A 72089-nucleotide genomic window follows, 5' to 3' on the forward strand; every position below is an offset into this window, starting at 1 on the left:
GTTTTCGAGTAAACCCGGTGAAATCGGTTCTAAACTCGGTGGGATCGGTTAGAATCGCGATTTTGCAGCGATTTTACGAGTTTGAAATAGGAAGAAATGAAGAAAAAGGAAGCCTTCGCTGTCGTTCGTGGTCGCACTTCATTGGTTCGCCTTTGCATTCGTCGTTCACCTGGATCGTGCTCCCGCTCATCGTTCGCTATTCACCTAGTTCGTGCTCACCGTTCGCCTGGCTTGTGGTCGCGCTCCCTTCGCCTGGTTCGCACTGGCCATCGTGCTCGCCGCTCGCCTGGCTCGTGGTCGTGCTCTGTTCGCTTGGTTCTCGCTCACCGTCATGCTTGTTGCTGCCACTCTTGATCTCACCTCCTTCAAGCTCTACATGTGGAGTGAAGCTTTTTTATTTTAACCTTACAACCCCTAAATGACATTGTTTGTGCTTTTACTAAAGAAATTAAATTAGTAAGGTTTTAAACCCATCTATTGTGCATTTCTATCTTCTTTAGTTATTATGTTTTTTATTTTAGCATGTAAATATTTAATATTAAAGAAAAGCTAACTCTTGTGTCACTTATTATTTTGGATCATTGGGTCTTCTTCTACTACACTAAATTTTTGGGCCAATTTTAATTTCAACTATACTAAACTTTTGAACCAATATTAATTTCAGCAACTTGTTTTCTTAACTGACGTGTCAACTATATTCAATTAAAATTATGACATAAGAATATTAATATTAAAGAAAAATATTTAAATATATATAATATGATAAACTAATAATTACAATAATACTATAAAAAAAAATAAAACATTATTTATAAAATAATAAATATTAAATTATTCTATTAATTTATAAATATTTTAAAATATTTTTACACGAAGTAAACTCTTACGAGTTTACGATCCGAGTTTACGAAGCTTTCACGAGTTTACGTAAACTCTCGAGTTTGACAACCTTGCTCTTAATACTTCTTTTATTTGTGATTTTTGTTTCCTCCATTTTCGATGTTTCCATTGTCACTGAGTGTGGTTTGTGGTTGATTTTGTTCCAAAAATGTTTGTATCCGTGCGCTGTTGTTTGAAAAACGTAGAAGAAGCCAAACGTAAAGGCCTGAACGAATATGGGAGATCCGTTCGGCCTTCAACGAATCTTGATTTTCGTTGACGGATGTCAAGATCCGTTGAAGGCCAAATAGATATCTCATGTCCGTTGATCTGCAGGACTAGGAATGAAGAGTTACATGAAGCAACATGTGGGGTTGTGGTGGAGGGAGTAACCCTCTCATAATTTTGGCAGTTTCCTTGTAATATAAAGTTGGTTAACCTTTGGTAGGTACAAAAGGCATGAATGAATAAAAAATGTACTTTTTTTTTATGGTTTCCACTTAGGTTTTCAAATCACCCAATCTGAAAATGAACTTTGTGGAACACAATCTAAAATGCATTTATAAAAAAAAATAATCTTTCAGATTCCATGATTTGTAACACGAATTTTGATTTTCATACAAAGCATTTCGAAACAGCAAGGCCGCTGTTGTATATTACTTACTTTTGGAAACTTTTCAGAACAATTTTTTCGGTATATATATATATATATATATATATATATATATATATATATATATATATATATATATATATATATATATATATATATATATATTATACTAATTAAATTGAAACACATTGTGTTTTTTAATTGTCGAATTTAGAATGTGAAATATGTACAATGAATTAGGTGTTTCATAATACACTGTATGGTTTTTAAAATGTACACAGTCCACAACATAAGAAGTAAAATTATCATATGGTTCAATACCTCTTCTTTCTGTATACGAAACATCTTAATATTTATTCACTATCAAATCATATTTATAGTTTTCTCATCAAAATTTGAGAATACTCTCTCAATCGAAAGTTTTGCACACTATTTTTGATTTAAAAAAGTGATCCATTTCATAGGTTTAATGACTATTTCATCGTAGGAATCTTTATTTAATAAAACTTTCATGCCATGTTAAAGAAGAACTAAATCCTTTAAATAAACGTAATATAACATCAACTAATATCTTTTAATCTAAATAATGTCTTAGATATTGAAAATTTCAAGTTTTCAAACATTTGTAGGGATAGAACGTCTAGCTATAATCTCGTCCTATAGACCATAATGTGAAGAAGAAAATAATGTTTCATCAGATTCAAATATGTTTGACTTTTTTATATAATGATTATGATGATAACAATATTTTGGTGTTCTAACCTGTGTTCTCGAGAAAGCTTTCTTAGTCTTGCATTTTTTTTTATCTTGAACATGATGATTGCATTTTTTATCTTCAAAATTTTTCTTGTCTTCTAATTTTTTATTTATTTATATTCGAATTAAATATAAAAATTAAATGTATTTAGAAAATTACTGTGTTTGTGTCTAATTTAATAAATTAATAATTTTCTGTTAGTATGTTTCCGGATTTTTAGTTAGTATGTTTCCGGCATTGAAAATTAATCACGAGTTAAAAATAAAATAATTTATTTGATGAATATTTTATAAAGAATTTCTAAATTTTAAAAGGAAAGTAATATCTTATTTAATAGTATAAATATATTAAATGAAACATTATAAATTGTTAAAACAAAAGTAAATAGTAAGAATATACTCTTTTATTCCAAAATAATATTTCTTCATTTGCTCACACCGTGATAATTGTAAAAGTGACAAACAAACACAAAACACATAGAAGGGTAAGCTAATGTATAAAAGAGTTATCTAATATCAAATAAATCATATCAAATATAACTAAGCATGGATAATATAGTGCACTTAAGATAGTCTTTACTGCTTTGAACAATCATAGTCAAAGGATTATTATCCTATCACAAATAAGGTTAATCTTCTCGCGTCTTAGGTCAACCAAACAATAAATTAGGATCTTCTGAAACTCTCACCACATAACTCATTCTACTTTATATGTGAGTGTGAATGGTTCTTGGAATATTAAGATACCCCTTATTGAATCCATACATTAATGCATACACTAAAGAAATGCGATCATGAAATTTATACGCGAGATCCTTGAAATTACGCTAAACACATACATCACCACATAATCTTCCCATGGGATTCTTGAAATTACGTCAAACACATATAATGCTCATATCCGTTAACAAGTTCATCTTCATCACAATTTCATACATCATTATTCACATGTATATTTATCCATAAATAATCACTCATTCCATAAACAACACTTAACACATAAGTTATATTGACTATTAAAGTCATGAAAACGAATATATTAATCAATAAAACCACCAAGAGCTCGTTAAAGAGAAAATAGAACTAACAATGAAATTGGAGCTCAACGGTGGTGCTTAGTGACAAAGTATTAGCAAAACTTGGCCTTAGCCGTACAACCTGTCGCTTAGTGCATTCTTAGCAAGGCAGGTGCTCAGCACTAGCTACCGCTCAACATTGTATCATATATCATAAAGTGTATCACTTAACACTGTATCATATATCATATATAAAAAAAAATATTTTTTTCTAGGGAAATTGGACTTGTTCAATTGATCAATTTCGTACTCATCTTTTAGTACTTTGGTTCAAAACAGTTTTACATACTATAAAGCTTGTACCAAATTGTTCAATTGCTCAAATTTCAATTATCTCATTCACACACCAAAGTAATCACAAATACTCATCCTATAGTTATCATTCAAATCATACCAGATCACATCAACCAAACACACGAAACCAAATTCATCAGAAACCAAATTTCATCCCCAAATGCAATTTAGTAGCAACATGCGAAACATCAAATTGCTAAAAACACACAACACAGATTAAGAGTAACTTCCTTTACTTGACAAAGCGGTTCAATATACCTAAACAACTATAAGAAATTCAAATTACCTCAAACCACACAAGATGTTCTATCTACACATATATACATCACAAGAAAGATCATACCATACCATCACGATCATTGATCTACATAGACTCAAAAAGACGATTAAAAAGAGATATATAAGCGGAAAAGGTTCACATGCATATAAAAACATAAGTAGACTAAGAAAATGGCTGAAAACTCAACTTACCAAAACAATGAAACTGATAGGTTTAAACTGAAAACGCGAAGATCACTTATACGGTATTAAGTCTTCAATCAGACTACTCATAAAGAAAAGTCAGAAAACTCTAGAAAAGTAACTTTTATAAAGATGATATGTTTTAAAATAATAAAACTCATTTATAAAACTTCCTATTTATATAAATACTTTTAATATTCAAATATTGAATTTCACTATTCTTAAAACATTATTAATTTTAAAAAATATATATTTTTTTAGCTATTAAAAGTTTTAAAATTTAAAACTAAAATTCACACCAAATGGAAATGATGAAACTGGTGATTTCAAAACAACGTACTCTCCTGTTTTTTTAAGTTTATTTTTTTAAGATATTAAATTATTGTAGTAATTATTTTTATAAATTTAATTAAGTTTTAAGTCTTTATTAACTTTTTTTTATTAAAAATTTTATACTTTTAATTGAATCTATGGCGTTTTCGTATTTGAGTGACATGTTTATTATTTTGTCACTATTTTATTACTTGATTGACCTTAAAAGAAATTTGTTATCAATACAAAATAAAATTAAAATAATAACAGTCTATTATCATTATCAATTATAATATTATTTATATTAATTACAAAATATTACTCTTACAACAAGTGAAAATAATATAATAAAATAATAGATAAAATAATTATGTACACTTAATTAACGAGAAAATAAGAAAAAACTTAATTATAAAGTATAAAAAATTTAAATAGCATCTTGACAAAAACAATTTAATAAAAATTCAATTAAAAATAAATCAAATTTATAAAACTTAAAATTTAATTAAGTCTTTTCTCTTTTTGCTATTTTCAATCCTTAATAACACTTTAAAACTGTTATAAAAGTATAAATACGTTATACTTTTTGCTAAGGTCATTAGTTTAATTTTGATTAAAAAATTCAAATTCACCACTTTCCTATTGTAGTGAATTAAATAATTATTAAAAACTGACAATAATTTTTGTAATCTACTTTATATCAATATATAGTTTATATATTTAAAAATATTTAGTAATGAAATTAGTTAAATATATAATATAATTTATGTATGTATAATTTGTTTAATATAAATAGTAGTTACCCAATATAAAATAAACAATTTTTGGCCTCTGAATGTTCCAGCTGGAACAAATATTTTAGTACACCTATATTCTCTCGCAACGCACCCTGTTCTTTCATTCTTCCTTCTCTTTTCAAGATTTTCGTACTCTGCATCTATCTGCTTTCTTTCGATCAGGCAAATTTTCGTTCTGAAATTTCTTTTTCTTTTTGGTCTTTCTCTCCGTTTTCTTTCCTTCTAATTCGTTGATTGTATTTATTGTTTCCTGATTTCGATATTTAGGGTTTCCCCTCGTCTCCGAGCTCGTTTCGTTCTCGAAGAATCGATCTGCGATAATGACTCATATCCTTTGCTATGTTCAAAATTTACTGCTAATTTTTTTTTTCGAATTCTCGTTGATTAACGATGGGGTTGACTTTCATTTAGGAAATCCGAGGAAAAAATGAAGCTCATCTCACGCTCCCATACCCATTTTTGTTGTTGGTCTTATATGTTTTTCTGGGATTAATAGTTTCGTTGATTTGGATCCGTGGGGAGGAACAGTTTTTTTTGTAATTTTACGTGTTTCTTTAAGTTTTAATTTGTTTTCTTTGCCACTATTCAAATGGGTATATGTGGTTTGGTTTTTGAAGCCTGGTTTGTGAATTTCTTTTGTTGTTTGCACTTAACTTTGAAGCTCACGCGGTAACCAGAGGGACCGTGATCGTGAAAGGGCTCAGTCTAGAACCGGTGCTAAAGGCAAGCAGACGAAAGCTGATGGGTTGACCCCTGAACAGCGCAGGGAAAGGTTGGGTTGATGTGATTCATCACAATACTTTGCGTTTTTAATATACCGGTTTTTCTTTTAGTTTTTAAATTAAATGTGCTTAACTTTTATCTTTGCGTGAAATCTTGTATTTCTTCATGCGCAGAGATGCAAAGGCGCTGCAGGAGAAGGCGGCAAAGAAAGCAGCACAGGAAGCAGGAGGCAATAATGCAGGTGGAAGCAAAAAATAGGCAATAATTCAATGAGTGGTTTGAGATTTGATGTGTTGTTTGTAGACATGGAATGTATTGAAATTTTATGTCGAATTATTTGTTGTGGAGTATGATGTGTTTAGTAATGTAATTTGGGATGAAGAACAAATAATCATTGCTTCTTTCAAAGGTGTTGACGCTGGGGGCTGAATCAATACCTGGTGTCTTTGTTTGGAATAATGGTATTTTGGCAATAATATTATATTCGCTCCTCTGTCTTGCGTTAGTCGCAATTGCTACTTTTGTTATGACTCGCTGTGTGCCAAATGCAGTTCTTTGAATCAGCAATGTTTAATTTGTAAGAAAATTGTTTTGTAAGTGATTGTGAAGATGAGAATTATTTCACTGCATGCTCTGATAACGGTTCCTTGTTTATATATTAGTGTTGGGATACATGCTTTTACTATTGATTCTAATGCATTAGAGATCATAAATTTTGGTGGGTCTCCTTCTCAATTAATGGGTCTCTCTCACTACTGTTGTTTTGAATAAAATTTAACCAATAGTTAGGTGTGTATTAGAAAGTGAATTTTGCAAACACACCTTTTGAGTAGCCTCCGTTTTGGGAGAATATTTGACAGTGTTTTTAATTAAAGATCAGAATTGAGGATTAATAAGGACGTTTTTGGTACCTAAGGGGTAGAAATGACGCATTGAGAAAACCCAAGAGCTTTCCTTTAGTGGGAATCCTGGAGCGGTATTTGGCTTTGAAATGAATCCACTCCCAGGGGTCTGTCATAATCTTTAAACCTTTTAACAGATTTTGGAGATGTTTTATTGTTTTGTTCACATATTTTATTGGTGAACATGTGAGATCTCTATATTGATTAGGACAAAATTATAAGTTTCATAAATACTTTTGGTGATGTTCTCCTTCAAAATGAGAGTTTTATCTCCATAATCTGCATAATAGGAGGTTATTCGATTCTGATTAAAGCATCAAAAGCTCATAAGGAAGTGCAGTGAGTTTTGTTTGATAAATAATTGAGATGGTGCAATTGGTGTTTTTGAGGTAGAAACAACACTGTTTTATGTTGAAAATACGTGAAAGATCGATAACTTTGCCGCAGAAAGATGGACGTGTTCTCTTGTCTGGAATCTTGTTCAATTTAATGGCTTGATTTGCCTGATGTTTTTTCAGCCTGTAATTCCAAGAATCTGTTATTTGAGGAAACAAATTGAATCTTGCTCGTCAATAGAACATTAAATGTTATTAAGATTTTCTCAAATATTAGCTGAAAACGTTTACGAATCTGCTTAGTGACTGAATTTAGGATCCAGAAAATAGAAGCTCTTAGGCTTTGTTCACTTGAATGGATTTGAAGGAGAGTGATTGAATGAATTTGAGAGGATTTAAAGGTAAATTTTTTATTATTTATTTGAGTAGATTTTAAGGTAAGTAAGAGTGGATTTGGAAGTAAAGTTTGTGAAAATTAGGGTAGGATTTAATTGATGTGACAGATTAAAAAAATTTACTTTCAAATTCACTTTCACTTATATCTAAATTCATTCAAATAAACAACAAAAAAAATTTATCTTCAAATCTATTTAATCACTCTTCTCCAAATCCATTCAAATGAATAAAATGTATTAAAATCCATTCAAATGAATAAAATTTATTAAATTTTAGTTATAGGCGTGTGTGAAGGAATTATTAACGTTGTGTTTACAACATCTAAAAAAGGTTAAAGATCAATTTATTTGAATTAAAGGAAGTGACTATTTTTGGTAAACAAAGTTATTTCCCATTAATTATTTGCGCTTTTAGTACGATATTAAGTATATTACTAGAAATTTGGAAAAGATTCTAGAGATTTCTCTAAAATTATTATTTATTTTGTTAGGGTGGGTGCTGTAATATTTCAAATTAATTAAATAAATACGGATTTTTTTTTCAAATTAATTTTTTTAAGTTGGTATTAGATCTTGTAAATTTGAGAGTCTGTTTGCATATTTCATTTTTACCTTCTTAGCTATGGTTCTTTTTAAGGTTGTCGGAAATGCACTTATTTTTCTTTTATGTGTTGTCTTAAGTGCACTTGACCTGTGATTCTGTCACTATTGTCCCTAGTTACTCCCATTCACTAGAGCCATGCCACTGCAGTCGTGGGAGTTGTTGGAGCTGTTCAAGTTTTTGTTGGAGCCATCGCTTGAGCTTATGCTCGCGTGTTGCCAGTACTATTGCTAATGCCTCCTTTTTGTCTTGTCATTTTTTAGTTAGAAGGGGAGTTAAGGAATCTCTATCATTTATTTTAGCATGATAACTTCAAAATCTAAAAATCCTGGGAAGATTTCTTCATGCTCTTCAATTGAAGAAAGAATGTCCACACCATGTGCTAAAATTAAATGTCTAAAATCTATTAGTAAGTTACATTTTGATTCTTGCTCTCAAACCATGACTAATAATAACTTCAATTTCTCTTTTAATTTATGTAAGAATTTTTGAATTCTAAAATCTAGTACAACAACCTATATATGATTCCTCGTTCATCTCTTTTAATATTACATGTTTTCTTTTTTATACTTATATTACAGTTGTTAATGAAACTCATATCTCAATAACTATGATAATGTTTCTCTTTTATCAACCCTTAGCCTTAAATATGTCCTTTTTTGTTACCAAACTTTTTAATAATCTTATTTCCGTTCAAAACTTATCCATAACCTAAATTATTCTATAACTTTCTTTTCCACTCATTAATGATGGAAACTTTAACAACTTGGTATCTAAGGATAGTATTAATACACAACCAGATACATCTTGTCTATAGTCTTGTACTACTTTTGAGTATTTTAAATTTGGTTTCTTTATTGTTGTTTATGATATTTATCCTTTTTTTCTTCTGAAGTCAACGCTCCATTTCTTATTTTCTTTTTTTTTTAGTAATTTAAATGTGATATATATAAACTTGTAAAGCATTATTAGGCCAGATGTCTTCTTAGTAATACAAAGAGTTCATCATTTTGATATAGTTCATTATCATATTTGAAGGTTTGCATCAAACTTTAGTATATATAGTGCTAAATGGTTTGTAACTTTTACTAATAACTCTAACCATCTTATATCTTGATTTTTCTCATAAAAGAAGAATTTGATTTTTTTACCCTATTTGTTAAATCCTTCTATATGATAAAATCACAATTTAGAAAGTTTAGTAATCCATTTTCAATTAGTTCCCAACGTATCAACACTGAAATAAATTCTCATTTTTGTAAATCAGTAAACATAATTTTGTCCTAAAAAAAGAAGGTGAGGGTAGAGAATTGGATGTCTTTCTTCTTATAGATTTTTTTTTTTTACTTGTATAAGAACTTCTAACTGGTGTGGGCTCTTCTAGATTTTGGAATGTCATAGTTATGAGTAAAAATTCAAATTTTAAAACATAATATTATTGCGGAAATCCAAATTTCATAAGTCTTTACAATCAACCAAAAATAAAGGTTTAATATCTATTTTGGTTCCTCGAATGAGGACATTTGTTTAAAGTGGTCCTACCTTTCAAAAAAAGTTTAAAAATGTCTCAATTTGTGTAAAAACGGTTCAAGTTAACTCTTTTTGCTTACGACGTTAAAAATTTAATAGTGCAGTTGTCCCCTGGCCAAAACTGAATAAGGTGTCGAGTTAGTGATTTTGTGGCACGCTGATTCAAGGGACCAAAATGCCAGATGGTAGTACCCTTCCCACCCAAATTAGGGTTCACGAAAAACGCTTTCTCCTTCTCAAACCAGGGTTTTCGACCCTATCTACAGTGGCTACTAGTTCTTCCATTGCATGAAGGAGCTCGCTGTGGTGTGATTAAAGGAGACTTCTATGTTGTGGTTCCTTCTTTGTTTGAGGTCTGAAGATTGATGGAGATGATGTTTGTGTTTCTTTTGTGATAAAGAAGATGATGCTGCGAAGAAGGAGATGTTTATTGGTCATAGTGGTTCTGCAATTCGGAATGCTATTTAGGTCAGGATTTTCGAAGGTGATGGAGGAGATGAACTCGCCATTGCGGCGATATTTAGGTTAGGGTTTTCGAATGTTGGCCGTGGAGGTTCGAATTAGGCGATTTGGTTTCTGGGCTTTTCTGATTCCAGATGCAGGTTTTGAATCGAAGGAGAAGGAACTCACGATTAGGGTTCGAAGGGGTGAATCATGATTTTGTTTTAGGATTTTTCTGTAGGCATCGTCGCGATTGAAGGAGCATGGTTGAGGTGGAGGCAAGGCACGATTTAGGGTTTCATGTATTTCTGATTTTGTGCAGGTCGTCATGGCTGTTGAAGGTGCATAGTGAAGATTGATGGTGGTTCTGCAATTCGGAATGAAGATGGTGCGATGTTCGCGCATGGAGGTTGATGGTGTGATGGCTATGGAGTTTTGATTGCTCGAGAAGATGAACCTGTGTTGACGCTAATGGCAACATGGTGGCCGTGTGGTGGTGCTTTGCACGAACCCTAACCCTTTCCGCATAAGTTGCCAAGTCAGGCGACCTCAACGTAAAACACAATCACTAACTGGACACCACATTCAGTTTTGGCCAAGGAGGCAACTGCACCGTTAGATTTTTAACAACGTAAAGAAAAAAGGACTAACTTGAATCGTTTTTACAATAATTGGGACATTTTTAAACTTTTTTTTAAAAGGTAGGACCATTTTGAACAAACGTCCTCATTCGAGGAACTGAAATAGGTATTAAGCCAAAAATAAATCATAATTCCAATTGATTATTGATGAATCACTATTTTGTACTATTCACTTAGCTTTCCACACCAAATTGTGTTAGTGAATTGTGTTTAATTCTCCATTATTGTCTCATTTTCACTATTTGGGCTTAATTGGGCTATTAATTCTTATTTTTATTAATCTGAATTATTTGAGTTTAATTATTACAATTATTATTTGTAGGACAATTTTGGAAACATATTTTGGGATAACAAGAGTGTGGTCACTTCAATAATTGTGTCTAATTTCATTTTATAATTTTAATTATTTTAGTTTTGGGTCAAACTTTATGACTTTGGACCCATTTTTGGTCAACATTTAGGAGAAGCCCATTAGAAGGAAATTTTTGTAATTTGGGATCTATAAACCCCAAAATCAGATTTCACTTTCCTCTTCTCCCCTCATTCACGTTTTTTTCTTGGGAGGTTTTGAAGCTTGGTTCACGTTTTCCAGCCCCCCTCCCTTTGGGGGTTTAGGTTTCATTTTCTTTTCCCTTTCCTTTATCTATTGAATTTCATTTACATTTTTAATGGTAATTTCGTTTGTTCCTTTATCCAATTATGACAATTGATTATGCATTTAATGAATGCACAACGGTAAAAAACTTGCTTAAAAATTCTCATAATTTCTCGTGATAATCAATTATGGCAAGTCATAATTGATTACTGATAATCGATTATTATAAATTGATAATCGATTATCTTGAGTATAGAATGAGGTTTTTTTATCCAAAACAAATTTTAACGCAACCTAAGGCAAAAAATACATAGTATCAAAGATAAACCATATCCTATCATCAATCTACTAAATTATAAAAGCTCTAATATAAAAAAAAGTCTTCATGATGATCTTCCTGCAATAAGAGCACTTGAGACTTGACTTTGAGACATCATCAAAATTTATACTCTTCAACTTTATGTTAACACCAGGAAATCACCCTCAGTTCCTTCCTCCCTTCCTCTTTTTCTTCTTCCCTTCTAGACAGAGTGTTAGCCACTCTATTTGTACTTCTTGATTTGTATACAATTTTGAATTCATTGTTTTAGGAGATATCTTAAGCTTTGCCAACCATTTTTGCTAGTTTTTAGTGGTAATTATTTGTTCCAGAAGATATCTTAAGCTCTTCTAGTTCGTATGCACCAGAAAATTTTGGCCTAATAAGGATGGAGTCCAATGTTGGATAGTTAAAACTAAGGCCATTAATTCTTTCTCATAGATGGACTTGGAAAGGGAACCATCTGATAAAGACTTACTGAAAAACACAACAAGTCTCTTGTTCTGTGATAACAGTGCCCACACTCTTCTACCCAATGCATCACATTCTATATGGAAGGTTTGTGAAAAATCTGGCAAAGCCAATGGTGGTGTCATGGTAATGATTGTCTTAAGGGCTTGCATGGCTTTTATGTTGCTAGTGGTCCAGTAAAATTGTCCCTTCTTTACAAGTCTATGACTGGTCTCCAGAGCTTTTATATGGTCCTGAGAATCGACCATTCCATCACTGCATTGACCTTTTCCTGGTCCATTTTTACCCGTTATCCAGATATAATGTGGCCTAGGTATCGGATTTGTCTTTGGTCAAACTCACATTTCTTCCTATTGGCCAAAAAATGTTGTTGCCACAAAGTATGCAACACTTGTTGAAGGTGTTCCCGATGCTCCTCCCATGTCTTACTATATACCGGTATGTCATCAAAAAATACCAAGACGATTTTCTTTAAATACAACCTCAAAATTGTGTTCATTACACACTGAAACGTGGCTGGTGCGTTGGCCAAACCAAAAGACATGACCAAAAATTCAAAATGCCCTCGGTGAGTGCAAAATGTCGTTTTATGAATATCTTTCTCCTTCGTCCTTATTTGGTGGTAGCCCGCTCTAAGGTCCACCTTTGAAAAAAACTTAGCCCCTTGTAATTCATGTAGTAGTTCTTCTATCATGGGATAAGAAATTTATCTAGAATAGTTACTTTGTTCAAAACTCGGTAATCAATGCAAAATCTTCAATTACCTTCCTTTTTATTCACCAATATCACTGGCTAGAGTATGAGTTGTTGGTTGGTCTAATTATATCCGTTTCTAGCATCTCTGCCACATGTTTCTCTATCTCTGACTTCAAGAAGTGAGGATACCTATAAAGCCTCACATGGATAAGATCCACTCCAGCCTTAAGGGGAATCTTATGATCATGTTTCGTTCTGGTGGGAGGTCAGTAGGCTCCTTGAACAGTCCCCCATACCTCCTTAAGATATCTTCTAGTTCTAGGGATTGGTTTGGAGTTAATTGTTCCATTCCCCTTTCTCTTCTTTCCGTCTTAGTTTTTTCCCGGCTCCGAACCAGAGTTACCACCTCAATTCATGTTTCCTTCACTAATGCTTCAGGAGTCACATTTTCTTACCTAGAGTAGGGTCACCCTTAATCATCACCTCCCTCTCTCCTTTCCCAAAACTCATTGTTAGATTCTTCCAATTCATTTGGACTTCCCTAAGAGATGTTAGCCATGTTACCTCCAATATTAGGTCTATTCCACCTAATTCAAACAAACAGAAATTCTCCCTTACTTCCAGCCCTTCGAACACAACTAAAACATCCCTACAACATCCACTTGTGACCTTCTTATGGCCATCTCCCAAGCACACTGTATAGGGAAAAGTTTCTTCTACCCCCAAACCCAGTTCTTTTACCAATTTGGCTGAGATAAAGTTGTGGTTGGTTTCCCTTTACCTCACCATGTAATTTCATTGTGTTGGTTTCCGTCAGTCCTACATCTGAGAATGCCCAAAATTCCATTTGTTTCTACTCTATTTACTCCACTTCTTCCCCTTCTCCTAATTTCTCGTCCTTCGTCATAATCAAAACTCTGATACTCCTTTCGGGACATCTATGACCAAGACTATAGGGCCATCCACAATGAAAACAGTTTCCCCTCTTCCCTCCTCTGTATATACTTTGGATAAGGAAGGCTTCTTACTCCCTTATTTCTCTTATTTCCCACATTGTTACTGTCAATCATGGACCCTCCAATGGCACTAGCTCCTTCCTCTCTTGTTGTACTAAGCTTACATTCCGTACTCAGTCTGCATTTGGTTCCTTTGAACAATTTTTTGCCTGAAACAACCCCATATCCTCCCTAATATCTTCCAACCGATTGACTGTTCCTATTGGCTTCCCCTTGTTCATGCTTCAATATATGGTTACCTCCTCAACGTCCTTGGCAATCTCCATCGCCCTCAGTAAATCTCTGGGGTTGTGCGGCCTAATCTAACTCCTTATATCTCCCTATAGTCCAGCAAAGAAATAGCCTAGCAACTGTTCCTCTGTCAACTCAGATGCTTATGCCACTAACCTTTCAAAATCCTGAATATATTCTTGGACAATCCTTTTCTGCCTTAACGCCGCAAGTTTCTCAAACACCGTACACCTATTTTTTCTCCCAAATCTTCTGATTAAAGATTCAGTTAGTTCTTTCAAGATGGATTCTTGTTTTTTTTTTGGGAAATGATATTTGAACAACAAATTTTGACAACATTTTGACACGGGACAAATGTCAAAATGCTAGTGGTCCACATGGAAAATTGAATTGAAAATTTTAAATGACGTGGAAAGGAAGTGTAGAAGGGGTTTCAAGTTTGGCGGTTCAAATTTCACTTTTCAGATTTTCAATTTGAGACATTCGTAGAGAGAGAAGAGAAGCTTGAGAGAGAGAGTCGAACCTAGAGAGAGAGTTCGAGAGACAGAGCTCCGACGGAGTGCCCGCCGGTGTGCCGTCTGACAACGTTGAACGCTGTCGTCTTTCTTCCACCCCTCCAGCCAGTTCCGATTCAGAGCCACCGCAGCTCCGGCGTTGGCCAACGAAACAAAGACGACATCGTCTTCCCTCCGACCCAGCCAACTAAGGGCACGTTCTGAGTCTCGATTCCTCCCACCCAGCCAACTAAGGGAACAATTACTTAAGATTTTATTAACAAATTCGTGCCACGAAAACCACAATTTGTAAGACTCATGGTGCAGGAACAAATCTGGTACCAAAGGCAAAATAAGTGAGTACTTGGGTTGAAGTTTTTGCACAGCAAGGTCAACTACGTCCACCACACTCATTTTGGGGTGTCTTATTTTTTTTCCTTGATTTGTTCTAATTCTAAGTAATTTTGGAACAATTACTTAAGATTTTATTAACAAATTCGTACCACAAAAACCACAATTTGTAAGACTCATGGTGCAGGAACAGATCTGGTACCAAAGGCAAAATAAGTGGGTACTTGGGTTGAAGTTTTTGCACAGCAAGGCCAACTACGTCCACCACACTCATTTTGGGGTGCCTTATTTATTTTCCCGCATTTGTTCTACTTCTAAGTAATTTTGGAACAATTATTTAAGATTTTATTAACAAACTCGTGCCACAAAAATCACAATTTGTAAGACTCATGGTGCAGGAACAAATCTGGTACCAAAGGCAAAATAAGTGAGTACTTGGGTTGAAGTTTTTGCACAGCAAGGCCAACTACGTCCACCACACTCATTTTGGGGTGCCTTATTTTTTTTCCCTGATTTGTTCTAATTCTAAGTAATTTTGGAACAATTACTTAAGATTTTATTAACAAATTTGTGCCACAAAAACCACAATTTGTAAGACTCATGGTGCAGGAACAGATCTGGTACCAAAGGCAAAATAAGTGGGTACTTTGGTTGAAGTTTTTGCACAGTAAGGCCAACTACGTCCACCACACTTATTTTAGGGTGCCTTATTTTTTTTTCCCTGATTTGTTCTAACTCTAAGTAATTTTGGAACAATTACTTAAGATTTTATTAACAAATTCTTGCCACGAAAACCACAATTTGTAAGACTCATGGTGTAGGAACAGATCTGGTACCAAAGACAAAATAAGTGTGTACTTGGGTTGAATTTTTTGCACAGCAAGGCCAACTACGTCCACCACACTCATTTTGGGGTGCCTTATTTATTTTTCCTCATTTGTTCTACTTCTAAGTAATTTTGGAACAATTATTTAAGATTTTATTAACAAATTCGTGCCACAAAAACCACAATTTGTAAGACTCATGGTGCAGGAACATATTTGGTACCAAAGGCAAAATAAGTGGGTACGTGGGTTGAAGTTTTTGCACAGCAAGGCCAACTACGTCCACCACACTCATTTTGGGGTGCCTTATTTTTTTCCCCTGATTTGTTCTAATTCTAAGTAATTTTGGAACAATTACTTAAGATTTTATTAACAAATTTGTGCCACAAAAACCACAATTTGTAAGACTCATGGTGCAGGAACAGATCTGGTACCAAAGGCAAAATAAGTGGGTACTTTGGTTGAAGTTTTTGCACAGTAAGGCCAACTACGTCCACCACACTCATTTTAGGGTGACTTATTTTTTTTCCCTGATTTGTTCTAACTCTAAGTAATTTTGGAACAATTACTTAAGAATTTATTAAAAAAAAATCGCAAACAAACCATATTTAGTAACAGTCATGGTGCAGACACATAAATTCCAAGGGCAATATAAGTGGATACTTAAGTTAAAATTTTAGCACATATATAAGTGGGTACTTAAGTCAATTAAGTACTACAAACTGAATTTGAACTGCCAAATATATTTGTCAACAATTTCTGAAATAAAAAGTGATGTGCAACCAATAGAAAAATATGAAATGTAAGAACAATTGTTCTTTCATCAATATTCCCCAACATTCTACAAAATGCCTAAATCTTGCAACACTTGATTCCTCCGCACGTTGTCGACATCCAAAATCCATTGACAAACATATTGCTCCCTAACTTGTTGTAGTTCTTCCTGGAAAGACAATAATGCACAACATATGAATCAAATGCAACATTTGTATGAAAGATCCACAACATATAAATTTTTACAACTTATAGTTGTTTAAGTGGGCATTGTGTTTCTTTCGTATTTCTCAATGTCATCCCACAAAAAAATAAGGTACCCCAAAATGAGTGTGGTGGACGTAGTTGACCTTGCTGTGCAAAAACTTCAACCCAAGTACTCACTTATTTTGCCTTTGGTACCAGATCTGTTCCTGCACCATGAGTCTTACAAATTGTGGTTTTTGTGGCACGAATTTGTTAATAAAATCTTAAGTAATTGTTCCCTTAGTTGGCTGGGTGGGAGGAATCGAGACTCAGAACGCGCCCTTAGTTGGTTGGGTCGGATGGAAGACGATGTCGTCTTCGTTTCGTCGGCCAACGCTGGAGCTGCGACGATCCTGAATCGGAACTGGCTGGAGGGGTGGAAGAAAGACGACGGCGTTCAACGTTGTCCGACGGTACTCCAGCGGGCACTCCGTCGGAGCTCTCTCTCTCAAACTCTCTCTCTAGGTTCGACTCTCTCTCTCAAGCTTCTCTTCTCTCTCTACGAATGTCCCAAATTGAAAATCTGAAAAGTGAAATTTGAACTGCCAAACTTGAAACCCCTTCTGCACTCCCTTTCCACGTCATTTAAAATTTTCAATTCAATTTTTCATGTGGACTACTAGCATTTTGACACCTGTCCGTATCAAAATGTTGTCAAAATTTGTTGTTCAAATATCATTTCCCTTTTTTTTTTTTCAGAATTAGAACCAGTGTTTGACACCTCCCTCCATGCTAACGTAGGTCAATCTTAATTTTTCCCTTGCTGCCACGTTTTGGATCTCAAAATATTTCTCGGCTCTCCCTCCGAATCAATCCCCTAAAATGTAGGCAACTCTACCCTTTTCATCCCAACTTTCTGTATTTCCCCATTCTCTTCTTCTATTTCCTCCTCTGCCTCAACCTTTCTTCCCCTTCTTTCCCCATTTACCATTTCCTGACTGCCCTCCAAATTCTTGTCAAAATTCTTGGAATTTCTTATAAAATCTCATAACATTTCTTTGTGTTCTTGATGGTCCTCTTTTAGTTCTTCTAACCCCCTTTCTACTACGCTGGTTCTTCCCTTCCATTTCCTTTTCTTGGATCATCTGACAGGTCTGACCAAATGATAGGGTTTTTCATGACAAGAAACCCAGATTACCCACTGGTTTGAATCACATAGCAAATGATTCTTTATCGTTGGAAAACACTCAAGAACAACCAAGGAAGCAATTCTTTCTCCTAAGATGCAATGATCCTGTCTACTCTTATTAGAGACAAAACGTGTCACCCAAAGACACTTGCTCTTATTACAGACAAAACGTGTCTCCCAAAGACACTTATTTACCCTTGGGTACAAAAACAACTAACAACAAACCAGGCAAACTAACATCTCCCAACTGACCAACAACCTTTCTGTACCCTCTAACCGTTTATGTCCTGTTTTTTTCCCCTTTTTTTCTTTACATAGACCATTAGGACCCTATCAGTGTCGCTGAAGAATTTATAAAAATATCTATAAGTCTATTTCTAACAATTTCGAATATTATCTGGTTTTTTTACGGATATTGAAATCTTTAGCTACATCCTTATCATGTTCAATCCTTTACAGAGAATTTTGCAATTTGTTTTTGACCTTGGTTAAATAAACAAACTGATACCCCTGAATCTCTTCAACAATTAGCTAAATAAAAAGCTCTTCACCTCCAACACACATTACAAAGTTAGTTTTAGAAAAGTTCAGCATGAATAATTCCTTTATTCATATTCTAGTTAACACTTAAATTTCCAACAATTATTTAGATAAACTACAATAAGATACACATAAATAAGAGTTCAGTTCCTTATTTCATGGACAACCTGAAGGGGTCCAAGGAAGAGTTCCCATCAAGACCCTTTGCATAATAATGTGCCAAGTAATCTTTTATGGAAGTGTCTCTGTAGACAGGGGGGTTTTCTTCTGAAAGCAGTTCCTTAATTGGACCATACACCTTTGATGTGCCCTCAACTGGGTCAGATGAATTTACAAAGAAGCTTGCCACAGAAATTCTTGGACCTGTGTTCTTTGACAAGACCCGGTGATACACACTCACAAACCTGTCATTTGTAATAAGCTGCACCAGTATCAAAGAAACAAATATGACAAAAAAGTTAGAAAAATTAACATATAATTAAATACGTATTAGTCAAAGATATGATTGGATAATATATAAACTATGCAAAAGAAGACTCGACTACTTCTGCAACTTTATTGTTTAAAAAATTTATTTATCACATTAGTCTTACTAAGATAAATTATGATGAACTGAAAAAGGAAAGAATGGGTGGTTGAATAATATCATTTCTTAACAAGGCCTATAGTAGTATAGTACTGCTACTACATTACTCACATGGCACTATTGGTTCAATCGAAACCAAATTTTTGAAAATATTGTTGAATTGTGAGATTCCTTTAGTAATTTCCTTACATCCTCTTTAAGACTTTTTCTACTGCAATAACTTTAATGATCAATCACACAGTCAACATTCTTCATTCTAACTAATCAATTGATCTATTTTTCATTGATAAATGATTATTGTCACAGCAAAAAGTTTCATAGGTGCTACCCCAATTTTCTATAATATCGTATTTGACCCGTTTGGTGGTGTTAGTAAAATCACCAATATCAGAGAACCTTATGCTGAATTCTATTTTATAGTTTCCAATAGTATCTGCATATTTCCTAGAAAAAAAATATAAATAAAATGCATTCGAGTTTGAACAGTAATAATCTAGAATTGTACCTGCAGAAGATCTCCCATGTTTACAACCAGAGCTCCATGCACAGGAGGAACATCGATCCATTGATTCTGATGAAGAACTTGAAGACCACCAAGTTGATCTTGTAGAAGTAAAGTCATGAAGTTACCGTCCGTGTGTTTGGAAGTGCCCATAGTTAATTCAGGTTCAGGGCATTGTGGATAGTAGTGACCCAAGATAAAGATCCCTTCACCACAGTTCAACTTTTTAAGGTAAGAAGCATCAAGTCCCAAGGCCTCTGACAATAATTCAAAGATTGTAAAACCCAAATCCCTTATTTTCTTTGAATATTCAATCAAAATATCCCTGCCAGAGAGTAATTAACTCATCAAGGATAAATAATTCCAAATAAACTCATTGCAAAAGATTAATTAACACTGAAATGTACCAACAAGTGTGACAATTGACTAGGAAATTTTATGCCAGTAACTTACAATACAAAAGCTGCAAAACCATGATCTATAAGAGAGAATATAATTTTCATGGATTTTAGTTTTAAGAAATTGATTCTAAACCTAATTAAATTTTACAAATTGTAAAATAAAGTTCTTATTCACTTTTATACTAAAATCTGCGATGATATTTTTAATATACTTCCTATGAATCGGGACATATTCATTTGAAATGTAGGATTAATATTAATAATGATTCAATAACTTGACAGCAGATGTTATTACAAGTCCAATAAACAAAAGTATATTTTGAATGATTCTCGTATAATTATAAGAAGTAAAGTTTAAATCTAATTTAGTCTTATAAAATTAGTTTGTAAAATAAAATTTTTGCCCGCTTATTTACACAAAATCTGTCTAGATCTTTATCATACACTTCCATCCAATCATAATTTATCATACAGTTAGTTAATCAAAATCCTCATAGTTTACGAAAATGAAAATCTCACCTGCTTACAGATGGTAGTTCTTCAGGCTTAGCTGGAACAGGAGCAACAGCAAAACCTAAAGTATCTCTCCAATTAGCGGATTGACCACTGTACAAGCTAAGGTTGGAATAATACAAAACCTTTTTCTTCACATCTCTAGAATAGAACCCTTTTCTTACCTCAGCGTCTTGTTCATGAAATCTACGAATTCCTTCAATCATCTCATCCAAGACACTGATAGGAATTCCATGATTAATCACCTGGAAAAATCCCCACTCATGGCATGCCCTTCGAATTTTCTCAACCACTTCTGCATGCAGAGTTGAGTTTCTGTCTTTGAGATCTATAATGGGAACTCTCAAGTTTGAATCAGTGGCTGGGATTTCAATATCCAAGTTCACAGAATGGAACATGCGAGGGATCTCTGTAACTCCATGCTCTACAAGACCTTTAACTCCAGCTTTTGAATCATCAAACCCTTTCACTTCAGCTTTTCTATCATATGCAGAATCGACTATTTTCTCCAACTGGTTTGAGTTTTCGATCACCATATTCAGAGAGAACAACTATCAGAACAGCGTTGACTACCTCAAACACAAGTTGCAGAACTCAGGAAAGTAAGAGATTATATAACTAAATCCAAACGGCAGTCAACAAGGGAAAAAATCATATACAGTAGTTTGCACAAACTTCACCATAATCACATACATGTAAAAAGGAAGAATAAAAAAATTTAAAAGAAAAATCATCTTTTCATAGACTTTACTCACAAGTTAAAAATAATAATTTAAAGAAATTATTTAAAAATGAATATCAACTCACTTTCACTAATATATAAAACTTTTTTTAACTTTTCTGTTTAATTGTTTATTTCTTTGGTCTTTAATGTAATATAAGCCTTATAATCATTCGTGTCAAAAAAAAAATTAATTTACTTGAATTTTATAAGCATATTACTTTTTTTTTTAAATAGTATAGAGATAAATTAAGATAGACAACATAATAATATTAAGGGGAAATGTAAATAAATATAATTTTTAATTTTAACTATTTTTTTTAATTTATTAAATATTCTATTTAAAAATAAGTTATCAAATATTCAAAATATAATTGAGTAATGTATTGCAACCGAAAACTTATTTAAACAAAAATAACAATTTCTTATAGAATTTACCCTATATTAAACAAATAATAACACGAAGAAGTATCATTCTACAAGTAACAAAGTTCGGTCAAACGGACAGAATAATCGAAACAACGATGAACCAAAGTTTCTAAAAGACAGAATAAAAACGTGATTGTTCTCGTGGCATGTGTAACAAGCAAACATTATTTAATGCCAAATGTGATAATGATGATGTTTGACACACTCTTATCTTGATATGAGATATCTTTAAATAAACATTTCTTAAAAAATATAAAAAGGTAAGTTTTCTAATAAATTAAAATTAATATATACATATGTTATTCTTTAGAAACAATTTATATAATTTTTAGTTTTTAACTTACGCATAAACTCATTTTAACTCCTAAAAAAGTGTATTTATTTTATACATTCTATGTTTTATATGTAAGGATCAATAAATTTAGAGAAAGTGGAAGCCTTTGTAACTTATTGACAGCACGATTTTGGTGGTAATATGTAAGTAAAAAGTTCAAAATTTGGTTCATCTGCATGTGTTTCTTGTTTTTCCAAATTTTTGAATCCTCTTTTCTTCTACTTCTTGTTGGAACAACTTGTACCGATTTTGTGCAGCGTAAATATAAAATCAGAGTTCGATACGGTTTGTTTAAAAGCGAAGAGCTTGTTTGGTCACTTTAAAAAATTGTTCCTTTAATTTTCTCTTAAATGTTTTATCGAACAATTGATGAGTAGAAAATATAAAGAGTGTAGAGAGTAGAAAAATCACACAAATGATAGGTTTTAATCAAAAGATTCTATGTCTAGTCGTTAATCACTATGAATAATGATTAACTTTTTCAATAAACAGTTTAACAGTTACAATGAAAGTGAATAGAAAATAACAATAACAAAAACACCTTCCTTCGACAAATAAACCAGAAGAGTGCAATAAAAACCTTCCTTCAACAAACGAACCGAAAGCAACAACTCTGCCAAATTGAAGAGAACCGCTCTGACCTTTGACACACAAAGCACGAGCTTCTCCTATTCACAACACTTGACAAGAGCAGGAACTAGCACTTGAGAACTTCCTTAGATTTCACTGTATTCTCAAATTCGCAAAGTTGTCTTTTACAGTGTTTTGCAAAGAGATATATAGCCTACTAGTCTGAAACTGAAAAGACGCATTACAACTGTCAGTGATAATCGATTATCTGCAAGACTTGGAACATTTAGGATATTTAACACTTCGACCGTTCAACACCAGTTCATCTCCCTCTACCGCTCGGTTTAATTCGACACATCCTCATGTCGTTCGGTTCAACCCCTTATCACCCTCTCTCGTTCAGCACGGTTCCTCACAGCTTTCTAGTGATCGGTTTGAGCCCTAATGGCCTTCTGTCATTCGGTCCGTGTTTCAACTTGTGTTCGGGCTTCAAATGCATCCGACTCAAGTCATTATCACCTTTTGTCGTTCGTCTAGGTTCCTTACAGCTTTTCACCGTTCGTCTTGATTCTTCACTGCCTTTCATTGCTCGGTCTTGGTCATAACTTTACCGCTTGGTCCTATGTTGGTCAATAACGCTTGTGTCCTGACTGCTTGGGAACGTTCGTGTCCTTACCGCTCGGTCTTGTCAGTTGTGTTCGGTCATGAACAGTGTTCTGCCTTTAGTTGTGTTTGGCCTTCATTTGATTTTAACCGTTGACTGATAGCGATCATTCGGTCTTCGTCTACTTATCTGTCGTTCGGTCTGAGTCTTGCTCTTGTTCTTTTTCTTTGCTGATCATTATGTAGATATGCTTTTAAACTTGATGCAACAAGAGTCTTCATATTTTTCACTTTGTAGCATCATCAAAATTATTAACTTCAAAACACCAATGCTCCTCATTGGTAACAATCTCCCCATTTTTGATGATGATAAAAAAATTCCCTGTTTAAAAGCATTTTTGAATATCTGCACAAAATTTAAACTTACAAATAGGTTAGCAGTAACTGCACTAGAAGTATTTCTCCCCCTTTTTTATCATAAGCAAAAAGTAAGTATACTCCCCCTCAACGAAAGAAAGATGCAATTCAAATATTATAAAATTTGAAATTGTATAAAATGAGGCAAATACATGATGAAATACCAGAGTATAGATAAATAACAAGGTATCTAACAACCTTATATATCTCCCCCTCAAATGAGTACCAGGTAGCACAAGATCATGACATAAGATGTCAAACAAAAAATTTTCCCATGCATGTCATATTCCCCTGTTCAAATCGTTCGGCATGCCTCTGTTACCGCTCAGTGTCTCTTGTTGATACCGTTCGATTGCTTATGTTGTTGTTCGGTACTATCCTAGACCCCATCTATCCTATCCTATATCTTAACAAAATTAGTTTTGATTACAAGCCAGGATAATCGATTATATCGTGATGATAATCGATTAAATATGCTGGAAGTACGAAAAAAAAAACTGGAAAAAGTCAGAAATCTTAATTCTAAGATAGATCTATAACTCTTAACTCTTTTTTAAGATCATAGAACCTATCTTTGGGTAATGATTTTGTGAAAATATTTGCCAATTGATGCAAAGTATCATTATATTCTATTGTGTAATTCAATGCAATGCATAAATGTTTACAAGCCAGTTCAGATTAGTATTTTCTATTCCAAACCAGTTTCAATAACTTTTAGCAAATCAAATTTAGCTTTCAGCAGACTCAATTTATCCATGAAACCAGCAATCATTTTTTAACTAGTTAAGATATCAATGATTCAGCAACCAATTTATAAATTAAAATGAATGCAACAACAACTTAAGTGGATATGATCACAGCTGCTCCAGGTTTAACATGAAATCAATACAGCTAGCATAATTAGTTCAAAGCTAACTTTGACAACACACTTTATAACTTCCTAAACAACAACTATGATTCACTTATCCAGAAATATAGATGTTAAATTAAGCAACTCCACCAACCAATTTTAGATATAATGAGTCAAATAACTTCCGGACACTTAATTGGTCTCATAAACAGTTAAGAAAACTTGAATAAGGCATTATGAAAAGATTTCAAGATGTTCAACAATGAAATAGTGGTAAACCAGAATTTAAAACTGGAAAATTGACTTAACCAAGGAAATTCATATTCGGCAAAATACTTTCAAAGACCATTCTGCTGTGATTTTCACATTGCCAATCAAGCTTATGTGGAACAAATCATAGCTCATATGGCATGCATATAAACAGATCTCCACAGAAAACATCTTTGAAACAGAAATGTCAATTCAATCATCAAATAACTTAATCATCTGAAAATGCCAATGGAAATCTATCAGCCAACTCATTCAAATGAATATAACAGTAATCAAATAAGGGAAGATGAAAAAGATAAGCAGACCAAAATGCAACAACACAGTTTAAACATCACTTAGCTCAATCACATGGTGCTCGAACCAAGGCTTTGGAGACCACCTGATGGATTCACTTCCTGGTCTAGAGCATCAATTCCAAAAGCATAATACCATAGAGCTCGCTTATCCTTTTAAAAACTTATCATGCAAAAACAAAGCAATAGAGTTTTTGGTCCCCACAATCTCATTTGGGTCCTTGGGGTTAGTACATGCAAGCAAACATCATTTCACAACTTTAACCCATGCATATTTTCCATTTGGAACTCCAAAATGTTTAATGTTGCATTTGTTTGATGTATGACCATGTTCATGTAATAAAAACAACAGACATCATGCACCTTATTTTTCATAAAAGTCCCTTTTTCAACCCAAACTCTACGAGTTCTCTTTATACTTTTTATGATGATGCATGTTTTTACTTCTAACATTGCTCTTTCTAAAACTATTTTGAACATGTAAGACAAACCTGGTTGCTTTAGAGAGTAAATTTTCAAGTATATCAATGTCAAACATGTGACTTTTACAAGATAAACACTCAATAAGTTTTTCATTTTCATTAGATTCAACCAATTTAGTTTCAAGATTACTAACTTTATTTCTTAATACTACTTCTTCATCTAATGTTTTCTCATATTTAATTTGCAAATCCTTAAACTCATTTTTCAAATTTTTATGAGCAACATCTAGTTTCTCATATTCATTTAACAATTCAAGAAAGACCTTTTGTAAATCAAAATCATCACTTGACTCAAAACTAGAATCACTTACTTGACTTCCTGCATCATCAGAGTCAGCCATTAAACAGAAGTTTGCTTCCTCATCCGACTCACTTGAGCTTGAAGTACTAGAAGCATTTTCTTCCCAAGCAATGTAAGCCTTCTTCTTCTTGGGAAATTTCCTTTCCTTATTTTCTTCACTTCTCTTATTCTTAGGACAGTCAGTCTTCACGTGTCCTCTTTCTCCACGTCCATAACACTTGATGCTTGATGGAGATTCTTGAGTTTCCTCTCTTTCTCCATGATGTTTATCCTTACCTTTTGCTCTCATGAATTTGAAACATTTCTTTATCATGAGGCTCATGTTTTCCTCATCATCAGAGTCATCATCCTCGGTTCTTCTTGAACATTTTCCTTTTGAAATTTTAGATTTGAAGGCTAAGGTCTTCTTCTTGCCTTGATTCTCTTCTTCAGTCAATTTGTTTAGCTCAAGCTCATGCTTATGAAGCTTTCCAAACAATATTGTCATTAACATTTGAGAGAGATTTTGAGACTCCAAGATGGGAATCACCTTTTGTTGCAAAGACTTGTCCAATGATTTCAGAATTTTTACATTTATTTCATCGATATCAAATGTCTTACCCAACCTTGTCAAATGGTTTACAATGTGTGTGAAGCGCTTTTGAACATCAGAGATTGTTTCTCCAGGCTGCATTTTGAACACCTCGTACTCTTGGATGAGTGTGTTCTTCCTTGCGCGTTTCACATCCTCAGATTTCACTGTATTCTCAAATTCGTAAAGTTATCTTTTACAGTGTTTGGCAAAGAGATATATATCCTACTGGTCCGAAACTAAAAAGACGCATTACAACTGCCAGTGATAATCGATTATTGTAAGTGATAATCAATTATTTGCAAGACTTGGAACAGTTAGGATATTTAACTCTTCGATCGTTCGGCACTAGTTCATCTCCTTCTTCCGCTTAGTTTAATTCGACACATGCTCATGTCAATCGGTTCAACCCCTTATCAGCCTCTACCGTTCGGCAGACACAGCTCCTCACAGCTTTCCAGCGATCGGTTTGAGCCCTCATGGTCTTTTTTCGTTCGGTTTGTGTTTCAACTTGTGTTTGAGCTTCAAATGCGTCTGACTCAAGTCATTATCACCTTTTGTCGTTCGTCTAGGTTCCTTACAGATTTTCAATGTTCGTCTTGATTCTTCACTGCCTTTGATTGCTCGGTCTTAGTCATAACTTTACCGCTCGGTCCTATGTTGGTCAATAACGTGTGTGTCCTGACTGCTTGGGAACGCTCGTGTCTTGACAGCTTGGGAACGCTCGTGTCCTACCGCTCGGTCTTGTTAGTTGCGTTCGGTCATGAACAGTGTTCTGCCTTTAGCTGTGTTTGGCCTTCATCTGATTTTAACTGTTCAGTCTTCATCTGCGTTCGGCCGTTGACTGATAGCGACCGTTCGGTCTTCGTCTACTTATCTGTCGTTCAGTCTGAGTCTTGTTCTTGTTCTTTTTCTTTACTTATCTTTGTGCAGATATGCTTTTAAACTTGATGCAGCAAGAGTCTTCATATTTTTTACTTTGTAGCATCATCAAAATTATTAACTTCAAAACACCAATGCTCCTCATTGGTAACACTTCTCTCTACAAATTCTCTGTAGAAATTCTCACTTTTTCTTCATCTGATCATCAATCAGACCGTGCCTGAGCTTTCCTGGTGTCAAAACCTTCCTTCTTCACCGATCAAAAGCAGTCTTTGAATTGGTAAGTTCATCTTCCTTTCAGAAAATCTGGTTGTTGTCACATGCAAGCCAAGTCTCGAGTGGAATGTGTTCATCAGCTTTCTTTTCTTGTTTTTGACTTCAATTCTGGTCCTATGTTTGGTTTTTTCTCACCAAACGATGATCTATAGGTGTTGATAGAGTTTGTTTTAGTGCAAGCATCAAGTTGGGAATTTTGGGGTTGAGTTGTTCAGATTTTTCTAAGGTAAGGGAAGCTAAATAATTTAACTTGTATGTTTATATGTTTGTAATGAATTGTATAATTGATTGAAATGCATGTTGAATTTTTGTTTTCGATTGAATGTGAGGACTAAACTCTATCAACTGAACTTGGGGAGTATTATGTAGAAAGTGAGAGGGTGAAAAAGAGAGTTTGAGGTTGGGAGTGATTTTTGGCAGTGAGATGAGCTTGAACAAGTGCATTGTGACCAATTAGAATCATGTTTGGAGTTTTAGTAGTTGGGAAAAATATTTGGTTTTGGGTAAATTCTAGTGTTCTTCAAACTTCTGCAGAATTTTACAGAATTATGCAGAAAGCGGAGTGTGCACAGTTGGTCGTTCGGTCTTTGTCAAGCGCTCGGTATTATACTAGTAGTTATACTAGTGCTAGCGATCGGTCTTATACTAGCAGTTATGCTAGTGTTAGTGTTCGGTCTTATATTAGCAGTTATGCTAGTGTTAGCCCTCGGTCTTATAATAGATGTTATGCTAGTGTTAGCGCTCGGTCTTATACTAGCAGTTATTATAGTGTTAGAACTTGGTATTATATTAGTATTTGGTTTAGCCTTGGTATTCAACCTAGTTTTAGTACTCAACTTTAATATATTGTTAGGCTTTCCCTAGTAGTCGGCTTTCGCTAGTGTTGGGTCAATTGTTAGGTCTTGTCTGTTATAGACCGTTCAGTTCTGTCCTCGGGTGGTGAGAATCTGTTCGGTCTCCAATATTCACAGGGTTCTCAGTCTTATGAGTGAGGGTATGATTGTTGAATGAAATTATATGTTAAATGATGAGGATTATGTTTTTAAGTACTGTGAAAGAGAATTCCAAGACAGAATGTCTTGTGGATAGTTATTGAATTGTAAAGTATGAATGTGGGTATCGTTCTAAGCAGGTGTGTATCCTGATATTTGTGATTACTCATTTTCAAGTAGAGAGGAGTAGCTCATGTGCGAGAATGGCAAGAGGTCCTTTAACCTCAGGGTATCGAGGTAATCTTCACTGGACTGACCTTGTGGGGTAGCTTGATGGGGGTCTTGCTGTTTCACCATCACAAGTGCATAAATGCTTGTAGCTACACATTCATACAATCTGGATGGTCAAGTCAGGTGTTCGGTCTATGCATGAATTTTGGTGTTCGGTCAATGCATGAGTATAGTGTTCGGTCATAACTACTTGAGTGTTCGGTATGTATATGCTTGCTTGTATTCGGTTTTGGTGTGCTATAACGTTCGGTCTTGTATTGTTTGGACTTTTTTGAAATTTATGTATGTGTATACAATTAAATTATATTAGCTTAGCCTTATTTCCTGTTTTTGTCCATGTTTCATGTTCAGTTCTTCTTTTGCAATGATCATCCTATGGGTGTGAGCAGTTGGAGAGGAGTTCTCGGTAGAGCAGTCCTTGGAAGGAGAGAACCCCTCGACTTAGTACAAGACCGCTCGATATTGTGAATAGTTTTGTATGAACCGTTCAGTTATAATCCAAACTTGGTAATAATCGTTCGGTTATGCACATAGTTTTGGAATAGTGTAAGACTTTTGTAAAGTTTTAAATTTTATGGTTATTTTGTTATAACTGTAAGGTTAATTTTATTTCGAGTAACTGTTTTACTATATTATTAAATGATGACCCTTGTATATAATTTTATGCTATATATTTTTGGGATGTTACATTATAACTCTAAAAATCCTTTGAAATTAATTTGTTGAAATATATGTTCATGTTTTCTCAAATATGTCCTTAAAAAAGAGATTGATAATATGTTAAATTTTGTGTCCTAATAAATTTAATTCTAAAACAACCTAGAAAAAGAAAATGTTTAAATATAATAAAAACTGAGATGCAATAAAAGAGCGAGATGGCAAGCCTAGAATTAAGAGTTTAGTGTAGATTCATTTATATTTGTTAAGATCTAGTTTATGTTAGAATAAGAACAAATTTCTTCTACAATCTTTAAAAAACTTCTAGAACATTTGTAAGCAACTTTTTTCTCATTAAAAGAGAATTAACTTTGCTAAATTTGAGAGCATTTTCTTTCTTGTAAACTTTGAATCTCATTTTTACATTCTTATCTTGAACATTATAAGAATTTGGCTTATTACCGAAGGCCTAGTGGTCGTCGGTAAATAAGTGCTTCCGACGGTCAAAATGAGCATTATAGACAAACATGGTGAAATGTAATTACCGAAGGCCAAAAGAGCTTTACCGAGGGATTTGTGGCCTTCGGTAAGAGGCTCGACCCCTTAAATTAAGTAATTGGGGGTATTGTAGGAGGTCATCCCCAATTTCGTACGATAAGACCCTATACCTCTATTGACTTCGCGTGGTGCTCCTCATTCCATCCCTCTCCGTTCTCATCCCCAATTTGTGCTTCCATTCTCTCCCTCTCGCTTTTGTTTGACGTTTATCTTCCTCTCCCTCTCCCTTTCCCGTCTGTCCGGTGGCAGTGTGGGTAGGGTTTCGAGTGGTGTTCGACCAGTGCGTTGGCGTTGTTGTTAGGAGGGTGGTTTGTTAACATCACGGTGTGTGGACGTTGCTGTCAAGAGGGTGCTCTCGTGATGTGAGTGTGTCTGTCTTCGTCAAGGAAGGCTATTGGGAGACGCGTCGAGGTATGTTCTTTACTGGCTAAATTTATATATTGGGAGAAGAGAGATAAAGATGAAATAAAATGCAAAGCAATTTTCTGTAATAATATTACACCTAAATAATGTATAACAACACGTATATTCATATCATTAAAATTAATTTGAATTGCTTTAGTGAAATGGGAATAGGAATAACAAGAAATAAAGATGCAGATTAATTGGTAGAAGAATGGTTCTTGGTGATATGAGGAAGGAACAGATGTAGTATAGTTACCCATTGTAGCATGTTTAGATGGCTGAGTTGCCATAGCAGATATGAGAAGCAACGCGAAGAGGAAGCAAAAGAAGAAAGTGGTTTTGGTATTCATGTTTGCTACTAGGTTAAGAGTTACTATGAGATACAAAGAACATAGTTTCTCAATATATAGTTATTTATAGTGATCAAGGAAGAGTATAGAAGAGAGCTGAAAGTAAATGATAGGTCTTGGTTCAAGACAGAGAAGAAAATGGAGTAAATGATCCTTATCAACACTGACTGAGCCATTAAAGGGTTAAACTGGGACAAGTGTGTAAATTGAGGTAAGCAAATTTGTATGTTAAACGAGGATAATAAAGAGGCCAAAATTTGTAGAAATACTAACACATGACTTTAACATGGAAATATCTTGCAAGCAGGGTCACTATTCATTTGTAGAACAGAGTAAATGTTGTTTGTACATTTAACTATACGTGCACATGCAACAAAACAAGGAGAATGCATTGACATTCTATTTATGAACTGTTTGTGGTATTATTTCATCAAATTGAAATATAAAATTGTTTCTTACCGTTCAAACCAGAGCTGATATCTCTAAAAACCTTGGGAACAAAAATATCATCTAATGAAGATGCATCTGGAGTTGATGTTAGACTTGAATACCCAATCTGTCTCCAATGTTCTTCATCAGCACAGCTGCTCACAGATGCATTCATGGAGGTACCTCGGTGGAGTTCTCCTAAGAATCACATATGAAACAAATTGTTAGATAACGACCATTTATGCAACATAATTGAAAACAAAGGTCATTGAGGAGAATAATGAAAGTAAACTTACATGTGTGTCACCATATTTCATGAGAATAGTTGGTCCACTCCTGGCATCTCTCAAAATTTCACCATATTCTGTGCCATGTGATTCTACTTTTGACTTAATCCTTTTGCCAAACATCCTCTTAGACCAAGAGTATATTTAAAGTTGGAAAGTTTTTTTCTTTAATATTAAATCCATCTTTCTTCTGTTTTTTAGCACCCACAAGCCTTGCTTCAACAGCTTCAACAGCTTCAAGCTTCTTCTGAATAAGGGCACCCGTTAAAATATGGCGGTCCTCCAAAAGAAGCCTTCCAAATTATGCTCCTGATGCAGGAGCCTTCAAGGATCTTTCAAGGTTCCTAGGTAACAACTCCTTGTGGAGAAATATGTTATCATCTAGTTTGTGTTTATTGGAAAATGTTTGTAATTCTTTTTTCTCTTTTAGAACTCCCCACTGGCTCTTGTCATCTGTACCATTTATAGTATCTTGATTTAGTCTAACTCTGTCATTGTCTCAATAACAAGCCACTTCAGGAATGTCCAAATGCAATTCATTTTTTACAATATTTCTTAGCCTCTCTAACAAGAACCTCCTAATATCTATGTTGAAAAATTTTGGGGAACTTTGTCCATTGAGCTGTGTTTTACTTTTGTATGATATTGTTGATTCTGAGCACAGTAAATTAGGTTCAACATCTCTAGTCCTACTTTCTCTGACCTCTTTAGCATCAGATTTATCATTGAAAGGTGTCTCAATTCCATTGGCTCTAATCCCTTGGAGTTCACACTTCAAGCGTTCTCTCACTTCCTCAAGAAAATCTTCTATACCTTTTCTCCTATGTAAACTTGTGAAGTTCTCTTCATGGTTGCAATTGCAAATCCTTTCATAACCAGGCTTCAAGATAACTATCTAAGTGGGAGAAGGGCATATATCTAATAATTTACTTTTGGATTTCATCACTAAAGACTCCTCAAAGTCCCTACTTTGTGTTTTACTTCTTGATGGAAAGGATTCTTTTTTCTTAAATGAGTGACTATCTGTCTTTGAACTCGAAATATGTTGCATGTTCTCCTTGCTCAGGTTCTCTTGATTGCCAGTCTGTTTTCCAAGCTAATGTAACATTTCCTTGTTTGTTTTCATAAAACAGAACTTACACCATCATGTGCACAAATGAAAACTGCATCAAACATTACAATGAGCACATGACTTGACATCACTGAAAAGTAGATTCAAAAGCTAGATTGACTCCTCAAATCAATGATTCACCGGTTAAAATGAGAACTACGTGACTGAAAGACAGAAAACACCGATTAAAATGAGACACTATACTAACTCAAGGCACAGACATACTTAATGAAACTGCAGAAACTCTTAATGAACACTTCAAAATTCAATAAAACTGTAAACACAAGACAGAACAGGAAATGAAAATAGACAACTTTGTATGGAAGTAGCTTAAGTTCGAAACTGCAGTTTGGAACAACTTTGTGTTGTGATTTTAGATGTGCCTAAACTCTAAAATGAGTCAAAAACATCTTGTAGTACAGATTCACTACTTCACTTCCAAATTTGACTAGAAATGTGATGGTTTAAGAAGCAATTCTGCATATAGGATCATATATGAACAGTGCTAGCAAGTTTTAAACATCATTTTGAACTTGTTCAACCTTTTAAACAACACAAAAACTGCACAAACCGAAATCACACCTTGCTATGGCCAATTATGCAGTAAAACAAAGTCTGAATTGGTTTTCCTGATGTCCCTCACTTACTTTGTTCCTCTCTGTAGCTGCACAAGTATTTACATAAGTGCTTTAGGATGTCTTAGAGTCATTGCAACTATTGTTTTTATTTCATTTCACTGAATTCTAAATTATGGTGCAGTTTTGGTGAAATTTTCATGCATATTTGGCTATAGCAAGTATGATTTACTGAATGTTGTTGTGTTTGTGCATATACGACGTTTAAGCAAGTTTAGTTTTCCATTTTAAAGTTGTGTGCACAGTTTAAATGGTCATTTTTATGCCTATATGCATAATCATCTCTTAAACCATCAAAATTGGCTTTAAAATGGAAGTGAACCAATGAATTCACATTGCAATCTATTTTCAAACTGTTTCAGTGTTTAAACATTTTTAAAATGATGATACAAAGTTGTTTGATGCATCATTAAGCTGTTGAATCACTTTCAGTCAAGATTGGGTTTGAAACCACCAAATTAGAAGCATTTTCCTGGTGCAGTGTTCAAATCAAGTGGTGTTTGAAAATTTGTTTGCTCTAATTTTCAATTATGGGTTGGCATGTGCAGGTTTATGTTTCCAAATGTAAATATATGATTAAAACATTGTAAAAAATCCATAAAAAGCAAAAGAATAACCTAAAACTCAAAGTTGAGTATTTAGTACCTAAAAAGTGTACTTATAAGGTGAGAAATTGTCATTCCACCTAATGTAGACTCATTCTAAGGTATGTAAACATCCTAACAAGTCTAACTTAGTGAAATCAAGGTAGGAAAGTAGTGAAAAGAAAAGAATTACCTAAAACTCAAAGTTTGAGTATTTAGAACCTAAAAAGTGTCCTTAAAGGGTGAAAATTTGCAACTAGACCCAATGTACACTTATTTTAACTAATGTGAACATCCTAACATGTCTAAAGTAGTGAAATGAACCTAGGAAACTATTCAAAACCAAAGAATTAGGTACAACTCATAATTTGAGTAGTTGGAACTTAAAAAAGTGTACTTACAATATGAGAATTTGTAACCTGACCTAATGTACACTTATTTTAAGTAGTGTGAACATCCTAACATGTCTAAACTAGTGGAATGAAGCTAGGAAACTTGTCAAAAGCAAAGAATAACCTAAAACTCGTTTGAGTATTTAGAACCTAAAAAGTGTGTTCAAAGGGTGATAAATTGCAAATAGACCTAATGTAGACTAATTTTAACTAATGTGAACATACTAACATGTCTAAAGTAGTGAAATGAACCTATGAAACTATTCATAATCAAAGAATTAGGTACAACTCAAAATTTGAGTAGTTGGAACCTAAAAAAGTGTACTTAAAACCAAAGAATTAGGTACAAGTCCAAATTGACGTATTAAAGTTGTTAGAACCATTGATATGAAATTAGAATGACCTGTAGCAGTTTGGTTGAGTTAAATTTGAGTTTTAACATGTTTGAATTCATCAAACAAAGTTCCTAAAGTCGTTAGTTTTGATCTATAGCTGTTGTTGTGTGATCTTGAATGTCAAACCACCAATATTTTCATTTGTGTTTCTGTTTAGCATTTAGACCATGGTTGAACATCTTGCAATTTTATATCCTTGTAGAAACTTGTTATCAAACCTGCAGCCTACCAGGGATTGGTCTGCTGATTGTGATTGTGTAGTTGGTTCTTCACTAAATTTGGTTTGTCACTAGATACTTTTATAGCTATTTGATTTTCTTAAATTATGTTAATATGTATTATATATCCATGCTTTTATAGATATTTGATTGCCTAAATTATGTTGATGTATATATTGTATGCTCATGTATATTGTATTTCATTTATTAGGCTACAACTTGATTAAGTTAAGTAGTCATTTAAAATCCTATGGTACTACACACATTCTCAATGCAATGAGAAGGGTAAAAATACTATAAACACTTAGACCTACAAAATATTTGGAAGTACTCTACAAAAGACAACTTCATTAGTAATAAGTTGTCTCCCCCAACTTTAATACACAGCCCCTTCGGACGTCTAAGGCATTTCAATACTGAGGACTTCTCTTTGCATATACTTGTTGTATGCTTATGACAATAGTGTTCAAATTGCCTTCCATGTTTGACTTGAGTAGTAATAGGTTTCTTACTTATGTCACATGGAGTGTTGTTGTTTTGGCTAAGTTTTTATTTGTTTGGCTTGTCACAGAACATGGCCTATTTTCCCAACCATCGTGGATGGATGTACGACCGTTGTCATAGTGGAAGGAGAGGTTTGAAGGAATCTTTTGTCATTGAAGTTGAAGAGTTTGTGGAGACGGCCCGACGATATCAATATTATGCTCTTGGTGGAGGGATTCGATGTCCATGCATCAAGTGCGAATGTACAAGGATTTTGAAAGATGAAGTCATCAAACTTCACCTTTACCAAAAAGGGCTCATGCCTAATTACGCGGTTTGGACATTTCATGGTGAAGAAATTCCTTCGATCTCCACTGCAGTTGAAAAGCGGCTAGCATCAGGTTCGAATACTATTGTACATACATATGAGATAGATCGATTTGCCTATATGCAAGAGATGGTCGACAATGCTCTTCGTCGCCATGCTGAACAAGAGGCAAACGATAGTCATGATGAAGAGTCTCCAAATGAAACCACTCAGAGGTTTTACAATTTACTGACAGAGGCAAATCTACCTGTATTTGAAGGTTCATCTGAGTCAAAATTGTCAGTGTGCATTAGACTCATGGCTGGCAAATCTAATTGGAACGTTCCCATTCAAGCATTGGACTTCTATACAAAATTGATGTTAGATTTGACACCACCAAAAAATTTTATGCCGAAGAATTATTACCAAGCCAAAAAATGTGTTTCAAAGTTGGGATTTGAAGTCAAGAAGATTGATTGTTCTGTTAATGGATGTATGTTATTCTATGACAATGACAGTGGCAAAAATGATGCATTGTTGGTTGAATGCAAGTTTTGTGGCTCACCTCGATATCATACGATGCATGCTGCACGGAGGCAAAAAAAACCAATCCCCTTAAAGTCCATGTTCTACTTGCCTATAATTCCAAGATTACAAAGAATGTTTACTTCAATGCAAACATCAGAACACATGACATGGCATGATGGTAACAAAACTGAAGGATTTTTTCGTCATCCTTCTGATGCTAAAGCTTGGAAGCACTTCAATCGTAAACATCCACCCTTTCCTAGTGAACCGCGTAACGTCAGACTTGGTCTACACTCTGATGGGTTTACCCCGTACATTTAGGCGTCTGCATCACCATATTCTTGCTGGCCCGTGATAGTTACCTCATACAATCTACCACCTGAGATGTGTATGACAAAGCCTTACATGTTCTTGTCGTGTATAATATCAGGTCCTTCTAATCCCAAATCATCGATTGATGTTTATTTGGAGCCTTTGATTGATGATTTGAAGAAGCTATGGAATGGTGTTTGGACGTATGATGTTTCAAGGAAGCAAAACTTCCTTATGAGGGCAGCCTTGATGTGGAGTATTAATGACTTCCCAATGTATGGCATGTTATCTAGTTGGAGCACGCATGGTCGATTAGCTTGTCCACATTGCATGGAACATACAAAGTCATTCCAATTAAGTTGTGGTCGGAAAAGTAGTTGGTTTGACTGCCATCGACTGTTCTTGCCCATTGATCACCCCTTTAGAAGAAACAAAAAGGCATTTCGCAAAGGGCAAGTTGAAAGGGATATGCCTCCACCGAAGTTGACTGGATCACACGTTTGGAGAAGAGTGAAAGACTATCCAAAAGTCACTGAATCTGGTCAGAATAGGATAGAAGGGTTTGGAGAATGGCATAATTGGACTAAAAGAAGCATATTCTGGGATCTTCCCTATTGGAAAGACAACTTGCTAAGACACAACCTCGATGTCATGCACACAGAAAAGACTTAGAGTTGAAGGCGCAAGGTAACGACCGATTATTTAAACCAAAAGCAAATTACACCATGTCAAAAGACGAGGCAAGAATAATGTGTGGATGGATCAAGGAGCTTAGAATGCCAGATGGATATGCTTCTAACTTGTCCAGATGTGCCAATGTTCAGAACGGTACTATTCAAGGATTGAAGAGTCATGATTATCATGTATTCATGGAGACTTTCATCTCTCTTGCGTTTAGTTATTTGCCAATGCACGTGTTAAATCCACTGATAGAAATCAGTAACTTCTTTAAAGATTTGTGTTTAACGACACTAAAAGAAAATTCCCTTAGAAAGATGGAAGAAAATATCCCAATTATTCTCTGCAAATTAGAAAGAATATTCCCTCCTACATTCTTTGATTCAATGGAGAATATTCCAATTCATCTTGCATATGAAGCTTGGCTTGGGGGACCTGTGATAGGCGAAGGCTTAAGCTGAATCGGGAGACAATGTGAAATCTGGACTCGATCGAGCTGAAGAACCGGGAAGCAGTGGAAGAAACGGATTTACTCGAGAACCCTAGGTTTTGGAGGATTAATCAGTGAAAACTCTACGTTTGAAGGTAAGGAAGGATTGAATCGGTGGAGAAGAAGGATTCAACGATTAAATCGATGTAATGGAAAGAAATCATGATTTGAATCGGTGAATGGGTGAAGAACGATGGTGGAAGAAATGATAGGGCACCAAACAAAGGTTAAATCGGTGCGAAGGTGTCAAAAGGCAAGGATAAGGAAAATCTGAGATATGGATCGGTGGAGATGACTTAGGTGAGGGTCTGTGATGGTGGATCTGTGAGGAAAATGGTTGCTGGATGAGACGCGCTAGAAGAAAGACGAACGCGAGAGTGATGGTTTGTTCTCTCGAATGATTGAGAGAGAAAAATGATGAGTTAGCGTTGGAGCCTTCCAGGGACAACCTCACGTGGCAGCGACGTAGGCGTGACGGATGACGCAAGCCACGCAGAAATAAAGGATTGGGCGAGCGTGATGTACGGGAATGAAAATCTGATTTGGAAAATGAGAGAATGGATTATGTGAATGAAAGGTAGCTAGAGAAGATCCTTTGAGATTCTCTAGCCTTGACTTTCAAGGAAATTAAATCCTGGAGTTCTCTCTACATAAAGTTTAATTCATTATTCTCAAAAGTATCTTACAAGAGGTGGTGACATGTCTATATATAGGACTAAGCGTCCCTCCTTTCTAGCACATGCCTAACACCTTTTACACATGCTTTAATAAAAGTAAAAGAAATACTACACTAAACTAATTGGGCTTGGGCCCCGTCTATCATCCCCTCCCTCTTGAAAAGGATTTGTCCTCAAATCTGATGGTGCTTCTGAAGACTTATTTTTGTTGGCTTCACAAAGGTTCCTCCTAGGTCAAATATCCATCTGCAATAAGCATCAAACATATCTCTAATTAGTTTTCTTTGACCAAATAAGATATATAAAAGAATGTGTGTAGAAGAAGGTTTCCTAATTTTGAAATTTTTAATTTTAATATAACAAAGAAACCTTTCTTCATTTGAAATTTTATTTGTATCTTGAGTTATTGGTAACCACAAAGGTAACCATAACCCAAGTTGTGACTTTGCAGGTGTTGAAAGTGATAACATTTTTAAAGATTGAGTGGCAAATTCTTTGAAAGAAAAGTGAAATATTTGAGATTCAAATAGAAATGGAGAAAAGTGAGAGGATAGAAAACCTTCCCTTAAGACTCTAGCTTCTAGGGTAGGAGGAGATGTTGCCCTTAATTGCTTTTTCTTTTCTTCCATTTCTATTCTTTCAACTTCTTCCTTTTCTCTTCTTTGTGCTTCTTTTCTCTCTTTCTCTCTTCTTTTCTCTTCTCTTTCTACCTCTTCTCTTCTGTTTCGTTCTTCCTCTTCTCTTCTTTCTTTTTCTCTTCTCTCTTTTTCTCTTTTCTCTCTTTCTTCCTCTTTTCTTCTATTTCGTTCTTCCTCTTCTCTTCTTTCTTTTTCTCTTCTCTCTTTTTCTCTTCTCTCTTTTTCTCTTTTCTCTCTTTCTTCCTCTTTTCTTTTATTTCGTTCTTCCTCTTCTCTTCTTTCTTTTTCTCTTCTCTCTTTTTCTCTTTTCTCTCTTACGTCTTGCTTTTGTTTTTCTCTTTTTAATCTCTCAATTCTATATTTGCTTGTCTCTTCCCATAGCCTCTTAAGTTTTTCTAGAAACTCACTTTCCCTAAGAGAGAACCCACTTAAATTTTGAATGAATGACTCACCTTCTCTAATAAGCTCTTTCATAAGTTCTAAGTTTCTTTCAATTTCTCGATGCACAAACTTTCTTCTCATACAAGCTTTCAATTCATTCCAATCATGAATGAGATATTTTCTACCTATCTTAACATGATATTGCCTATCATCCCACCACTCTCTTGCATGCTTTTCAAAACTAGAAGTGTAGAGACTAAGAATATAAGATTCATTATCTCTAGAATAGAAGGATTCAGATTTACTTTTTCTAACCATGAATGAATGCATGTCATCAATTTCCTTTTCCCAAGCTAGGTATGTTAATGCACCTATATCATCACCAAAGAATGGAATATTTTCACTAGCTTGTTTATACAAATCATCTTCAATCCTATCAAATTCATAAAATGAACAAGACTTCCTTCTAGCTTTATCATGTTCTCTTTTGATGTCTTTGTAACTAAGTTGCTTATCAAAATTAAAATTCCTAGAAGACCTATATGAATAACAAGACATCTTTGTTTTCTAAAAGTTTTTCTAGTGTAAAAGATATACAAGATTCACACTTAGACAAGTCCCAGGTAAGAGAGGTGAGTCATGAAGACTGCTTAAGTACCAAGTCTTGCCTTGCCAGAAATGTCTTAGGTTACTACTAGTTACCCTTTAAACTAAAATCACTTTTAAAATCAAAGGACACAACTCACAAACAATCACAACAATTAAACACTAAAAGACGACTCTTCGGACTCTAATGTGACAAGGCTTAGAGTTTAATCCCTTTTAGCCTAAATCACCCCTAAACCTAAGACACAAAAAATTAAACACAAACAAGAAAAGTTTTGCCAAGAGTTGAAAGAGCACCAAGGACTCTTCCAAGACACTTGGACTTTGAATGGCCTTTTACAATGAAATTAAGAAAACTAACAATAGAGCCTATTACAAATCGAGATGAACTCAAATCAATTACAAATAAAGACAGCTGCTACGGTCCTGGTCCACTTCTTGTGCTCAACGAATACACTCTAGTTGTTGTTAACCAGCCTTGGGTCTCCTAGCTTTTGTCTAATCTTCCCTTTCACTCGGTCTTGTGCAACTGAGATATTGAATAATTCCTATTTGCTCTCAAACTGCTCCAAGTATTCTGCACAGTTAATTTTCAACCAAAATCAACAGGATATTCATTCAATATTATCACTTACATCACTTACAAGCTAAAACAGAATAACAATTCACAACAAAGGGTAAGTTAGACAACTTCCCTGTTTGAATGGTTGTTTCTATCCTGTTCCAAGCTCCACACTGAGGTGTTTCTGCTACTATTTCTTCAGTAATATGTTGCTCAACTAATGATTCATTGACATCACCTGCACACATAAATCTCAACAAAATCCAGCAAGTACAAATGGACAGTGAACTAGATTCAGATTGGATGTAATTCAATGCAGAAACTAACCACCTAATTAATTCAACCGCCAAGTCAGAACTGGAATTTAGGTGCTTTATTCACTTCTTAAAATTGGAGGATGCATTGGCAATTAAAAAAAACAAATTGATGCACAACTGATTATGACAAGAGCAGCCTTTTCAGCAAATTAGTGAATTACACTGGGCAGAAACAATGGACCAAAGTAGTCAAGAACAATGTCCTAAACTAATTCAGAAATCAGTGGACCATGCTAATCAAATCAATGGACAAAGAGTAATGTGATGCAAATCAGAAATTGGCAGTTTTAAAACAGTGTTGTTGCAATTCCAGAAATGCTCATAAAATAATTAGCACATTATTTGCAATTCCTATGCATCTACCAAGTTCCCATAGGTTTTATCAAATCAGAATCAACATTCAACATGCCCAATTAAACCATGAAATCAACAATTCACTTTCAAAACAGTGAGTATATCAATGAATGCAGCAGTCAGTGTTTGAAACTAAAATGAATACAATGACAGTTTAACATTCACAAGCACAAATAGCATCACCAGGAAATCAATAATCAATTAAAACAACAGTGATTATAGTTGCAGTTGAAACAAAATCAGAGCTGCTCCATTCTAATTACTCCAATTTCTTTTCCTGCACAATGAACACAATCAACAAATGGTTAATTGAAACTGAACTCTCTTGCAAATGCCAAGGAATTTAGGCTAAATTAGCCTTACTAGGCTCACAGCACTGAGGTTTCTCTTGAAAAATTTAAAGCACTCAAATGAAAGGTTTAAAAGAGAAATTTTCAGTTTAGGCTAGAGAATCCTATGGATCACCACCACCTAATATGCTACCATTCATACTTACCTTCTTTCAAATCCCAAAAACCAGAATGGAATCAGATTTCTCAATCAGGAAAATGGCTAGGATAAACAAAGTAATGGAATGACAAAAACAGTAGAGCAATTGACTTTAAATCAGATTAATAAAGCAAGAAAAGATCCAATTATGATTCAGCAGAACATGATTAACATGTGAGAGACAAAACTAGATAACCAAGGAATGACAAGCAAGAAACAAAGCTTTTAATCAAAGTGAGCACTCAAACTGAACCTATGATTGGCACTAGAACAGATTTTAAAAGCAAGAAATCGAAAACCACAACAAGTTGAAACTGAAATCACATGCAGCGTCCAGAACTGAATTTTCAAAACTGTTAAATGGAATGCCACAAAGAAACTAGTGTATATGTTTAAATCTGAAGTCTGTTTTGAAATTGGTTTTAACTGGATTGTACAGGTCTGAAAAGCTTTTTACATTGAATATATCATATTCATCTTTCTGTTTTTTTGTTTTTTTTTATCACAGATCCTTGCTATTGCTACAATCCAGTCCTCGTGAAATGATCTAATTCACAAAAAAGATTCAGCACTGCAGTTCCAACTTGTACTAAAAAATTGAACTTAAAAATTGGAGGTTTCAAAGGTGAAATTGCACAAAGGCTGATATAACTCGAATTAAGCTATTGCATCATGTTTGAATTATCAAAACAACTTGTTTTGCTCTGAAGTTGGATGCAGAAAATAGTAATTCGAAAATTGAACTTGCAATAGCCAATTATGCAATCAAACAGCTCAACCACACCACCAGTTTTAAGTTTTATTGAGTCAATTGACAAATTATTGATGAAAATGACTTTAAAACAACAATTGGAAACTTGAACAAGACACGAGGAAGTTAATGCAAGATTTCCAGCAAGATCTATATGCCAAACAGATTTTAAACACATAAAATGATTCAAACAAAGATAATGCAGATCGGCCAACTGCAATTTGAACTTTGCTGGAGTTTTCTCAGTGCAACCAAGCATTGCCTAAGCAAGTCATTACTTATATGGTATGCACATGGTACTTGCTCAAATGTCTCACAGAGTTCAACTCTCGTTCACTTGCAAATGAACACAAAGGCAATTATAATACTACAAAACAAATGAAGGTTGAATCTGATGTCATCCATCATGCACTCGAGCTCTAAGTGAGTTTGTCATAGCTCATATGGGTTGTAGATAAGGAACATTCAATCAGATTGTTCAGCTTAATCAAAACACGGTTTCAACCCAGAATTTATGACAAATAAGCAACTGAACATGACTTTGACAAAAACAGAATATGATGCTCAAATAAAATGACTCAAACAACCGATTAAGATGAGGAACAATAATCAAAGTAAAGCTGGCACATACAAATAGACTCAACCAGAACCTAATGAACATATAAACACCAAAACACATGAATCAACACAAGACAAAGAAGGAATCATAATGAAAAACATGAATATTGAAGAGATTCAACAAGAATGAATAAGATCAAGACAGAATCGAAACAACTCGTGAATTTCATAACAACGCAAGAAACTTAAACTCAGATCAGAGACGTGAATTAATGGAGAGAGATACTTAGCTTGCGAAGCGCAGAGGAACCTGAGCTTTGATTACCACATGATAGGCGAAGGCTTAAGTTGAATAGGGAGACAATGTGAAATCTGGACTCGATCGAGCTGAAGAACCGGGAAGCAGCGGAAGAAATGAATTTACTCGAGAACCCTAGGTTTTGGAGGATTAATCGGTGAAAACTCTAGGTTTGAAGATAAGGAAGGATTTAATCGGTGGAGAAGAAGGATTCAACGATTAAATCGATGAAATGGAAAGAAATCATGATTTGAATCGGTGAATGGGTGAAGAACGATGGTGGAAGAAATGATAGGGCACCAAACAAAGGTTAAATCGATGCGAAGGTGTCAAAAGGTAAGGATAAGGCAAATTTGAGATATGGATCGGTGGAGATGACTTACGTGAGGGTCTGTGATGGTGGATCTGTGAGGAAAATGGTTGCTGGATGAGACGCGCTGGAAGAAAGACGAACGCGAGAGTGATGGTTTGTTCTCTCAAATGATTGAGAGAGAAAAATGATGAGTTAGCGTTGGAGCCTTCCAGGGACAGCCTCACGTGGCAGCGACATAGGCGTGACGGATGACGCAAGCCACGCAGAAGTAAAGGATTGGGCGAGCGTGATGTACAGGAATGAAAATCTGATTTGGAAAATGAGAGAATGGATGATGTGAATGGAAGGTAGCTAGAGAAGATCCTTTGGGATTCTCTAGCCTTGACTTTCAAGGAAATTAAATCCTGGAGTTCTCTCTACATAAAGTTTAATTCATTATTCTCAAAAGTATCTTACAAGAGGTGGTGACATGTCTATATATAGGACTAAACGTCCCTCCTTTCTAGCACATGCCTAACACCTTTTACACATGCTTTAATAAAAGTAAAAGAAATACTACACTAAACTAATTGGGCTTGGGCCCCGTCTATCAACCTGTGCAATACATATGGATGTATCCATTTGAAAGGTTTATGGGAGAATCCAAACGTTCAGTTAAAAATAAAGCTAGAGTAGAAGGCTCAAATTGTGCAGCTTACTTGCACAAAGAGACAACGTATTTTTGTTCACATTATTTCAAAAACTTCATGTTGTCCCCCGCTCATGTCAAAAATGAAATGCAATGTCAAGTTGAACAACGTCAAGGTGCATTATCAGTTTTTCGACAATCAGGCCGTCACGCAGGGAAAAAATTCACTCATTGGTTAATTAATGCTGAATTCAACTCTGCTCATGTCCATGTCTTAATCAATTGCAGTGAAGTTAAGTCGTACCTTGAGTATGTCATCATCCATATGTTATCTTTGCAATGGCACAATTGTTATACACTAATACATATCATTTGTACCAGCTCATTTCTTGTGGCTGAGCAAGTCGCAGAAGGAAATGCTTCTGCTAGAATACACTCAGAGTTTCCCCATTGGTTCAGAAATCAAGTCCGTACTTTTTCCTATGTTTAGAGCAAGGTTAATTTGACTCTTGCTTTTAATTTTTTTTTTATTATCTTTGTAGGTTTTTAATCAGTCATTAACTCCCACAGTTCAAGAGTTAAGACATCTATCCAATTGGCTAATTAGATGTGTGAAAGAATGGCACACTTACTTCACCAATGGTTACAAATTCCATACACATGAGTGGTCTAAAGGAAAGAAAACAATAAATTGTCGTGTGTACGTCAAGGGTCTTACAAAAGGTTCCTATGATGATTTCTACGGCATCATTCATAAAATATATGAGCTATAGTACAACACCACTACTTCTCCAAACAGAGTAGTACTTTTTTATTGTGAATGGTTTGATCCTTCTAGAGTTGGTACTAGAGTGGATCCACGCTTTAATATTATCGAACTCAACCAGAGATTAAGATATGGACCGTTTGATCCTTTCATTCTACCAACTAATGTCAGACAGGTTTATTATGTGTCATATCCACCATTCCGCAATATTGACAAGCGTGGTTAGGCCGTAGCAATACAAACCAAGCCTAGAGGTCGCATTGACTCAAATGAGGTTGAGGAAGTTGTTGCCTACCAACTTGACCAAATGTTAGAACCACAAGAAATTATTGAAGTTGAACGTATAACCGCATTGGTCGACCTTGATGGTGATGGAGATGAATTAGAAGCAACAATGCAACGTGATGAAGAACAAGAAGAAGAAGAAGAAGAAGAAGAAGAAGAAGAAGAAGAAGAAGAAGATGATGATGATGATGATGAAGAAGAAGAAGAAGAAGAAGATGATGATGATGATGATGACAATGATGAAGAAGAAGAAGATGAAGATGAAGATCATGATGACGACGATTGAATGTTGGACATCTATTGTAGCAAATTGAACTATCATTTCAATAGAGTTATCTAAAATACCATCTTAAAAGTTGTACGCAATTATTTTACATTCACTTTAATTTGTATTGATCATTCCTTATTCATTTATATTGTTTCGCTTTATTTGTAACTATTTCAATGCAGTAATGACAGGACAAGGTTCAGAACGTCCTGATAAAGGAAAAGGGGGTAGCAAGGCCTGAAAAGAGTCAACGGCAGGCACCAAAGTATGTACTTAGGGTGCTTGCTAAACTACCTACCACTGCTGCCCCCAGTCCATCATATGTGGGGCCTCCTCCTACCCCTACAATACAACCTCCTACCCCTGCAGTAGACCCTATTCATACCTCTGCAATACACCCTTATCCTACCCATACAACACACCCTTCTCCTACCCCTGATGCAGACCATCTTCCTCCTCCTGTGATTATAACCCTCATTCCTCCCCCTATGCTTATTACCCCCACTCCTCCCCCTGACCCTACTTCTATACCTTTCTCATCTTGTATACCGCCTTCTGAGACTGTCACACCATCTGCTGATCCAGATTCAACTGGTGATGGTGAAGGTCTTGACCTGACCCTCCATGATCGACCATGGATTCAGCTGTATGGTAAAGGGTAAGATTTTAATCCCTTGTTTAACCATTTGGATGTTTAAAGATTGCATTAATTCAAATGACTTTTATTATGCAGGTTTATTCCATCTAGGGTTGCTTCCCAGGCCATCACACGTTCAATTAAGCAATAGTTTTTAAGTCCATGGCCTACTTGGGGAGCAATACCTGATGACGACAAAAAGCCATTCTGGGAGCGTTTTCAGGTGAACAATTCATTAAACTAATTGTCATTCTTATTTTAGTATGTTCATTAATCAATGTTTGTTCTATTTAATGTTACAGATAAAGGTGTAGTGGAAACCTGAACATGAAACATAGATACAAAGAAATTTCCACATGAAAGCATCTCATCGGCTGTCAGAGATGTTTAGGGATGCCCGCAATGCAAGGAAGCACCCTTACTGGTTGGGCGAGCAAATTTGGAACTCTTTACTGGCTCATTGGAATTCAGTAGAGTTTCGTAATAAGTGTGCCAAAGCCCAGAGGAATAGAGCTTTTAAAAATGGTGGCACCCTGCATACTGGTTGGTCGATCACGATTCATGAGCATGCTATTCGTATGGTAAACTTTCATTACCTTTTTGTTTCTTTCATATATAAGTTATGTATTTTCTATTTCATATGTACACTTGTAACTATAAATTATGTTACAGGCACAAGCTTTGGGACGGGCGATCTATGTTGATGAGGTCTTTGCACAAACTCATGTTCGGAAGGGCACTAATGAATTCGTTGATGAAAGATCTCAAAAGACTCATGTAAGAAAATAACACTATTACTATTAGTAATTTTTCATTTATGTTATTATATCATTCCCTAACATTGCTTTTAATGTTTGAACAGGAAGAATTTTCTATGAGACTTTCACAGGTTAGATCCGAACATGGGTCAGTTCCTACACCGGATGATGCTAGTAATGGAGAAGACGACATCCGTAGGACACAGTGCTAGGTCGACATCGTTGGTGGGAAGAAAAAGTGCACGGTGCAGGACAACTTGCTGCAAACTATACAACATCGAGAGGAGGTACTCTGAAGCACCAACCTTCTTCTTCCATCATTACTGCTGACGAGGTCGTTGTCCGCCTCATGCAGGCACTGGAGCAATGTGACCAGGAAATCACTTATTTGAGAGCAGAGTTTAGAAACTTTAAGGCCTTGATCATGAGAGTGTTGCCTGAAACTTCACAGGATCAATTCAAGATCCCTCCGACCCAACCACGACCCTCCCCGTCACCCGCTGTCCCTCAGCAGCCCACATCAGTCCAACCCTCATCAGTCCACCCGACATTAGTCCAACCCACACCAGTCCAGCCATCTACAGAGGAGCATGATGATGAAGATCATTCTGATGATAATTATGTACATTATTAGTTTTATTTTCTTATTAGTTGCTATACAAACATTTGGATATTAGAACATTCAGAGTTTAGATCATTTGGATGTTAGATCAATTGGATGATTTGGATGTTAGAACATCATTATGTTACATTGTTTAAATTTAAATCGATTAAAAGATTAATAAAAAAACACAATTTCTTACATTATTTAAATTTAAAGTAGATTAAACATTTTTGTTTTAAGATTGATCAATCAAAATCTCAATCACAAAAATATTGTTTGATTATCTTTATTCAACAACAGGAAATTTTTTTTATGTGACAATACAAAAAACATCGATAAAAAATACAAATGATATTCAAGAACTTAAACTATTGACATAAAGAAAAGATCGAGACAAGTAACTTTTATATTAGTTCACTTTTGCAAGTTATATCCAATTGGCCATGCAACCACCTAAGTACAACTTTTCACTTAAACAAAAAAAAAATCCAATGTACAACTACACAATTCTTGAAAGATGAAATAAACCTTACAAGAAGTGCACTACCATTGCAACATCTTATTGCAACTTGGACAACCTTCTAGAAACACAGAAAACAAATAAATACAAGGCTAAGAAAATCAAACTTGAAAAGTTCTTCTAGCTTGCTCAAGACGTATGCTTGCCTTAAGAATAAAAGAGTATAAGCAACCACAACCTCACACTATCCCAAACACCTTCAAATCACATAACATGTTTTTCTCAATCGAAAAGTGCTTCAAGAGTTTCAAAAAGTGTTTTTCATAACCTACACTTTCATTGAGTCAAAGTTTTGTTTTAAAAGATATGTTCAGTGACATTCAACCGGTTAAATTTAGCTACCAATTGATTAATTTCATTTAACTAGTAAAATTAGCTTATTATCAATTAGTTTAATTGATTGATATGTTGTTACATATCCTATTTAGAGGACAATGCATTATTAACATGTTAAAACCTTTTTTAAAGATATTAAGAAACCTACCCTAAAACAAACAAAATACTCATGATATTTCAATGAGTAAAACCATTCCAAATTAATTAAAAAGTTTGTCAAGAACATTTTAATCGATTTTGTTAAGGTTTTAGCTTGTTAAAACATATAAGAGTACAACAATACCTTTACATGACCTTAAGTATAATTGAAAAATTAATAAATAATTCACATTGATCTTTAAGATGTCTTCAAATGTTGCTTTTGGATTCATCAAATCATATATTCATAGAAGTTGTACGATAACAAGGTTCTCCCAACCTAAGTCATCATATTGTTCCATCTTTGACTTTACCTTCAAGGTTCCTAGAGTTTGATGAAACTTTGGTTGAGATTCTATAATAAGGTCAAAACAAATGGAATACATCTGATGGATTGATCAATTTACAAATGTTAATGGAGTTTGGAAAAATGATTCTTATATTCTTGAAAAAATAGTAGAAAAGAGATTGTAGGATAAAAAATGGAGTTTCATTTAATATCCTTCGGTCATTCTAAATTGTTGACCAATAATACTAAATTTGTTAAACAAAGACTAAAGAAGTTGCTTGAGGCCATATAAAAATTTGTGACATATCAATTCAGAAGAATATTTCTAAGCACAAAAAACCTAGAGGTTGTTGCATACAAATTTCTTTTTAAAATCAACATTAAGAAAAAAAATTTTAAAATCTAGTGGATAAAAAGGTCGATGTTAAAAAGTAGTTATAATTATAAATAAACAAACAAAAACCATCTTTCATTTGGAGAAAAAGTGTTATCATAATCTAATTTACAAATTTATGCTTAACCTTTTGCTCATTGGATAAACTTTGAGGCATTTAATAATATCATTAATACCAAGCAAAAATCAATCTACAAGGAACAATATATTTTCCAAAAGATAAATGAACTCTTTTCTAAATTTTACTATTATAAAGAATACTTATTTCATTAAACATGACTTGATGCTAATCATGATAAACTAAGACATCACCTATTAATTTTAGAATTTACATATGAGAAATAGAGGAAAGAAAATAAAATTATAAATATTTATACAAAATATACAATAATATTTATACATATAATGCAAAGAGGAAAGTTTTTCTAACCTAAAACTACCGCTACCACTAAAGAGCTATAAAGAAGAAAAAGATAAACCTTAATATTTTTCATGGATAATACACAGATAAGGAGGAATAAACTTTTATAACATAAAAGATGCCCACAAGTGTATAATAACCTTACAAGTGTTTTTGTACAAATTTTAAAAGAATTTAAAATATAAACTGAATAATATTAAAACATGTCAATCTACAATTAGAAAGGATAGAATAATAAAATCAACTTTTAAAATAATATCGTAATATTAGCTTTAATGATGGAGTTTTCTTGAACCGTACGGAGTTTAAAAGTTGAGTTGTCCATGAGATGAATTCATTAATTGTCGTGAGACATATACAAGGTAGTGTTTGGAATATGTTAGATTAAAAAATGAGTTAAATATGTTTTTAGTCCCTAAACTATTGGTCGTTTCTGGTTTTCGTCCCTCTTTCAAAGTAAGGTACAATTTGGTCCTCATTCTTTTCGAAACGTTCGTTTTAGTCCTCGAAACTTTGGTTTTAGTCCTCATTTGTTGCTAAATGCGAGAGAGAAGTAGAAGGGAAAGCATATATGTGCACACTGAACTACATGGAAATGAAGGATGAAACACTGAATTTGAGCCTATTTTCTACGTAAGAAGGGAGCCCAATAACTCCAAATTTTCCCCATAAAAGAAGAATTTGATTTAGTCTCATCACTGAAATAAATTTTCATCTTTGTATATCACTAAACATAATTTTGTCCTAAAATAATGAAGGTGGGGTAGAGAATTGGATGTCTTTCTTAGAGACTTTTTTTTTACTTGTATAAGAACTTCTAACTAGTATTCACTCCATGGGCCCTTACAAATTAAGGATATTTTGAGATCATGTTACAAAACCAAAAAATCACTTAAAAAACCATAAAACAAAAACAATGTTTGTACATCTGAATATAGTAAATCATGTGTTTCAGTAGGGATGTGGAGGCCGAGATACAAACCTAACAAAACTGAACTGCTTCTTCTTATGTTGTCTGTCACGATGCTTCCTTCCTCTCTTTACGTTCTGTTCCTTGGGAAAAGGTGGGCTGGGTACCTGCAAAGGCACTCCGACGCTCAAGTCAGAAAAGGGGTCACCTGAATCTTTTGGTTCAAAGTGATCAAGGAGAAGAGTAACTTCTCTCTCTTAATTTCTCTAAGGGGAAAAACGTACCTTTTTTCTGGTGTGCTTTGCATATTTAAAACAGGAAAATAAACCGTTTACCTGGAAATCCGGACAGTTATCGAAGTGGATTATTTGGAAGTTGTAACTGCTAGGTCGTATCTGATACTAAGTCAACTACCTGCGTGATTCGTGGCGTTGCATTAGCTAATATTTGTAACTGCTTATTCTTTATTGCTGAACCGTTTATTATGGTGTCGTTCACTACACGTCGACCACTGTTTGTGTCGACACAAACATATTAAATGTCGTGATGGCGATAGATGTCGCGACATTGTCGCTGACTGACGCGACATCGTCGCTGGTTTGTGGTCTGCCAGTACGTCGACATCAACAAAATGAATGTCGACCTCACAACGATTGGCCAGGAGTGTTCGATACTCCTTTGATCGTGAGAGGGGTCAACACTCTGTCGTCCGTGGTGCTCGTCGACAGTTGGTGAATTTAGGTATCCTATGGTACATGCCCCCCGAGTCCTAGTAAACGAGGACGGATTTTGCGTGTGAGTGTACTGAAGGACGTCGAGTGGTGGTATATTAGGGAAATGATACGCACCGTTTCGGGGTTAGAAATTTTAGGGTTTTCCCGCTTTTATGAGGAAGCGAAGAGACGCGAAATTATAGCCGCTGGATGGGACTGGATCTGACGGCGCTGGATGCATTTGCGGTCTTGGCTTCTTTAATACGAAACGAAGAGGAAAAGACGCGCACCAGAACCTAAAAACGCTGTGCTTTCCAGAATCGAAAAACGTCCTTTGGCCGCCGGTGAGAGTTACCTGACGTGCTGCGAAATCGCTCCTCCTTCTTGCTTTCATACGCCATATTCCAGGTAAACATCCAACCTTGTCTTCATCTTATCGTGGGTTAGTTTGTGACCGATAATGGAAGAAAATGGGCAGAAATTTGGTGTAGAACTACCGGGGCCGTCGTCATCGGCTGAGTGTCCTGTTGTTACCACTATACCATTTGGTGAGAGTGCGTTTTGTTATGGAAATGTGGGGAGTGAAGGCCCAGAGGCGCGTGGAACAGTACCAGCCCGTGACAGTGATTATGCTTGGGTGGCGCGTGAAGTGGACGAAGTTAGTAGTCTGTTTAGGAGTAGGGGAGTATTAGCAAATTGGGTAGAAGATAGCTGTATTTTGAGAACCCTAGGTTATAAATCGTGTATAAAGTTGGTTGCTTGTAGGGAGGACGAGAGGGTGTTTCACGGGAAGGAGAATAGCTCCAACGATTTCTTTTACTGCTATGCGTCTCCGTTTTACAATTTGTATTTGAGAGTGCCATTCACAACCTTCCAAATGGATGTGTTGAGGGCCTTAAATGTCGCGCCTAGTCAATTGCATCCCAACAGTTGGGGATACATGCAGGCATTTGTTGTTCTGTGTCGAGCCTTGGCTATTAGGCCGACAGTGGCATTGTTTTTGCACTTTTTTAGGTGTCGACCAGCCGCTAAAAAAGGTTGGGTGTCGTTAATCTCGGAGCCAGGAAATGCTCTTCTAGAGCTTTTTCTGCAATCGTATAGAGGTTTTAAAAATAAATTTTTCAAAGTGTCGATCCTTGAATCTGGGCGGAGGCACTTTTTTTATGGAGAGGGAAACCCCAAGTTCCCTTTGTACTGGACGCAAGAACCGCTGAGGTTTACCTCGTGGGCTGAGGATAGTATGACGATCGAGGAGATAGAGGCGTTGAACGTGCTGACGGCCTTGCCACGCCCCTTTTCTTCCCGTCGGCTCATAAACTGCCTTGAGCATGACGATGCTGATTCGAGGGTGTTTGGTACGATCCTCTTCTTGTTAATTTTATTTGTTGCTTTGTTGTTGTTGACTGGTCTTGGCTGATCTGTGTTGTGCAGAGATAATGGGAAGAAAGGGAAGTGACCGAAATTGGTTCCAAGCTATCGACAATGAGAGGACCGAAGGTGATCTTCCTGGGTCATTTGCCAGACGCATGTAAGGACCACAATGTGTTCAAGTACCACCAACTGGTCCAGTGGTGGCGGTGGCCTCGACTGACGAGATCACGCTCGTTGAAGAGCAGCCCTTGATACGAAAAAGGAAGGGGAAGGTGGTCGACGCTAATGTTGTTGCGTCAAAGAAGAGGAAAGAGATTGTAGATGAGACAGAACGTCCCCTTCCTCTCGGTGTGTGGGATCCCTCCTTTACCATGAGCCATAGGGTTGAACCCATTTTGGATAACTCGGAGAAGAAGGTGGTCGAGGGCATGACTGAGCAGCAAATGGCCGATGACTTGTTGGAAATGACGACTCGGTCACAGATGCTAGCGTGGCATCTTGCATATGCCTCCGATAGAGGTGCGCTGCGGGGCGAGTTGGACAAGGCGCGGATTCAGCTGAAGGAGCTTACTGAGGCTCATGCGGGTTGTGATGCAAGGCAGAAACGGTCAGAGCAACTGCTGAGAGAGGCTCAAGTGCTGCTGAACGATGCCCGGGATGCTGGCTTGTCATTAAGGAAGGAGCGTGATGAACTGTTGATCGAGCTAGAAAGAGCCAAGAAAATAGGGGCGGCGGCGAGCAAGGAGCGGGATGCGCTAAGGGCAGAAGGGAAAGAGGATCGAGAGCTTATAGAAGAATTAAAGGAGGCGGTGATGATCGAACATACCAGGGGGTTTCGGAAAGGTGTGAGGCAAGTTGCACACTTGCTGAAGGTGTCGACTGATGGAGTGGATTTGGATGTCCGGAAAGATGTGTATGAGGGGGAACTGAAACCCCTTAATGAAATTCCCGAAGAAGCCTTCATGGACGAAGAAGAAGATGAAGAGGCGGTTGTGACCGAGGAACCCGTGGAAGCAGTTGTTGTGGATGAACCAGCTGCTGAGGCGGTCAAAGATGTTGCTGGCAACCCACCCGACATTGTAATAGATTAGGAGTTTATAAACTGTGAAATGCTAAACTTGGATTGTTAAATGGTATACTTTGATTTGTTGAAAATTGGATGTGCGTAGATACTATAAACGTTTCTTGTAACGCCTTGTATGTTGAATAGTTGTCTGAACAAGCTAATGTCAAAGATGATGATCAACTAAGAAGATAACACCTTAAGTGTCGATGTCTAATGCCTACATAGCGTCGTGCGCCACGGTCGAGGGTGAATATTGGGTGTTCAACGGAGAACAGTTACCCTTGGGAGTGTATCCCGAATGGACTGGGTGTTCAAGGGAGAACAGTTACCCGTGGGAGTGTATCCCTAATGGACTGGGTGTTCAAGGAAGAACAGTTACCCGGGCATAGTTCCTATTCGTTCGGAAATGCGTGTGGCGATTGACGATGACCCTGGGACTCGACATGTGAGAAATTAAATATGACTGAAATGATAATAATAATGAAATATAATTCGTGTTTGAAACTGTAATGAGTAATGTTTCAGCAAAAATTGAATGCTAACTGAAATAATATTTAAGATGGGTAGCGTTCCACGTGTTGGGAATGGCCTGTCCGTCTAGGAGTTGGAGGCAGTATGCACCATTTGCCATGTCCTCGGCGATGCGGAATGGGCCTTCCCAGTTGGCGGCTAACTTGCCGTGTGCTCGATTCTTCCTAGCTTCTTCTCGTTTTCTCCAAACCAGATCGCCACTTTTGAATGCTCTGGGTTTGACTTTGGTGTTATAACGGCGAGATAGCATTCGCTTTTGAGCTTCTGTGCGGATGGTAGCAACCTCTCGACGCTCAGGAAGAATGTCGAGATTCACCCGTAGTTGTTCATCGTTAAGCGTCATATCAGTTATATGTCGTCTTAACGAAGGTTCGCCGACCTCGACCGGGAGCATGGCATCAGTGCCATAAGTCAGGTTGAATGGTGTGTCGCCTGTAGATTCGTGTGGAGTGCACCGATATGCCCACAAGACCTCTGGTAGCTCTTCTACCCACAAACCTTTGGCTTCGCTGAGTCGCTTTTTTAACTCAGTAAGTATGGCTTTGTTCGCGGCTTCGGCCTGGCCGTTCGTTTGAGGATGCTCGACTGAGGAGGTGACATGTTTAATGCCTAAGCTGCTGAGGAATGCCTCTAGTTTGCGCTCGACGAACTGGCGACCGTTGTCGGTAATGATTTTCTGTGGTAGTCCGAATCGACAGATCAGGTGCCAGATGAACTTCTGTACCCGCTGAGCACTGATGACGGATAACGGCTCAGCCTCTATCCATTTTGTGAAATAGTCGACCGCCACAAGAAGGAACTTGCTCTGCGCTTTGGCAATGGGTAAAGGTCCGACTATGTCGAGGCCCCATTGAGCGAAGGGCCATGGGGAAATGATACCATGCAAGTCCTCGGGAGGTGCGTGGATGTCGTGACCATGGGCCTGACAGGATAGACATTTCTTGACGAATGTTTCACAATCTTTGTCGAGGGTAGGCCAGTAATATCCGGCTCGGAGTACGCGTGCTCTGAGCGTTCGTTTACCTGAGTGTAATCCGCATACACCTGTGTGCAGCTCGTGCAAGACGTAGTCGGCTTCTTCCTCTGATATGCACTTCAATAGAGGAGCACTGTGGCCGTGACGGTATAAGTCGTCGCCGATGCACGAGAAACGTGCAATTCGCTTTGAATCGGCCAAACTAATGCTCTCTCCCTGTTCCTGCCGCACCATTAGATCTCTGATCTTCTGGCGCCAGTCTGTGGCAGGAGTCGACACCTCGGTGACAAAGGCTTCCACGACAGGATGGTCGAGCGTCATCTTGATGATTGACGACAGCTGTGCTCTCTCCTTAGAGTGAGTTAACTTCGACAGGAGATCTGCTCTCGTGTTTTGCTCCCTGGGGACATGGACGATGTTGACTTCGGAGAAATTCTGAAGTAGAGTCTGAGTTTTGTGGAAATAGCGCAGTAACTGATTATCTTTAACCTGATAAGTTCCGTTCACGTGTCCGACCACCAACTTTGAATCCATCCGACATTCTAGACGAGTGATCGCGAAGTCTTTGGCTAAGGATAGACCGGCAATCAAGGCTTCGTACTCGGCCTGGTTGTTGCTAGCAGAAAAGTTGAATGTGATGGCTTGTTCGACAAGGAAACCATGCGGGCCTTCTAGAACAACCCCGGCTCCCCCCCCCCTTTTTATCAGAGGATCCATCGACACTGAGGAGCCATTTTGGTGTAGAGTCGTCGGGTGTGGGTATTAAGTCAGCTGCAAAATCCGCTAAATGCTGATCTTTGACGGAACCCCTCGGCTTATAACGTAAACCGAACTCGGAAAGCTCTATGGACCAAGAAACCATCCTTCCTGCTAAGTCGGGCTTGCGGAGTATCTTGGCGATCGGGTGATCGGTACGGACTACCACTTGGTGGCTCTGAAAATAAGGTCGGAGTCGACGTGAAGCTGTGAGTAGAGCTAATGCGATTTTCTCAATGCGAGAATATCTTTCTTCTGCCCCCTGTAGCGTACGGCTGATAAAGTATATTAACTTGAGGGACGGTGCCTCTTGTATTAGGGCAGCGCTGACAGCGGAGTGGGATGCTGCGATATACAGTTGTAAGTCGGACCCAGTGTCCGGTCTAGCCATAATTGGAGGACTAGTGAGAATACGCTTGACAGTATTGAATGCTGTTTCACAGTCATCATCCCAGTGTCGGGTAGTGCCCTTCTTCATGTTCTTCAGGATGGGTTTGATGTGTTCGGCTAGCTTCGGAATGAAGCGAGAGAGGGCCGTGAGCCTACCAACCAACCATTGTACCTCCCTGAGAGTTGTTGGGACGGTCATGTCGAGTACAGCTTTGCATTTATCTGGTTTGGCTTCGATGCCTTGACGAGTAAGCATGAAACCCAAAAACTTGCCTGCAGGGACTCCGAAGGTACACTTAGAAGGGTTGAGGCGCATGCTGTACCTTCTGAGTTGGCCAAACACCTCTTCTAAATCCCGTAAATGTTCTCCATAGAATGGCTCCGAATGACCATGTCGTCGACGTAAACATCCATGCATCGACCTATATGATTATGAAAAACCTTATCCATGAGGCGCTGGTAAGTTGCCCCGGCATTCTTCAAACCGAACGGCATTACTTCATAACAATAATTGGCGCGCTCGGTAATGAAAGTTGTCTTGCTTTGATCAGGTGCGTACATGGGAATTTGGTTGTAGCCCGAGTATGCGTCGAGGAAACTGAGTACAACATGGCCTGAAGCTCCATCCACCAGCCGATCAATGCTAGGCAAGGGATATGAATCCTTAGGACACGCTTTGTTGAGGTCAGTGAAGTCGACACACATTCTCCACTGACCATTCGACTTCTTGACCATGACTACGTTCGACAACCACGTAGTGTATTTTAACTCTCTGATGAACTGAGCGTCCATCAACTTCTCTACCTCGACCTGAATGGCCCCGCGCTTCTCCTCTCCGAACCGTCTCTTCTTTTGCGCGACTGGGCGTGCCTCTCTAAAGATAGACAGTTTATGGGCCATGACCCCGGGGTGGATTCCTGGCATATCGGAGGCCGTCTAGGCGAATAAGTCTGCGTTCGCTCGAAGCAGATGTCCCAAATCTTGTTCATCTTTCAAGGCGAGGTTCGCGCCAATGTTCGTGCCTTTGGAGGTGTCCGCCGACAGTGCAAGGAGTTTGACATCGCCTTGTGGATGGAGACGCTCATCTATGTTAGTTTGGGGGTCTAAGTCGACCGCTGTTGTTTCAGCTCCCCTCGCCCTTTTGGTTGGGATAAAAGGGGTGACCTTCAGACCAGCCACATAACACTGTCGGGCCGTGCGCTGATCCGCATTTACGGTGCAAATGGTGCCATGTTCCGTGGGAAACTTCATGGCCAGGTGGGGGGTGGACACAATGGCTCCGAATGCATTCAGACAAGGTCGTCCCAACAAGGCGTTGTATGATGTATTGGCCTCGACCAACAGAAAGCAGATTCTGAGTTCCGGTGTTTCTCGACCAGTTCCAAGGCGCGTTCACAGGTCGAGGTATCCTCGGGTGTCGACTCTCTCCCCTGCGAAGCCAACAATTTGCTCGTTGAAAGGGGCAATAAGGTCCTCGGATACTGAGTCAACTACCTGCGTGATTCGTGGCGTTGCATTAGCTAATATTTGTAACTGCTTATTCTTTATTGCTGAACCGTTTATTATGGTGTCGTTCACTACACATCGACCACTGTTTGTGTCGACACAAACATATTAAATGTCGTGATGGCGATAGATGTCGCGACATTGTCGCTAACTGACGCGACATCGTCGGTTTGTGGTCTGCCAATACGTCGACATCAACAAAATGAATGTCGACCTCACAACGATTGGCCAGGAGTGTTCGATACTCCTTTGATTGTGAGAGGGGTCGACACTCTGTCGTCCGTGGTGCTCGTCGACAGTTGGTGAATTTAGGTATCCTATGTTACATCATGGATTATCAAAGGTTTAGTTAATGCACCAAAACGAGACGTAAATTTCCACGTAACAAAGATTAATGCTGTTTTGTTTTCACTTGACAATTAATAAATAACTAACTCTCACAAAATAAGGATTATCATTAATTTCAACTTATGAAGACAGAACAAACAGAAAACAATGAACGTGTCGTTGAAGAATTAACAATTTCGAATATTCTCTGGTTTTTTTACTGATATTGAAATCTTTAGTTACGTGAAAACCTTACATCCTTATCATGTTCAATCCTTTACGGAGTATTTTGCAATTTGTTTTTGAACTTGGTTAAATAAACAAACTGATACCCCTGAATCTCTTCAACAATTAGCTAAATAAAAAGCTCTTCACCTCCAACACACATTACAATGTTAGTTTTAGAAAAGTTCAGCATGAATAATTCCTTTATTCATATTCTAGTTAACACTTAAATTTCCAACAATTATTTAGATAAACTACAATAAGATACACATAAATAAGAGTTCAGTTCCTTATTTCATGGACAACCTGAAGGTGCTACCCCAATTTTCTATAATGTCGTATTTGACCCGTTTGGTGGTGTTAGTAAAATCACCGATATCAGAGAACCTTATGCTGAATTCTATTTTATAGTTTCCAACAGTGTCTGCATATTTCCTAGAAAAAAAATATAAATAAAATGCATTCGAGTTTGAACAGTAATAATTTAGAATTGTCTTTGGTCAAACTCACATTTCTTCCTATTGGTCAAAAAGTGTTGCTACCACAAAGTATGCAACACTTGTTGGAGGTGTTCCCGATTCTTCTCCCATGTCTTACTGTATACCAGTATGTCATAAAAAATACCAAGACGTTTTTTTAGATACAACCTCATAACTGAGTTCATTACGCACTGAAACATGGCTGGTGCGTTGGCCAATCCAAAAGACATGACCAAAAATTCGAAATGCCCTTGGTGAGTGTGGAATGCCGTTGTGAATATCCTTCTCCTTCATCCTTATTTGGTGGTAGCCCGCTCTAAGTTCCACCTTCAAAAAAACTTGACCCCTTGTAATTCATCTAGTAGTTCTTCTATCATGAGGATAAGAAATTTATCCAGAATAGTTGCTTTGTTCAAAGCTCGGTAATTTATGCAAAATCTCCAACTACCATCTTTTTTATTCACCAATATCACTGGCTAGAGTACGAGTTGTTGGTTGGTCTAATTATACCGATTTCTAGCATCTTTGCCACATGTTTTCCTGTCTCTTACTTCAAGAAGTGAGGATACCTATAAAGCCTCACATTGATAGGATCCACTTCAACCTTAAGGGGAATCTTATGATCATGTTTCCTTCTGGTGGGAGGTCAGTAGGCTCCTTGAACAATTCCCCATACCTCCTCAAGATATCTTCTAGTTCTAGGGATTGGTTTGGAGTTAATTGTTCCATTCCCTTTTCTCTTCTTTCCGTCTTAGTTTTTTCCAGGCTCCAAACCAGAGTTACCACCTCAATTCCTGTTTCCTTCACTAATGCTTCAGGAGTCACCATTTTCTTGCCTAGAGTAGGGTCACCCTCAATCATCACCTCCCTATCTCCTTTCCCAAAACTCATTGTTAGATTCTTCCAATTCATTTGGACTTCCCCAAGAGATGCTAGCCATGTTACCTCCAATATTAGGTCTATTCCACCTAGAAATTCTCCCTTACTTCCATCCCTTCCAACACAACTAAAACATCCCTACAACATCCACTTGTGACCTTCTTATGGCCATCTCGCAAGCACACTGTATAGGGAAAAGTTTCTTCTACCCCAAACCCAGTTCTTTTACCAGTTTGGTTGAGATAAAGTTGTGGTTGTATTAAAATAAGGCCCAAAAGCCTTAAAGCGAAGGCCCAGTCCACAAAGTCTACAAGAGATAAAATATCTCCTGATCAAAACCACTGCCTCGAGGCAGTTTGTGTCAGCAAAGAGAGATAATACGAAAACATCTTCTGGAAGCTTGGAGAGGAAGAGCACGAAGCTCTCTTGCAATGAACGTTTATGGCTACCGGAAGGCGGAAGAGAAGCAGTTCGGGAAAGACGCTCCAGGGAAGGTAAGAAACAAACTCAGGCTTTTAGAAAAGAACCCTATGTATATATAGAGTTCTGGTGAGGAAGGAAAAGAGAGCGGATTCATAAATGTCCTTAACAGAAAAATAAAACAAACCTAAACACTAAAAATATCTACAAAAACATAAACTTTAATTGGTTGGTTTCCCTTTACCTCACCATGTAATTTCATTGTGTTGGTTTCCGTCAATCCTGCAGCTGAGAATGCCGAAAATTCCATTTGTTTATGCTCTATTTACTCAACCTCTTCCCCTTCTCCTAATTCCTCGTCCTTCGTCATAATTAAAACTCTGATACTCCTTTCGGAACACCTATGACCAAGAGTATAGGGCCCTCCACAATGAAAACATCTTCCCCTCTTCCCTCCTCCGTATATACTCTAGACAAGGAAGGTTTCTTACCCCCTTATTTCTGTTATTTCCCACATTGTTACTGTCAATCTTGGACCCTCCAATGGAACTAGCTCCTTCCTTTCTTGTTGTACTAAGCTTACTTTCCGTACTCTGTCTGCTTTTGGTTCCTTTGAACAATATTTTGCCTGAAACAACCCCATATCCTCCCTGATATCTTCCAACCGATTGATTGTTCCTATTGGCTTCCCCCTGTTCATGCTTGAATCTATGGTTACCTCCTCAACGTCCCTGGCAATCTCCATCGCCCTCAGTAAATCTTTGAGGTTGTGGGGCCTAATCTGACTCCTTATATCTCCCTACAGTCCAACAAAGAAATAGCCTAGCAACTGTTCCTCTGTCAACTCAGATGCTTATGCCACTAACCTTTCAAAATCCTGAATATATTCTTGGACAATCCCTTTCTGCTTTAACGCCGCAAGTTTCTCAAACACCGTACATCTATTTTTTTCTCCCAAATCTTCTGATTAAAGATTCAGTTAGTTCTTTCAAGATGGATTCTTGTTTTATTTTTCAGAATTAGAACCAGTGGTTGACACCTCCCTCCATGGTAATGTAGGTCAATCTTAATTTTTTCCTTACTGCCACGTTTTGGATCTCAAAATATTTCTCGGCTCTGGATATCCATCCTCTGAATCAATCCCCTCAAATGTAGGCAACTCTACCCTTTTCATCCCAACTTTCTGTATTTCCCCCTTCTCTTCTTCTATTTCCTCCTCTACCTCAACCTTTCTTCCCCTTCTTTCCCCATTTACCGTTTCATGACTGCCCTCCAAATTCTTGTCAAAATTCTTGGAATTTCTTATATAATCTCATAACATTTCTTTATGTTCTTGATGGCCCTCTTTTAGTTCTTCTAACCCCCTTTCCACTATGCTGGTTCTTCCCTCCAATTTCCTTTTCCTGAATCTCACAAGTCGGACCAAATGAAAGGTTCTTGATGACAAAAAACCCAGATTACCCACTAGTTTGAATCACATAGCAAATGATTCTTTATCGCTGGAAAACACTCAACACAAGAACAACCAAGGAAGCAATTCTTTCTCCTAGGATGCAATGATCCTGTCTACTCTTATTACAGACAAAACGTGTCCCCCAAAGACACTTACTCTTATTACAGACAAAACGTGTCCCCAAATACACTTATTTACCCTTATATATTGGGTTAAAAAACAACTAACAAACCAAGCAAACTAACATCTCCCAACTGACCAACAACCTTTCTCTACGCTCTAACCGTTTATGTCCTGTTCTTTTCCCCTTTTTTTCTTAAAATAGACCATTAGAACGCTATCAGTGTCGCTGAAGAATTTATAAAAAAATATAAAAGTCTATTTCTAACAATTTCGAATATTATCTTTAGTTACGTGATAACCTTACATCCTTCTCATGTTCAATCCTTTACAGAGTATTTTGCGATTTGTTTTTGACCTTGGTTAAATAAAAAACTGATACCCCTGAATCTCTTCACCTCCAAAACACATTACAAAGTTACTTTTAGAAAAGTTCAGCATGAATAATTCCTTTATTCATATTCTAGTTAATACTTAAACTCCAACTTAAATTTCCAACAATGATTTAGATAAACTACAATAAGATACACAGAAATAAGAGTTTCAGTCCCTTATTTCATGGACAACCTGAAGGGGTCCAAGGAAGAGTTCCCATCAAGACCCTTTGCATAATAATGTGCCAAGTAATCTTTTATGGAAGTGTCTCTGTAGACAGGGGGGTTTTCTTCTGAAAGCAGTTTCTTAATTGGACCATACACCTTTGATGTGCCCTCAACTGGGTCAGATGAATTTACAAAGAAGCTTGCCACAGAAATTCTTGGACCTGTGTTCTTTGACAAGACCCGGTGATACACACTCACAAACCTGTCATTTGTAATAAGCTGCACCAGTATCAAAGAAACAAATATGACAAAAAAGTTAGAAAGATTAACATATAATTAAATACGTATTAGTCAAAGATATGATTGGATAATATATAAACTGTGCAAAAGAAGACTCAACTACTTCTGCAACTTTATTGTTTAAAAAATTATTTATCACATTAGTCTTACTAAGATAAATTATGATGAACTGAAAAAGGAAAGAATGGGTGGTTGAACAATATCATATCTTAACAAGGCCTATAGTAGTATAGTACTGCTACTACATTACTCACATGGCACTATTGGTTCAATCAAAACCAAATTTTTGAAAATATTGTTCAATTGTGAGACTCCTTTAGTAATTTCCTTAGCATCCTCTTTAAGACTTAGTGACTACAATGACTTTCCCTGCACATTTTTAAACCATTCTAACTAATCAATTGATCTATTTTTCATTGATAAATGATTGTTGTCACAGCAAAAAGTTTCATAGGTGCTACCCCAATTTTCTATAATGTCGTATTTGACCCGTTTGGTGGTGTTAGTAAAATCACCAAAATCAGAGAACCTTATGCTGAATTCTATTTTATAGTTTCCAACAGTGTCTGCATATTTCCTGGAAAAAAATAGAAATAAAATGCATTCGAGTTTGAACAGTAATAATCTAGAATTGTACCTGCAGAAGATCTCCCATGTTTACAACCAGAGCTCCATACACAGGAGGAACATCGATCCAGTGATTCTGATGAAGAACTTGAAGACCACCAAGTTGATCTTGTAGAAGTAAAGTCATGAAGTTACCGTCTGTGTGTTTGGAAGTGCCCATAGTTAATTCAGGTTCAGGGCATGGTGGATAGTAGTGACCCATGATATAGAGCCCTTCACCACAATTCATCTCTTTAAGGTAAGAAGCATCAAGTCCCAAAGCCTCTGACAATAATTCAAAGATTGTAAAACCCAAATCCCTTATTTTCTTTGAATATTCAATCAAAATATCCCTGCCAGAGAGTAATTAACTCATCAAGGATAAATAATTCCAAATAAACTCATTGCAAAAGATTAATTAACACTGAAATGTACCAACAAGTGTGACAATTGACTAGGAAATTTTATGCCAGTAACTTACAATACAAAAGCTGCAAAACCATGATCTTTAGTTTTTCTTATTTAGAGCATAGATGATATATAAGAGAGAGAATATAATTTTCATGGATTTCAGTTTTAAGAAATTGATTCTAAACCTAATTAAATTTTACAAATTGTAAAATAAAGTTCTTATTCACTTTTTTGCTAAAATCTGCGATGATATTTTTAATATATTTCCTTTGAATCGGGACATATTCATTTGAAACGTAGGATTAATATTAATAATGATTCAATAACTTCTCAGCATATGTTATTATAAGTCCAATAAACAAAAGTATATTTTGAATGATTCTCGTATAATTATAAGAAGTAAATTTTAAATCTAATTTAGTCTTATAAAATTAGTGTGTAAAAAATCCGCATATTTACACAAAATCTGTATAGATCTCTATCATACACTTCCATCCAATCATAATTTATCATACAGTTAGTTAATCAAAATCCTCATAGTTTACGAAAATGAAAATCTCACCTGCTTACAGATGGTAGTTCTTCAGGCTTAGCTGGAACAGGAGCAACAGCAAAACCAAAAGTATCTCTCCAATTAGCATATTGATCACTGTACAAGCTAAGGTTGGAATAATACAAAACTTTTTTCTTCACATCCCTACAATAGAACCCTTTTCTTACCTCGGCGTCTTGTTCATGAAATCTACGAATTCCATCAATCATCTCATCCAAGACACTGATAGGAATTCCATGATTAATCACCTTGAAAAATCCCCACTCATGGCATGCCCTTCGAATTTTCTCAATCACTTCTGCATGCAGAGTTGAGTTTCTGTCTTTGAGATCTATAATGGGAACTCTCAAGTTTGAATCAGTGGCTGGGATTTCAATATCCAAGTTCACAGAATGGAACATGCGAGGGATCTTTGTAACTCCATGCTCTACAAGACCTTTAACTCCAGCTTTTGAATCATCAAACCCTTTCACTTCAGCTTTTCTATCATATGCAGAATCGACTATTTTCTCCAACTGGTTTGAGTTTTCGATCACCATATCCTGAGAGAACAACTACCAGAACAGCGTTTTCTACCTCAAACACAAGTTGCAGAACTGAGAAAAGTATGATTATATAACTAAATCCAAATGGCAGTTGTTTCAGGAGGTTGAGATTCCTAACCCAAAGCATTCAAAGTTGTTCGCTATCCTTCAGGTTGTGTTATTCTCTCTCTTCCTCTTGTCTTAGTGCAGGGAGAGTGACTGCAAAAGATACACAAATAAGTGACTTTGCCGGATCATCTTATAATAAAGATTAATAATTAGAATTAATTACCTGTCTTTTTCGTAAGATATATATTTATAGATATTATAATGAACTTACCATTAGGTTTGCTTCATTAATCACCAATAAATGACTATTATTCTCCTTAACTACCATTAATTGCTATTATTATCCATATTAATTACCAATTAATGATTGTTCTGGATCGGTAGGTTACTTGCTGGATGGTCGACCGCTCGGTTCTTGGTTGACCGAGTGGTAATACAGTACACAAACCCCCTAAGTTCGAGCACGATATAATGTGCAAAGGGGTTTTAGGTAGTATGCTTTCGATGCGAATTAATTTTACCTTCGACACGTGTCTTTGTGTGTTGTTGTACGTTTGACAAAGATTCTGAACCTCTTTGACCACTCGTTGCAAGTAAGGCAGGAGTTGAAAAAGTTCATTGACCACTTTTAAATGGCTGGACAGGAGTTGAAAAACATTCTCTGTCAGCTGGTTGAAGGTAAGTCAGGAGTTGAAAAACGTTCCTTAACCACCTATGAAGGGCTCAACAGGAGTTGAAAAACGTTCCTAGCCGACTAGTTAAAGGTAGTCAGGAGTTGAAAAATGTTTCCTGACCACCTGTGGAGTTGAAAAATGTTTGCTGACCACTTGTGAAGGGCTCGACAGAAGTTGAAAAACGTTCCCTATCGGTGGTGGGGATCAAACAAGAAGGATCCTGGCCCCCAACTAAGAACCCATCAGAATCACCATAGCCACCGAGAATCTAGAAACAGGGATAGAAATAACCCGAAATCGGCATCTGGAATTACGATCTTGGTTCAAATTCGGGCACTTAGCCATTGAATTTGAAGATGTAGTTCCTCATTTCTTGGGTGTCTTTTTCTGAGTTGTCATGGATTTTCTTTAGGTGGCACCTGCACCATTCCTCTCAATTTCGTTTTTTGTTTTTCCTTTTCCCTCCCTCTGTGTGATGTTGTGGTATATGAGATTGATGAGGCTCCTTTCCTTTCTGTATGGGGCTGATACTCATCTCCCTATTCCACCTTCTGCTCACTCCTTTCTGCTTCAAGAAGAAGCTGTGACATTTTAATTATATTGAGATTTTGGAGAGCCTACAATTATAGAATTCACAGTTGCCAACCTAAGTATGAAGTTAAATTTTTGTTCTATTTTTTGTGCTGTGAGTACAGATTTTTTCGCATTCTTTTCTAGTGTTGCAATTCCCATAGTTTCAATAAGAACATAAAATGAATAAAATTATAACTCAAAGTATCACTTCTAAAATAATTTAGTCGAGTCTTCTTTACCCAACTCATTTTTGCTGGAATAACTAAATTACTAAATTATTCAACAAAGAATAATAAAATAAAATTAGGATGATTATATAGAAAATAATTATCAAAACATATGTATGATCGAGTAACGTTGAGAGTGCTCGTTAATGCCAAAGCTGGTTGACATTGGTGGTGAAACTCTCCATCGTCGTCACTGATCAGGATCACCATACATATGTAGCTTAAATTTCAATGGATATTATTTTACTTGAAAGTTCCAGGTATTTATCTAGCGATGTAGAGACCGAGCACGTGTCTGGTTCCTCGTGGCTATATGGGGATGTCGCTCGGTCCCATGGTGGGCACCAAAATGTTTCGGTAGGGTTGAGATCCCTAATCCAAAGCATTCAAAGTTGTCCGCTCCATCCTCTAGGTTGCGCTATTCTCTCTCTTCTCCTTGTCCTAGCCACGGGGGAGGGTGTCGACAAAAGATACTTCGACACTTAAATAAGTGACTTTGCGTAATAATCTTGTAATAAAGATTAATAATTAGAGTTAATTTTCTACCTTTTTCGTAAGACATATATCTATAAATATTATAATGAGCTTACCATTATTAGGTTTGACTCATTAATCACTAATAAATGACTATTATTCTCCTTAACTATCCATTAATTGCTATTATTACCCAAATTAATTACCAATTAATGACTATTCTGGACCGATAGTTTGCTTATTGCATGGTCGATCGCTCAGTCCTTGGCTGACTAAGTGTTCATACACTACAGCAGTCAACAAGGGAAAAAATCATATACAATAGTTTGTCAAAAACTTCACCATAATCACATGTAAAAAGGAAGAATAAAAACAAAAATCATCTTTTCATAGACTTTAGACACAAGTTAAAATCAATAATTTAAAGAAATTATTTAAAAATGAATATCAACTCAATTTCACTAATATATAAAACTTTTTTCAACTTTTATGTTTTAAGAGTCACTAGTGCAGTAAAGGGAAATGACACCGCTAATTTTCGTTTATATGCAGCGGTTCATGAACCGAAGCATATAAAGGGCATACGCACCAACGCAGGACTTCCGATTCACCAAGATCGAACCCACGCACCATTGTAGGACTTTTCGATTCACCAAAATCGGGCCCACGCACCAACAAGGACTTTCCTGTTCACCAAAACAGGGCCTACGCACCAACGTAGGACTTCCTCGCTTCATCTGCCATTGAGGACGTAAGAACACATAGGATTCATATTCATCTACTAGCATGGTTTATCAAACAACCCTTATGGAAAATAACAACTCAACCAACTTATGTTCCACTCGACACATAATCCAATTAACTTTGCAATTACACCGTGCAAGAACAACATTAAGGATCATGTCTTTAACCATTACAACTCACCATATATTTGTTCCTACAACCAACACACATCATGGTACATAAGGTCACTACATTGCAATCATCAGTAATTCTCGAGAACATTTCAAAAACGCACACCAATTATTTAACACCACTATGCATTTGGAAAATATCACAACATCATAGAAAAAAAAATATTGAGTTCCTATAAAACATCATAGCACCATATAAAAATATTGCAACTTCATATTCAATCATCAAAGCATCATATAAAATACTACAACTTCTTATACAATACTAGGACAACATATAAAATATACTACGACTTCATACACAATACCAATTTACAAATGTCATGCAATTCAATAACCCAACGTGAAAACAACAATCCCAAAACCTAAAACCTCTATAATCGACCGTACACGCGCACCAACGCGAACCCCAAAACCACAAAATCATCATGCACGTGATATTAATTCCATCGTAAAACACAACACCAATAAACAAAAAAAGCTAAATACAAATGATGATATATAGTTCTCCTTTCATCACAATAACCAAATTAAATCATACAATGCACACAAAGATAGCTCCCTTACATCACCACAAACAAATCAACTCATACAGAACAAAACCACAATATAATCATATCTAACACAACCATAGAGATACCTAACAAAAACTAGACGAGCTCATTCCCCAATGCCCCAAAATAGAAAATTGTGCTTTGATACCAAATGCAACATCCCAATTTTTGGGATGTTCCCGGTTACGAGTAAAATTTATAATTTTTAAAATCATAATATCACTGCGAAAATCCACTTATATAATACCGAAATTAGTAAAATAAACACGAAATAAAATAAACCTGATTACATTGTTTTTAACACTTATAGTACAAAAATTTTAAATAACACAAGTATTTTTCCGATTCTTATGTGTCTATCATGCATTTAGAGCATCTGCAACATCTGGTCCCGTATGACCAAAAGTTATATGATCATCGCAAGACACACACAACCACAAACACAAACAAATATGGATAAGTTACCATAACACACCCAATAACAATAAAATCTGTACATAGGAAGCAAACACAACTTAATAACAAATCAATCATTTACCGCGCTATCCTACTAACAAAATCATTTATACACCATGATCATCCTCTACATCCTCATTAACTATATCATGATTATACCATCAACGTCATCCTTATCAACATCGTCTCCAAACACATCGTCACTATGAATCATTATCACATGTACCTTCATCAGAACTAACCTAATCATGAATTCTTCATCATGAATAACACCATGAACCTCCACAATACCATAAACTTCATAGTGAAAACGAATCAATCAAAATTTATTATATTCCTAAAACACAACATTATTCTCATTCTCTACTTAACTTTATTAATTCACCAGAATCTAAAGCTCATTCAAAACTCAATATACTTAATATGATCTTCTCACAGGATTCCACTCAAACAACGAATGAATATGAAAAATAAATAAACATCATTTAATACAATTCAAAAATAATAAATAATTTATTACTTTAATTAATCATTAAAATTTAATTACTTCTCTTTTCAGAAGTAAATTAATTTATAATTCCGAGAACATTTAATTTTAATTAATTTAATTTATAATTCAATTATTTTCCTTTTTACACCAAATTAATTTCTCTTTGGAGTAAACTAATTTGATTTCTAATTAAATTGCTAAGTAAATAATAATATTTTTCTTCTCATAATTATAATAATTATTATCATAAATTAATGTTTTTGTCTATCTCCCATTACAATTTAATTTTATTAATTAATGTAAATAATTATGAATTAAAAACTATTATCATAAATTAATGTTTTTGTCAATCTCCAATTACAATTTAATTTTATTAATTAATGTCAATAATTATGAATTGAGGGTTTCACCCTCACCTTAAAGCATTTCATCATGCACCTCAAATTTCCTTATATACCCTTAATTAAGTTAGGTGGTTATTTAATAATTTTTTATTTATTAAAATTTTTTGTGTCCAGTTGATTACACTTTCATTTTCCTCCAATTACCAAACATGCATTCCTGCACCCTCCACCCCTACATTGACTACACTCCTGCATTGACTACACCCCTCCTGTATTGCCTTCATATGAATAAGGTTTAATGTCTTTAGGTCCTATTTTCGTCCAGAATCTCAAATAGGTTCTCTTCTTTTTTTCGGTGTTTCAATTGGATCCTTATTTTTGAAAAATTGAATCAAGTAAAGGTTTTCAAATGTTAGCAAGGGTTCCAATATTTGGTCATTAATGATCGGAAAGTCTTTATTTGATTCAATTTTACAAAAATAAGAACTGAATTGAGACGTCGAAAACGAAGGGAACTTATTTGAGATTTTGAACGAAAATAGGACCTAAAGAGACATTAAACCTATAAATAAATAATTAATTCAAATATTCCAATTTTATAAATGAAAAAGAAATAATTATAAGTTAAAAAATTAAAACAATTTTTTTAAAATAATTCTAACAGAACATTTTAAAAAACTAAAACAGAAAATTTAAAATTATAATAACAGAATATTTAAAAAAATTAAAACAGAAAATTTAAAATTATAATATCAGAATATTTAAAATAATTATAACAGTAAATTTAAAATACATAAAACAAAAAACTTAAAATTATTAAAACAAAGAATTTAAAATAATTAAAATTATTTCTTTCAAAATAAACAAAATTAACTCAAATCTTTATATAAATAAATAATTAACTCAAATATAAAAATTTAATTAAAATTAAATTTAAATAACTATAAATTAATAATTAAAACAGAAAGTTTAAAATAATTATAACAAAACATTTAAAAAAATTAAAACACAAAATTTAAAATTATTATAACAAAACAATTAAAATAAATATAACAGAAAATTTAAAATAATTAAATAAGAAAATTTAAAATAATTAAAAAAGAAAATTTAAAATAATTAAAATTATTTTATTCAAAATAAATAAAGTTAATTCAAATCTTTATATAAATAAATAATTAATTCAAATATAACAATTTAATTAAAATAAAATTCAAATAACTATAAATTTAAAAATTAAACACAGTTTAAAATAATTATAACAGAACATTTAAAAACATTTAAACAAAAAATTTAAAATTATTCTAATAGAACATTTAAAATAATTAAAACAAAATATTTGAAATAATTAAAACACAAACTTTAAAATAATTAAAACACAGAATTTAAAATAATTAAACGACAACATTTAAAATAATTCAAGCATGAGAAAAAATTAAACATGAAACATTATATAAAAAAATAATATAATTAAAACAAAATAAAATTAAACCTACATCGGATATATGGACATCCGATGCGTGCCGAATGTAACCTCCAAAAAATATAGTATAAAACTATATACAAGTGTCATCATTTAATAATATGATAAAACAGTTACTGGAAATAAAGTTAGCCTTACAGTTATTACAAAATAACCATAAAATTTAAAACATTACAAAAAGTCCTACACTATTCCAAAACTAAGTGCATAATTGAACGGTTATTACCAAGTTAGGATTATAACCGAATGGTTCATACAAAACTATTCACAAGACCGAGCGGTCTTGTACTAAGCCGAGGGGTCCTCTCCTTCCAAGGACTGCTCCATCGAGAACTCCTCTCTAACTGCTCACACCCATAGGGTGATCATTGCAAAAGAAGAACCAAACAAGAAACACAGACAAAAACAGGAAATAAGGATAAGCTAATGTAATTTAATTGTATATAACATACATTTCGCACAAGTACAAACAATGCAAGGCCAAATACTACAACATACCAAAACACCAGCTTAGCACGATATGCATATTCATACTTTACAATTCAATAACCATCCACGAGACATTCGACCTTGGAATTCTCTTCCATAGTACTTAAAAACATAATTCTTATCACTTAACATATAATTTTATTCAATAATCATATCCTCACTCATTAGACCGAGAACTCTGTGAACGTTGGAGACCGAACATTTTCTCACCACCCTAGGACAGAACCGAACGGTCTATAACAGATAAGACCTAACAATTGACCGAACACTGGCGAAGGCCAACTACTATGGAAAGCCTAACACTATATTAAAGTTGAGTACTAAAACTAGGTTGAATACTAAGACTAAACCGAGTGCTAGTATAAGACCGAGTGCTAGTATAAGACCGAGCGCTAACACTAGCATAAATGCTAGTATAAGACCGAACGCTAACACTAACACAAATGCTAGTGTAAGACCGAGCGCTAACACTAACATAAATACTAGTATAAGACCGAGTGTTAACACTAACATAAATGCTAGTATAAGACCGAGCACTAACACTAACATAAATGCTAGTATAAGACCGAACGCTAACACTAACATAAATGCTAGTATAAGACCGAGCGCTTGACCAAGACCGAACAACCAACTGTGCACACTCCGTGTTGTGCATAATTCTGCAAAATTCTGTAGAATTACAAAGAACACTAGAATTTACCACTTTTATACATTTTTGGCCAACTTAATGATTCTAACAGGTCACAATGCACTTGTTCAAACTCATCTCACTGCCAAAAATCACTCTCAACCTCAAACTCTCATTTTCACCCT

At 35.7% G+C, this 72089-nt stretch overlaps 3 protein-coding genes and 2 pseudogenes across 3 annotated transcripts; 2 read left to right on the forward strand and 3 right to left on the reverse strand.

Annotated features, from left to right (window-relative positions):
* Positions 1–5208: 5208 nt before the first annotated feature.
* Positions 5209–6405, forward strand: LOC124842321 (uncharacterized). The gene is made up of 4 exons (XM_088115383.1): positions 5209–5351; positions 5457–5515; positions 5855–5961; positions 6086–6405. Exons 2-4 carry the CDS (start codon positions 5510–5512, stop codon positions 6168–6170), a joined length of 198 nt encoding a protein of 65 aa, XP_087971509.1. The 5' UTR covers positions 5209–5351; positions 5457–5509; the 3' UTR covers positions 6171–6405.
* Positions 6406–18418: 12013 nt separating this feature from the next.
* Positions 18419–21086, reverse strand: LOC124842319 (1-aminocyclopropane-1-carboxylate oxidase homolog 1-like). The gene is made up of 3 exons (XM_047318777.2): positions 20452–21086; positions 19535–19856; positions 18419–18864 (listed from the first exon to the last, which is right to left on the reverse strand). Exons 1-3 carry the CDS (start codon positions 20979–20981, stop codon positions 18595–18597), a joined length of 1122 nt encoding a protein of 373 aa, XP_047174733.1. The 5' UTR covers positions 20982–21086; the 3' UTR covers positions 18419–18594.
* A 3897-nt stretch (positions 21087–24983) lies between these two features.
* LOC148197581 (uncharacterized) lies at positions 24984–32553 on the reverse strand (annotated as a pseudogene).
* A 3333-nt stretch (positions 32554–35886) lies between these two features.
* On the forward strand, positions 35887–46339 carry LOC148197582 (uncharacterized; annotated as a pseudogene).
* A 15771-nt stretch (positions 46340–62110) lies between these two features.
* On the reverse strand, positions 62111–64778 carry LOC124841742 (1-aminocyclopropane-1-carboxylate oxidase homolog 1-like). Its single transcript, XM_047318069.2, has 3 exons — positions 64018–64778; positions 63076–63397; positions 62111–62417 (listed from the first exon to the last, which is right to left on the reverse strand). Exons 1-3 carry the CDS (start codon positions 64545–64547, stop codon positions 62148–62150), a joined length of 1122 nt encoding a protein of 373 aa, XP_047174025.1. The 5' UTR covers positions 64548–64778; the 3' UTR covers positions 62111–62147.
* Positions 64779–72089: the final 7311 nt, after the last annotated feature.

This window comes from Vigna umbellata, chromosome 5 (genome assembly GCF_029865625.1).
Source record: "Vigna umbellata cultivar VRB3 chromosome 5, Vumbellata_1.0, whole genome shotgun sequence".
Taxonomy (NCBI): domain Eukaryota; kingdom Viridiplantae; phylum Streptophyta; class Magnoliopsida; order Fabales; family Fabaceae; genus Vigna; species Vigna umbellata.

Coding starts and splice junctions, on each gene's coding strand:
- LOC124842321 (XM_088115383.1), top strand. Junction 5,962..6,085: donor CCTGAACAGCGCAGGGAAAG/GTTGGGTTGATG, acceptor CTTCATGCGCAG/AGATGCAAAGGCGCTGCAGG.
- LOC124842319 (XM_047318777.2), bottom strand. CDS start 20,981: ATGGTGATCGAAAACTCAAACCAGTTGGAGAAAATAGTCGATTCTGCA. Junction 19,857..20,451: donor GAACTACCATCTGTAAGCAG/GTGAGATTTTCA, acceptor ACTCTCTGGCAG/GGATATTTTGATTGAATATT. Junction 18,865..19,534: donor ACATGGGAGATCTTCTGCAG/GTACAATTCTAG, acceptor ATACTGGTGCAG/CTTATTACAAATGACAGGTT.
- LOC124841742 (XM_047318069.2), bottom strand. CDS start 64,547: ATGGTGATCGAAAACTCAAACCAGTTGGAGAAAATAGTCGATTCTGCA. Junction 63,398..64,017: donor GAACTACCATCTGTAAGCAG/GTGAGATTTTCA, acceptor ACTCTCTGGCAG/GGATATTTTGATTGAATATT. Junction 62,418..63,075: donor ACATGGGAGATCTTCTGCAG/GTACAATTCTAG, acceptor ATACTGGTGCAG/CTTATTACAAATGACAGGTT.